The sequence below is a fragment of the Diceros bicornis genome, chromosome 18, assembly GCF_020826845.1.
Source record: "Diceros bicornis minor isolate mBicDic1 chromosome 18, mDicBic1.mat.cur, whole genome shotgun sequence".
Lineage (NCBI taxonomy): Eukaryota > Metazoa > Chordata > Mammalia > Perissodactyla > Rhinocerotidae > Diceros > Diceros bicornis.
The window spans coordinates 17,490,139-17,544,137 of record NC_080757.1 but is presented as its reverse complement, the minus strand read 5'-3'; the positions used below and the strand labels follow the sequence as shown (position 1 = coordinate 17,544,137).

The window sequence follows — 53,999 nt, the reverse complement described above, 5'->3', positions numbered from 1 at the left end:
CAGCGTGACTCCACACGTCTCAGTGGGGTCCTGGGGCTGGCGAAGACCTTCCAGAGGTCAGAGTATCTCGGGAAGATAATTCTCATCTTCCCATTTCTGAGCTCACCAGTCACCCAGATATTAGCAAGTTCTTCCAATTCAGATCTCTGGTTAAATCTTCAGCCCATTTCCACCATTCATCTCTCCTCACTAGATCCTATTTTATTTTTATTTGAAAAAGTTTTTGTTGAATATTTGGTTATGAAGATTCTCTTTTTTATGTATCCTGGACTTGGTTTATAATATTTGGTTTAGGACTTTCGCATCTGTATGTATGGGTGAGATTTACATGTAATTTTTTCTTTTACTACCCTTGTCAGGGTTATGCCAGACTCATAAAATAATTCTTTATGCCATAAAAGTTCTTTGCTTCTTCTTGGGCTAATCAAGATTCCCGAGAAGACTTCCAAACTCCTGGGCACTAGGGTTCTAGGAGCCCAACACGGCTGAGAACATTCAAAATGCAAATGCTCACTTAACTCGCTGTGGTACTTTCACTCTCTGTTCGTGATCTCCGCACCACAAGAAATCTTGAATCGGCTGCTGAGCTGGGGAGGGACAGTCACCTAGCTGCCCAAAGTAGGGAGGGGACCTAACAGGCATTCAACCCTTTGGTAACCCTCCTCTCACTCCCAATTCCCAGAGTAATGCCATCTGATGTTCCCATATCTGAGCTGTTTGGGGATTACACAACGTAAACTGGTTTGCCCTGGCTGTCTCCACTGCTGGCGCTGGGATTCAACTTTTTTGGCTCTGCTAAACCGTTCAACGCCTCTGTTTTCCAGCTTATTGTTTCTCCTCTCATGGTCTTCCCGAGCTCGTGGATTTGCCTTCTAAACAAATCCCTTTACTGTCACTTTTGACAAAGTTAAGAGTATCTTTTACTTTTCCAATATCTGCAGCATCTATAAAAGTATTCCTCTTTCTGTGTGTGTGCATTTTTTTGGATTGATCTTGCCAAAGATCTGTTAATCTGCTTCATTTTTTTTTTTAAGAACTTGTGGCTTTGTTGATCCTATGTTTAATTTCTGCACATCTTTTTTACTTCTCTCTACTTTCTTTAGGTTTATTTTGCTGCTCTTAATTTCTTGATACAGATGCTTAGCTCAATTTTTAGACTTTCTTACATTCTAATAAACTTTTAATGCTATAAAATTTATGTGTTTTAGCTATATCTCTCATCTTGATATGTAGTATTTTTATTATTGTTCAGGTTAAATTTCCTTTATGATTTTTTCTTGGACCTATGAGTTAATTCCAAACATATAGGGGTCTTCTAGTTATCTTTTAATTTTGGTTTCTAACTTAACTGCACTGTGGTTTGAGTGTGGTCTGCATGACAACAATCCTTTGAAATTTGTTGAGGTTGACTCTACTGCCCAGTATGTGGTCAATTTTTGAAAAAGTTCCATGTGTGCTCAGAAAGAAGGTGGTTGTTAGACGCAGTGTTCCACAGACGTCCATTATACCAAATTTACTAAATGCTTAAATCTTTTATCTACTCACTTGATTTTTTGGTTGCTTGATCTATCAATAATTGAGAACTGTGTTCAAATCTTCCATTATGATACTAAATTACTTATTTTTCCATTTAGTCGTCAGTTTTTGTTTTATGTATGTTGAGGTTATATTAGTTGTGGACTAATTTAGAATCTTTATATTTTTCTGGAGAATCAAGTACACATATAATTATGTAGTGACTATCTCTAGTAATACTTTTTATTTTAAAGCCTATTTCCAGGGCCACTGTGTTGTACAACTCCAGGGAGGCTATGAATAACATACCTTGGAATTAGTCTGTTTGGTTATTCAGAATGGTCCTAATTTTGCCCATTATTAGTACAACTACACCAGATTTATTTTGGTTAGTATCTGCCTGATAAAGCTCTTCTATCCTTTGTTATATCCTAGATTACTGATGTCACTTGTAATCAACCTACGGCTGAATTTCTTTTAAAAATCCAGTTTGACAATTTGTCTTTTTTTCTGGAACATTTAACCCATACAATAGACACACTTCAATTTATTTCTACTATCTTATTTTGGACACTCTATTTGTCCTGTGTTTTCTTTCTCTCCCCTATCTTTTTATAGATTGATTATATTCTTGCTTGGAAACTACATCCTCTGTTTTATCTTTTAGTAGTTAGTCTAGAAATTTGTAGCACATATAACTAACATATCAAAGTCTAAAGTTAATCAATATATTTTTCTTCTTCTGGAATGACATGAGGACTTTTTCCAATCACTTCCCTCCCTAATTATCCATTTTCATGTATTTTGGTTTTTCTCTTTTTTTGAACCCTACAAGACTACCCACAGTCACTTTTTGTTTACTGATACATGTATTTGTCACTTTCTCTGATCTACATTCTTTGTTGCATTTCAGACCTTCCATACTGGATCACTATCTTTCTGTTTGGGCAACAGTTTTTGACTGAAAATGTCTTTTACTTCACTCTTGTTTTTGAAAGACAGTTTCACTGAGTATAGAATTCTAGGTTCATTTCTCTGAGCACTTTCAAGATATACTTCACTGTCTTCAGGCATATACAGTTCCTCATGAGAAGTTAGCTGTCAATCCTATTGTCTTTTCTTTGGAGGTAACCTGTCTTTTCTTCCTGGATGCTTTTAAGATCTGTTCTGGGGTTTCACCATGATGTGTCTAGAAATGGATTTATTTATCCTGCTGGAACAGGATTACTAGTAAACACTGTGATTAAAACCTGAGCCTTTATCTAATGTTATCTTGGAAAGTGCTGTGACAGAAAATATCCCCTGCTAGGACTGAGAAGATTCTTGGAGAGCCAGAAAGGTAGGGGTTCAGGCACTGATGGAAATGTTAATTAGGGTGCTGTACCGATGTGTTTTCAGAGACAGGGAGGCCCAGTCTCAGTAAAACACATATTTTCCAGCCCATTCTAAGGCTGGACCGAGCAGAGCTTCACATCCCCCCCCCTTGTAGGGACCCTGGATCTGGGAGAGAATGGTTAAGTGGCAGAGGCACAAGCCCTCTTAAATATGGTGCTTGGGAACCTCTGCAGAAGCCAGTGAGGATCAGCAGAGGCTGGGAAGGATTATGTATCTCAGGAAGAAGCTAAGCAGGGAAGCCCTGGCCCATCTTGCCGGTTTTCCACTTTGAAGAACATGAGTCACCTGGTTGCTGTCCCTTGTAGCTAAATTAAGAAACACTTCTTAGATCAAATAAGCCAGCTTACTCTCATTTAGCAAAGAGTTTTATTCAAAAGCTTCTCAGCACCATCTAGTTGTCAGAAAGAATGGATATCACCTTCTCCTGCCCATCCAACTCCCAATTCCAGAGGCAGAAGTTAAACCATTTGGCTAGAGCTCCCCCTAATGATCATAATTCAGATCACGATAAGGTTTGGTTGCTCTCTCACCCACCTTTCTCTAGGCCTCTGCTTACCCCTGACTCAAGAAGGGCTGTGCTCCCCCACAGTTTAGAGCAATAGGAAGGAATCATGTCAGACTTGATCAACCTCCCATTCCTGGGCTATCAGAGACACATGAAATTACCTTGAAAAAATTCCATTCAGTGACTGCCATCTAGGAAGGCCAGTGATACTGTCGGGCAGCACGCGGTTTTAAGAGCTCAAATCTTAGGGTAACCCTCCCCCTACTCTACGAACAAGGAGCATTAGACCTGTTTTCTCTCCACACACCTCAATTGCTCATCCTCTACTGTCTTATTAAAACAGACACTGAACCAAACCTTTTTGACAGAGTAAGACAAACAATTACATCTGATAAAATGCTAAGAGATCCTGAGCTGTTGGAGATGAGGAGAGTAGAGATAGTGTGACCTGATCTTTCCCTTTTTTAAAAGAATATTTTGTTTCAGCATAAAGCACATGTCCCCGAAGAGGTTCCTGGAGGAGAAGTCCAAGAGTCTGACTGTGTCCCGTGGGAACACACAGTCACCTGTGTAACTTTGGCTTCAGTCCCTGGATCTGTCCTTTGCAGCTACTTCGGGTCCCAAGGGAGGAGGAAAGAGCTGGAGGCAGTATCACTCGGCCAAAGCCCCCATGGGGTCCCAGGCTGGCAGGACAATGGGTTCCTGCTCTAACACAGCTAGCACCTCTTCCGGGACATGCTTCCTGTCCACCACCACTTCGTAGACATATTCAGAGAACCACTCATCTGTCATGGTCAGGTAACCTGGAGAAAAGAACAGAAGCCTCATGAGTCTAGAGGGCAAGGGGAAACGAGCACTCTAGAGAAGCCTTTTACAAAACTAATATTTGTCCATGTTTTTCAGCTTTCCCATCTACACTCTCACTTAATCTAAGTTTTATTAGAAATTCTGCGAAGCAGACAGGACAGGCATGGCTATATTTTTACCAATTAGAAAACTGGGGCTCAGAGGAACTAAGTGATATGCCCAGGTCATGCCTTGGACCTAAGGCTGTTACCAGATCCTGTGCTGTTCCACTGCCAAGGCTGCCTCGCTGAAGGTGAGTGGATGACCCCAGAAGGGTAGTTGGAAACGCTTCTTGTTCATACAGCCACACCTAGGGGATTAATCTCTAGGGTCAGAAGGGCAAGCACATCAGTTCCCTTCTTACCCCAGCCACCTTCTCAGCACTACTGGCTGTTTTCCTTCCTTCCTCTCTATCATAAATTCCTACAGCAACCAGCTTAACGGCTAGGGGAATCTGTGATGGGGCCATGTCGTCATTCCCAGGCTGTCACTTATTTGCAGATGATACTGTGTGAGTCAAATGATAACACAGTCTGTGCTTTCCTAGGAGGAAATCTGTGATGAGCATCAGGCAGAACTGGAGGACTGAGACAGCTGCTCGACCGCTCTCCCTCAGTTAGGCCCCGGGGTTATGGATCTCTCCAGGGGGCAGGACTGTAGAGAGGCACAGCTGTACTAAAACCCAGGTTGCAAGCTCAGCTGAGAAAAAGTGTCATGAGGTATTCATCCTAGAAACCTGCCTCTTCCTGTCTCTACTAGGACAACACAAATTCCCCTTCAGGAACATACTTCCAACAAACTTCAACAGGGGGAAAAACGCTTCACCTGAACTATTGTTAATTTAAAGAGCAAAATTAAAGCGAGAGACTAAAGTGTGTGTATTTAAAACAAGAATGGGCCAGGGAGAGAGCACAGGGCACAAAAATGTGTATCTACACAGGGCACTGCATGTACATACACATTCAAGGTCTGACAGGAAACAGCAATCATCATCATCACCATCACCATCATCATCACCATCATCATCAACATCATCACCATCACCTTCTTACATAGCTGGCACCTGCTATATGCTAGACACTTGAGCCATTTTTCTCTCCAAGTGTTTGTGCAAATCTAGGTCAGTGCTATTTCATTTCCCACGACACAGGACCAAGAGAAAGAAAGAAGATGGAGGTATTTCTCCCACGGTGGTCCTCTAGGGCAGCAGTTCTCAAACTTCTTGGCCCCAAGACCAAGCCTGTACACTCTTAAAATTATTGAGGACCCCAAAAAGTTGTTTATGTGGATTATACCTACTGATATTTACTGTATTAGAAATTAAAACAGAAAGTTAAAAATATCAATTCATTTAAAAATAAGAATTAAAAAACATGAATATAAATAATATATTTTTAGGAAAAAATAATTCTATTCTCCAAAATAAAATAAATTTTAGTTAGACAAGTGGCACTGCTTTACAATTTAATGTCTGGCTTCGCAGAAGATACTAAATTCTTGTATCTGCTTCTGTGTTCAATCTGTTGCAATCTATTGTTCTGGCTGAAGTAGATGAAGAAAATCTGGTCTCACACAGATACGCTGTTGGAGAAGGGAAGACCCTCCAGACCCCCTAAAAGAGTCCTAGGAACCTGCAGGGGTCTTCAGCCCACACTTTGAGAACTGCTGTTCTAAAAGCAAGACTGATTTAAATAATTAAAAGGCAACATGATGGTAAGTCTAATTTTGTAAGCTAAATGGTGTGTCAGAGGACAGTTACCTTGAAATCACAATTGCTTTGGTGAGGTTGCCTATGCTCAATTCTTCTCGTCACCTCTGTGAGAAGTCAAAGACAACTCACGGCACAGCATGTTTATTTACCCTCACAAGAAAATGCCCTGGAAAAGTGCGCAAGGGCTCTGACCAAGGCAGGTAATGGATTGTATCCTTGTCCCCTGACGCCAGCCTCCTGACCCAGCGCTCCTTTTCTCAACAGGACATACAGGGAAGGAGCGCACAGATCAACACCATGGCCTGCGCCATTTCTGGTTTCTGTCTTGATCACACACTCCAGAGTCCCTGGCTTTGCTCGTGGCACTCAGTCAGGACCTGGCTCTTACCATCACCGACACTACTGCCAATAAGATCTAGCAACCAAAGCTTGGTCAGCTGAAGGGCCAACCGTACCATTTCTGGCTGCATCTTAAGTGCTTCCTGAGCAAGTGAGCATCTGCGTTCCCACAAAGGAGCTTTCAGAGGACAGGAGACCAGACGACTAAACACTACACCATTTGCCATTAGTCATCCTTCCCCCACCATAATGCAAGCTGAATAAATCCTTAGAGTAGCTCTGGGCAGTGAGGCAGGTGAAGGACAGAGGCAGATTCATGTAATAAAGTTCTGTGTCCTTATGACAATACTATCATCACACAATCAAATGAGTCTTCAAAGAATGCCCAGAGAAAATGGACAATAAGTCCATCTACACTATCTTGTTCCAAAAGCAGATCAGATTAAGTCTTCACAAATTAAAACTCCTATCAATTTCAATCCACCCTTTCAGTGTCCCTGCCAAGAGGACCTGCCTTGATGAGTCTCTCTCTTCAGGATATGAGTTCTTTGGGGGCCCACAAAAACCCCACAGTCTAGGTGGCTGCCAAGTAATTGCACCCTGAGTCGATAATGAACTTGTGGCTGCTGTAACTGTTGATACTGTGTGTCTTGGAGTTTGAGAAGATTAGGATCAGTATGTCTGAAACTCAAGTAAGTGCTGTGTAAAGGAGCAGCCAAGTACCCACTTGGGCGGGATGAAACTGGCCATTTTGATTTGAAGGAAATTGCAGCTGCTAGCCTTTAAGCACCCCGGCCATTAGAAACAGGTGTTCCTCAAGGAAAAAGGGAAAGAAAAGAAAAATCTGCTCCAGGGATCCCAAAGTTACATTTAGAGAAACAAATAGCTAAACAGATAAAATCAGCTTTAGGAACTAAGGTGAAATTAAATTTTAACTTGAATGTCTCGTTTACATGCAATGAGAAAGAAAGAAATAAGTGAACAGTCTCTCAAAGAAACTGGCAATGTTTCTGTATTTGTTAAATGAAAGGGTAGTATCTATCAAGGGAAAAAACAGTGTCTGTGGATATAACTCTACACTAGTTAGGCTAAATTCACTGAGAAACAGAATAGTTTCAAATGGGTTAGTTTAAGGGAAAGAAGACCTTTACCTGACAAAACAGTTTTCTGAATTCCTACCCGAGATCTAAGATTTAAACCTCTCAGACTAGATTAAGGTGACAAATATATTATCATTTATGAATTAGATATATTTTATATTTTTTGCTGTCTTTGTTCTATGAAGTATTTCACCTCACTAACAAACTATTGTGGTTAATTATTTTTTGCTATTAAAAAAGAAGTGTGACAAAATCAAGTTATCTGTTCTGCTCTGATGGATCTGTTTGGCAGCATGGACCTAAAGACGCCAGACTACCTGGGCCTCATTAAGTCACTGCCAATCTTTCACCTGATGGTGCTAACTCAGGATTGAAGAAAGGCTTCTAGAAAGGAAAGCAAAAACCTCGCTGACACTTGTCTCATATTTCAAACTTCCTAATAAATAGTGAGAAACCACTCAGAACATTAGTCATTTAAAATGAAGTTGCGAAGACGATGCAGCAACGTGGAAAATGTTTAAGGGATAAAAGTAAAATATATAAAAATGGTATATCCTATATAATTACAACTATGTTACAAATCCAGGTACACAAAGGAAAAAACATGAAAAAAATAACAAAATGGTAATTTTACACCATGGGGTAGGTGATTTCCTCCCCAAATTTCTGAAATGTTATACTGCTTTTTGACTCTGTAAAGATTACCCAAATAATTCATTCTCATTATAAAAAGCTTTGGAAACACAGAGGAGGAAGATGAGAGGGAAAAGGAAGAGGAGCAGGAGGAGGAAGGGGGGGATGAGAAGGAATAGGAGACATATAAATTTAAAAACTGCCTACAATTCCACTACCTGGGGATAAGGCCTGTTCAGATTTTACATATATCCTTTGATGAAGTTTCTACATGTAGACTCTATACGTTTAATAAAAATGAGATATCACACATACTCTTTTATTATAAAATACCACACATGCTGTTTTCCAATACTGCTCTTTCCATATTGATAAAAAAAATACATCTATCTACATTATAATGTTTAAGTGCTAAATGTGTAATAGTAAACCGAAATATATTTAATCAATCCCTGACTGTTGGAACCTGGATTGTTTTTCATGCTTAGAAACAATACTGCTATAAACATTTTTGTAACTAAATCTTTGTTATATCCTTAATTATCTATTTAATTTCCTTCTATTCTCATCAATATTTGGTATGTATAATTACAACTTTTTTTTTCTTTGTGAAGATCAGCCCTGAGCTAACATCCATGCCCATCCTCCTCTTTTTTTTTTTTTGCTGAGGAAGACCGGCTCTGAGCTAACATCTATTGCCAATGCTCCTCCTTTTTTTTCCCCCCAATGCCCCAGTAGATAGTTGTATGTCATAGTTGCACATCCTTCCAGTTGCTGTATGTGGGACGTGGCCTCAGCGTGGCCGGAGAAGCAGTGCATTGGTGTGCGCCCAGGATCCAAACCCGGGCTGCCAGTAGTGGAGCATGCGCACTTAACCGCTAAGCCATGGGGTCGGCCCTAATTACAACTTTCTTTTTGGGTCCAATTTGAACTTTTTTGTGTGTCTGTTTGCTTGCTATTTACAGTTTTCTTTTGTAAACTGCCTGTTTGGGACCTATGCCTATGATTATTGTTTTCTTTTGCTGAGGAAGATTTGCCCTGAGCTAACATCCATGCCAATCTTCCTCTATTTTTTGCAGTATGTGGGCTGCCAGCAGAGCATGACCACTAACAGAGCGGTGTAGGTCCATGCTTGGGAACTGAACCTGGGCCTCCAAAGCGCAGTGTGCTGAACTTAACCACTAGGCCACTAGGGCTGGCCCTCTGCCTATTTTTAACCGGTATGTTTCCCTTTTTCACAGTGATCAGTAATAGCACACTATTTATCTATATATTATAATGGTTGTAAACATTACTTTCCTATTATGTAATCTCCCTTCTAATTTGGTTTATAATGTTTTTTAGTCTACTAAAATTTTTTATTTTTATGAAGTCAGATTTATCAACCTTTTCCTTTATGGCTTCTAATTTTGGTGTTATGCTTATAAACATTTTTCTGCTATTACGATAAAAAACAAATAAGAGAAAAAAGTAGGAAGAGTGGTAAGAAAACATCAGAAACATAGTCTCACTGCAAAGCCCATCACTCACTAAGGCCTTGGCACGGTCTAGTCCCCAATTATGAACATACACAATTTGAATAGATCATTAAGTAGTGATAATCTGTCAAACACTTCTGTTAGGTACCCACTGTGTAAAGCATGCCCTAATATTTTACATACATAGAGTATGTTGCAAATGTGCAAAATGACACAACCTCTATGGAAGGGAATTTGGCAATATCTGGAAAAATTTCAAATGCATTTACCCTTTTCACTAAGCAATGCCATTTGTGGGACTTCATCCTACACACACACACAATACTTGCATGCACACAATAGGTACTTATTTATTCACAATAATAGCTAATACTTATTCAGTTCTTACTATGTGTCAGGCACTGTTCTAAGCATTGTACATATATTAATTCACTGCAATATTTTGTTTGTAACAGCAAAAGATTGGAAACAATCCAAGTTCCATTAGTAAGGGAACTGGTTAAATAAACTATGGTCCATCTAGACAATAGAAGATAATGAAGCTGTACTGATGTGGAAACTGATACGGAAATGCCTCCAAGACATACTGTTAAGTGAAGTGAGAGCAAGATGCAGGGCAGGGTATAAGGTATGCTACGTTTGGTGCACTAAAAAACACTAAAAAGATACAAGAGAAATGAATAGAAATGGTAATGTGAAAAGGGAGAAGGATAGAGCGGAGAGTGACAGAGATGGAAACAAATTCCTCTTTATATACTTTTTTGTATTTTGATTTTGGAACAATGTAATTTTATTATTTATTAAGAACTACACTTTAGACAGCAAAACAAAGCAAAAACACACAAACAAATCTGTAGGGAGCTTACACTTCACAATGCAATTTCACATCCACTACACTTGCTCTGATTCTAATCCTCACAACACCTCACCGCCACTATGAGGCAGGCAGGGTTGCTACAAGCTGTCTGAAGTCACACAGCCAGTAAGTAAAGCCCACACTCAATCCATGTCTTAACTTCAAATTCAGTCTTTTCCATGGGCCTCAGCTTCCTCCAACACAGCGAGCGCTCAGCGACAAAGAGACGTGGCAAGTAGTCATGGTTTTGGCAACAGATAACAGCATGTAATCTAGCTCAGCACCTAACTGTTTGGAACCAATTCCAACCTGCTCACACATCCCACATCAACAGTCATGTGCCCAGTCTTTGTGGGGTCCATTTACAAGGTATTTTATATCTTTAAATCAAAGAGGTACCATGTGTTCTAAGTGCATGTATTTAGAAGGATGGAGAACAAGATGGGCTGGATGTTTAAAAAAAAAAAAAAGAGACGGGGGCCAGCCCTATGGCACAGTGGTTAAGTCTGGCACACTCTGCTTCAGCGGTTTGCGGGTTCAGATCCTGGGCATGGACAAACACCACTTGTCAGCCACTCTGTGGCGGTGTCCCACATACAAAATAGAGGAAGACTGGCACAGATGTTAGCTCAGGGCTAACCTTCCTCAAGCCAAAAAAGCGGAAGACTGGCAACAGATATTAGTTCAGGGCAAATCTTCCTCACCAAAACAACAACAACAACAAAAAAAACGAGAGGAACAGAACCAAAACCACCACTTATGAGACAGACATTTGGACAGTGATCTGAGAAGAGGCTTCTTTTTGCTCTAGAGTAAACACAAAAGTCTGACTATGTGGTAAGGACACATTCATGCTCCTGAAGCTTCTGCATAGAGAAGGGATACCCTTATAACTGGATATTACCTGTGGCCTCTTTCAGAAACAAAGGTTAGAGAAGATACGATTTCCTTGGTAAATATACCAGGAAAAAGGCAGAGTAAAAAATGTGGTAGGAAAAGAGGGTTGTTTTAGTTTGTGGGTTGTAGTTTTTTAAACCATCAAGCCACAACAAAGTTCAGTCAGCAGAAGCGTACGTTTCCTGAGGAAGTACCCCCTGCTAAGGAGTCCAGAAGAAGCCTGTCCACCTCTGGGCTGAGGAGAGAAGGCAACACACTACCCAGTGTGATTTCTCCTTTCCCTGAACCAGTGATAACAATCCAGGCAAGTCTGAGAGCACACACAATCCTGCCAGGATCTCTGATGTTGGAGAGGAGAGGAAAACACAAATTTAGGTGACATCCAAGGGTCTGTTTTCCTGCCAAAACTCAATGACTTCTCTCTGACCCCAAAACTATCACTATTGGGCCGGCCCCGTGGCTTAGCGGTTAAGTGCGCGCGCTCCGCTGCTGGCGGCCGGGGTTCGGATCCCAGGCACGCACTGACGCACCGCTTCTCCGGCCATGCTGAGGCCGTGTCCCACATACAGCAACTAGAAGGCTGTGCAACTATGACACACAACTATCTACTGGGGCTTTGGGGGGAAAAAATAAATAAATAAAAATTAAAAAAAAAAAAAAAACTATCACTACTCCTATTTGTTTCAGGCAAAGCCTGATTTTTGATCATTCCTCAAAAGCTCCGTGGATAGTAGGCCACAGAATTTCTTGGCCTCACTCCTTGGACCTGCCTGAAGCATGCTCCACATGCCAAGAGCTACCCTTCTCAGCTACCATTTCCCTGGCTGGCCTCCCACTTCCTTTCCAAAAAATGCCATAACCCTAACTCCTTTCCTAAAACTCCACTCACCCCTAAAGAATCGCTAAGGAGCTTTCACAGTTCCAATCACTCTCCATCTCTCTTGTAGTTTGCCATCTCTCTTGTAGTTTATCCCCAATAATATTTTACACTTATTCTTGTGTTTCTGTTTTATATATTTGTTCTTATAATAAATTACAAACACCACATGGAGCAAGATTTACAGCCTCAATTGTCCCAGCTTCAATTTCCCCCACCCTCACCTAGTACCTCGCATCTGAAGGAATTAAGTACTAAAATGTTACTGACGTGGCATAGCAGGACAACTGGGCTTTCAGCCCACCCCTCCTAAAGTTTCCAAACTTGCCTTAAAGTCCAACTCCAAAGCCTTTTCCCTTGATTCATTTTCGCACTGCTCTGCTGCTGCACTATTTACCACCAAGTTCTCCCTGACATCATCTAGTCCACTGGCTTCTCTCTAACCCTGCACCCATTTCAATAACCTCAGCTTCAATCACTGAGGAGGCTCTCCCTGGTTATCCCTCTTTCTCTGTCATCTGCCTTCTTGGAGAAATCACCCCTTCTCTTGCTTTTCTCAGTCTGCTTATCCTATATCTTACAGTCTGAAGAGCACACCACGAATGCCACTTCTGTCATATCACAGCCCTCTTCAAATCCCCTTCTTGTGTCACAAGTAAGTATAAATTCCTCTGAGGGTCTGAGATATTCATTCCACCATAGTCTGTGCACGGTTCCCTGCATCCCATCAATAAATGATGATATTGCTAACGGTTTTCCCTCAGCACTAGGTTTATTCACCTCCATTGCTTTCTCTCAAGAAACTAAGCTCACATGACGAGTCATCCATCCAGTAAACTGGTGATATAGCACAATGGTCACATTAGTGTCCTGAATTCTTAGAGATCTGAAGCTAGAACCACAGGCAAGTTAGACAGCCCTCGTCTAGAAGTGAAAGGTAAGGAGCCTTATATTCTTGTTCTCCTGCCTTCATTCGACTACAGATAATATCAACAACAGTTAATGATAGCTAATATTTTTGAGCACTTCTTATATGTCTGGCACAGTTCTCACAATAACCCTGAGATAGACACAATTATTATCCCAATTTTATAGATGAGAAAACTAAGGCTTAGATAAGTTAAGTACCATGACCAAGGCTACACAGCCAATAGCTGGAATTGCTAAGATATGTACCTGGGCAGGCTAGCTCCAGGTCCTATGCTTAATCTCTATCTTTCTCAAACTAACGCAAACACACCTTGGAGATAATCTGGTGAAAATAATAGATCCTCTCTAGAGGAGAAAGCAAATATACACACAAAAATCTGTATTAAATGTGGGGGATTTCTCCCTGAAACTTATGCCTGGTTGCAGGTTAGTAGGAGCCTCTGTCCCATGGTTTGTCCCCCTCACAAATAGTAGCTCTCTCCTAGTCACACACTTTGATAAGGAAGCAGCAGTCAATCTGAGAGCACACGCTTCCTCTGTTCCACTCAAATGCACTATTTTTCAGCTCGCATCATGCAGGCTCTTTGGTTAATAAAGAGGAAGGATAAGAAGTTCCTCTGAAAAAACTCAGATACCCAGATTTGACGGTAGCAGCACTTTTCTTAAGCCTAGAGAGACATGAAAACCATGAGGTGACATGACAAATTTGTATCTTGCCCCTTTCCAGAAAATTAGAAGCCTCTGCTTTTAGCTCATAGTTTTCTCTTGTTTCAGCAAGTTCAGCTCAATGCTGTCTATAATTTATATTATTTGTGCTAGAAATCCAAAACTGACCGTCTAACAGACCTGCAAATAATCAGTTATCTTGTATAGGTACAGTAGTCCCCCCTTATCTGCAGGGGAGCTAGTCCAAGACCCCTAGTGGATGCCTTAAACTGCAGATAGTACTGAACTCTATATGTACCGTGTTTTCCTATACACACCTACTCACAATAAAGTTTAATTTATAAATTAAGCACAGTAAGAGATTAACAACAATAACTAGTAATAAAGCAATTATAACAATATACTATAATAAAAGTCATGTGCATGTGGTCTCTCTCTCTCAAAATATCTTATTGTACTGTACTCACCTTTCTTCTTCCTGTGATGATGTGATGATGATACAATGCCTATGTGATGAGATGAAGTCAGGTGAATGATTTCATCATGCTACTCAGAACAGCACGCAATTTAAAACTTACGATTTATTTCTGGAATTTTTCATTTAATATTTTTGGACCACATAACTGAGGCCACGGAAAGCAAAATCACAGATAAGGGGGACTACTATAACGTACATTCTTAGGGAAGTGGCCTGAGTAAAATTAAGAAATCTGAATCCTAACTCCATCTCTGACACTGTGCAACTTGAATAAGTCAAAACCTCTCAATACATTGTCGTTCGTTTCCACATAAAACATGGGTATAATCCCTGACATCCATACCCTCAGTTACTCTATCTTGATGCCATGAGGAAAAATAAATACAAATACACTAGCACGCTAACTTCTTATGAAGGAAGATGATATGAACTATATGTCCTGAGTACCTCTGACAGAAATATGAAATAGTCACTAAACTCTTTAGAGTTATAAAACGGTACACAGTTTGAAAAATGCTTTCATACATTATTTCATTTGATGGCTATACATAAACTGTAGGACCTCATAAGGAAACAGTAATTATCCATGTTACTGATAGAGAAATGTGAAACCATAAGGAGATAAATTACTATCCAGGATCAATAATTAAGAAGGTAATAACTGTCTCTCCTGGTTCCACAATATATATGACATTATATGAAGGATATGATGAATTCTGTGCCTAGCTTCGGACATACTGTCTCCAAAATCACCTGGGGTAGTCTGACTGGTGAGGCAATCATACTGTTGGTTTTCAGGAAGCAAAAGTCCATAAATAATCTGAATCAGTCACATAAGTTTCTTTCCAGATTAATCTCTAATATGCCAAAGTCTCTTTAACTGAAATCATCAAGAGACTCCCTTTTAAAAGGAAGTCTGGAAATTTTACTAAAATGAAATTGGGAACAGAGAGGCTCATTTGTAAGAAAAGATGAAGAATGTGGGTTACAAACAATTTCAAATGTTTATGTATCTGAAAGGCACAAAAGCTAATTGAAAAATGAAAAAATAACCTTGGTTCAAAATGAAAACGAGAGAGAATTTTTAAAAAATAAAGATTTTCCTTCAGTGACCATTACAGAATTAGAAAATAATATTCCCCCTACCGTCACTTAAAAGTTATACTATTTAGCATATTAAGAAACTAGACTAAACAAGCATTAAGAACTATGTTATGATAATTCCATGTTCACAGCTCTGCTATATCAGACTTTAGAACAGGAATACCATCTCATGACCAAGTGAACCAATCACAAAGAAGTAAAGTTCCATAATAAGACTGGTTCATTAGGGAGACCATTCAAGAATTTAATTTACTGACTGTCAAAAACTCTTTGTTATATGCATGGCAGAATGTTGACAACTACTGAAAATGGGAGATTGGCACATGGGGATTCTTTAATTCTATTCTGTTTACTTTATATATGCTCAAAATTGTCCATGATAAAAAGTGAAGAAAAAAACAAAAAAACACGCTATAAAGCAGCATGAACAAAATAATTCTGGGAAGTTTTGGGTGGTTACATACAGTTTTTTACTTGCCCAACTCACAATGTGCTAACTTTGGATACCCCACAAGATGCCCCATCCCTCCTCCTCATTCAGATTCCCAGCCACACATGGTGTTCTACAAGCCCTTTCTCCTGATGTTGGACATTTACACGATGTCTCCAGATCCTTTATACAGTTGTGTGTCCTCTCAGCCACTACATTCTGATCACCAAAGATCATGAATTGATCTGTTATTTCGATGAGTGGACGAGATGCTTCTAGAACAGAGAAGCTGAGAGGAAGCACAGTTTAGTGGTTAAGAAAACAGGCTCTACTGTAAGACTGTCTGGGTTACAATTCTGGTTCTTTGGCTTAAAGATTATGCTCTTCTCAGATGAATTTCTGACTAAGAGTGAGACACACCAAAGGTTATTTCCCTATTTTAAATTCTTAAATAGTTTACAAACTATTCTATTCTAACAAGCCTATCAACTTTTCAAAATGAAAGACAATGTAACAAGTTCCAAGCTCTGTTCCCACAACCAATGTGAAATCCATTTCTGATATGACCCATAAACAAGTACAAAATGCTCAGTCAAGTATTTCAAGAAGCAGAGGAGAAAAGAGAGCCATGTTGGTTGTACATGTCAGATATGCATCCAATTTTCAGTCCGGCTGACTAAGAATACTAGAATTCATCAACATGAAGTAACTCAACGGGCCCAGCAAGATAAGAATTAATTTTCCCTTTTATGTCTCTTGTGGTCAGAAGGAATCTTTGTCCATTTTGGGAAACGGTCAGGTTATATGATTTATTTAGCAGTTTCTGGGCAAGAAGGACCATGAACATGACCACTGGGGAAGACCAAAGCCAGGAATGGGCAGAAAGCAAGGGTAGCCTGCCCAGGTATCTCTGCTCTGTTTACCTCCAGCTTGTAGTATCAACACTGCTTTTTCAGAAGCCATCAATCTTAACAGGCAGAAATCCCAAACAGAATAGTAACAAACTGTTAACAATGTTATCTACAGAAACAAAATCCCAGCAATGCTGTTTAAGGTTGTCATGTCTCCCAACAGAGCAGAAACAGAGGCTCTGCCTTAGACCTGCCAGCCAATGCCCAGCAGGATGACAGACAGGAGGGCTCTGCTGGGGTAAACACACATTGCCAACACAACATGCTACACACTCTCCTAAGGTCAGGCCAAGTGTGCCAACTAAATTAGATTATGTTTTCTTTCCTTCCTTCCTGTTAAGTCAGAAAGAACATTACCAAGAAATACATGAGAATAATTTATTTTGGCTTTGAATGAACTATTTTCTACCCCCACTCAGTTCAATTTCTTATCTTTTGGCTCTCTACTGAAATGCTTTGCAGGCTCTCTACTGAAACACTTTGCTCTGTATAATCTCAGGCATTTCAGTTATTTGAGAACAACAAAAAAAGTTAGTTTAATCTTAACTAGACAGCTGCAGATTTCACTTGGAAGGATTACAGGCATATCAGAGGGATCAAGACCCGAGCTCTCTCAACATAATAACGGAATGAGTAAGTCAGCAGAAGGAAAACTTTTATTGAGTAGGAGTAAAGAGGTACAGTTGAATGAAAAAAACATAGCAAAGTGGCTCAGAATCCTATTTAAGAGTATGTATTTAGGTTCAAAGTAATAAAGACAATAACTCACACTACACAAAGCACAGGGCATGTGCAAGTATATATCATCTCTTAAATGGATATCATTACTATCTGTAAACTCAATGACTGTTACAGATAGAAAAATATCACTGAAGCAAGCCAGTGGATCCAGGCTCGTCAAAACAAACCATAACTTTAGTCCTTTTCCTAGACACTAACCTTTACGATAATAAACCCCAATTACAGGGACCAAATTAGACCAAAAATGAATCAGAATCTACAGAGGTTTATCTGAAGCAATATCTTATGTTTTAAAATGTTACTAATATCAAATCCTTCCAATTCAAGACAAGCTATTCCCTCACATCCATTTCTTAACTATCACCAATTTACAGATGTAACTGAATTGTGAGTTGTTTATTTTTCATCTTTCTGCCAGCTTTGTTAAGGTTTATATCTCTCTCTACCTCATCCCAGTATATATTTGTCTTACAATGAAATTCATCTTATAAGAAATCACAATTTAGGGTAGTGGTTAAGTTCGGTCCTCTCCACTTTGGCGGCCCAAGTTCATGGGTTTGGATCCCAGGCATGGACCTACACCACTCGTCAGCCATGCTGTGGCAGCAACTCATACACAAAATAGAGGAAGACTGGCACAGATGTTAGCTCCGGGCTAATCTTCCTCCAGTAAAAAAAGAGGAAGATTGGCAACAGATGTTAGCTCAGGGCAGATCTTCCTCACCAAAAAAAAAAAAAAAAAAAAAGACATCACTAATTTAAAAATAGGTTGCACTTTAATTCATAATAGTTAATTTAACAAGCACCCCATAATCACAGAACAATAACAGAAATCACAGAAGGAACACATGCAACTGTCTGACGAACAGAAATGCACTAACAGTGTTTGTATTTGTTTACATATAAACCCTGAGCTGCTGAATTTCACAGCAGATCCCAGGGAAAGTTAGCTAAAAATCCACCAACGATCATTTCATGGGGAGATGAAAAGACATGGAACAACAGATTAAATGGCTGTCAGGTTTTGGCCACCATACACTGGCCTGTGCTGATCAATCACAGCATACTCAAGTCCTGTCAAGTTGAAAAACAGGCTCTTCTAAGACAGTTTTCAAAAATAAATGATGAAGGCCCATTGGCTCACTTCCAAACCTCCACAACACTCCTCTTCTACCTTTTACCCTGAGAAATCCTAGGGCTCTGAGGAACATAGCTGGAAAATCATTATTATAAACATACAGGGAAGCAAAAGGCAGAGTTGCTGAGATCTCTATTTTCTTTTTCTTTTCTTTCTTTCTTTCCTTTTTTTTTTTAAAGAAAATTTCTGGCTGATTCCCACTTGGGTGAGATGTATGCTGAAGTTTGATTCCAAGTGTCTGGGTATCCCACTGGCTTCCCTACCTACTTCTTCCCAGTCTTCTAAGTAGTTTAGTAAGCTGTGGTTAAGAGTAAGGAATATGGACTCCAGGAAAGAGCTGCTACAAAATGCCACAAGCACACAGCACACATGCAAAAACAGGCTCACATGCATAACACTCTAACGTAGTTGCCACTTTTGGTTTGAAACCCTAAAAATTAAAGAATAAAAGCTCCTTAAAAGGCTTTTATCTACAATGAAAAAGTCTTTAAACATATGGTTTCAAAAATTTGCAAGAATATACCCTAAAGTGTTAATCAATGGTGATCTCTGGGTGGTAGGATTATTAGAGATTTTTATTTTCCTCTTTTTGATTATCTATATTTTTTATTTTTCTACAACTCATATATTACCTGGTTTTTTTTTTAGCCTAATTACTGTAATTTACTTATGACTCCTGCCTGGGTTTTGTCAGAATAAAACAGTTCTAAATGGTAACCAAAGCGTTCTTTTCCTCTTTAGCGGTCACAACATCTAAGGAGTTTCCGAAAAATGCCTAAAGTTTTGCCAATCCCACTCTCCCACTCAGAAGGCTTCTGACTTTCTAGAAAGCTAGCACAGTAAATGAAAATGCACCAATGCTATATAGTAAGCGTCCTGGCAAAGGGCACTCAAACTTCTTATTGGCCAAGAGGTTCAGGTACAAAGAGGTCTAGTAGGGTCAGCCTGGTTTGGAACAAATGCCAGCACATATTGGTCTCAGAGTCAACTTGGGAGCTCAGGCATACCATGTCGGTCATTGGGATTCTGGGGGCAAACTACATCCTCAGATTTTTCTCTAGAATAGTCTAGCTGATGGGACCAATTAATTAAAATGCTCCATACTAGGGCAGCTTTCTACCCATATCTCTTAGGGAAGCAGAGACCCAGTCACCCTGAGTTAGTATTACCAGATTAAGCTCACCTTTGTGGCCATGGTCTTCACCCCATGAATTCTCCACTCTCCATTTCACAAATGCACCATCCTGATCACCCTGCAAAAGAGTGGATGACAGTGTATAGTCTGAAACTAGATCCCTCCTGCTCAGGTGCCATGTAATTTTAGCTCTTCAGCCACTCAGAAGAAATAGCCTTCTCCATACAACCATGATATACATGATCACGGCCATATATTTTCTACTATAACTAAAGCAATCTCTAATAGAAGTGGAGTTTGAATCTTTGGGGGTAAAAATGCAATAAACCAAACAAAACAATAAATACTATTTTTTCCTTTACATTCTATTATATACAGAAAATAAGCATATTAAAATGCTACTTGACTAAGAAAAACGAAATATTAAATTACTAAAAGCAGTGAACACCATCTGAAACCACGGACTCTTGTTTTTAATCAATCAGCGTTCTTTGCAAAGTCATCCCACTGTGTTTATTTTAGCAATAATTCTAAGACCTGGTCAGAGTTTAAAGAAGAAAACAAACACATTCTCATCATACTGTCTAATTTTCTACTTAAGGGAACCAAGTAATGATATTCTCCAAATGTGTTCTTTTACTGATTCAGTTACACAAATATTGAATTTAATACAATAGAGATTGAAAGGCAAAGCAAAAGTAAAAAGACTATTTTCGTGAACCAAAATCCCGGCAGTTCTACTCTTCTCCCTCTTCTATCTTCATTAATAAAATAAGCTCAATTTTCATCTACTTAAAGGGACAATGATATTCATCATGATAATCTTCATTTAGAGTCTTTACTAGTGACACAGAGGGGTACACGAAGAAGGCTCCATTTGGGAAAAGACTTTTCTCTTTCATGTTTACCCAGGGCATTTGCTGACGTCAAAACAACTTAAATCTTTGTAGCATAAGAGGCTGGCTCCTGAATTATCTCCTAATGATTTCATCTGTCAACTCCCACTTGCACGTAACTACTTGCACGTAACTGCGTTAAGTCTCATCTACATGGGATTTGACTTTACTCTTGGCAGTTTTCTTGGATCTCAGTAATTTTCAGTCTCAAAAATAGCCACGATCAAACTCACGAGTTTCAAATACCCTTATCTGTACTACCCCTTAATCTTAGCCCCAGTTACCTTCAAAACCACATCATTAAACGATACCCTCTGGGGCTAGCCTATTAAAGGTCTGTTTTGGTTTTCTACTCCCCCGACTGCAGTCCACCTTTACTTTCCTTTTAAATATCACTGTTACAATCTCTATCACCCAAGGTCATTTATTATAATAAGTCTGAAAATGTTTCCTCTTCTTTCCTTTGCCAATGCATTCTTGCATGACCTAGATCATGTTGTTCTCTGTGTTGTCTACAAATACAGAATACCTGGACCTCCCTCATAGGGATTCCAAGAAATCAGCAACAAGAAAGAATATCCCAGAATACAGCTACTAGCATTTATCTCTGCATTATCATTCAAACGCAATGCAAACTAGTTTTAGTGATTAAAAACTCAAAGTGGAAGGAAGAGAAAAATCTCATTATAAAATTCCAGTTATGATAACATAAATTCTGCTTTATATTATTAGCATGGAAGGTAACTCCATTTCCCTGAGGAAAAAATGGCATGTTAATAAACCATGTCAATCAAACAATGGAAGTTCCAGAGAAAATGACATGGAGTACGTAAGATTTTTATTTCTGAAGAATAGAAATACTCTCTAACAGAGATGGGAAATGATAAAAAGCCAGACCTCTCTCAGAAATCACAAGGTTTGCAGTTTGTTTTTGTTTTTTAATAATCCTCTAAACAGTTTAAAAGTTTGACTTTAATTTAAGGAGTTGTAGTTATAAATCTGCTGAATTTTACAATATAGCGGGTCCAAATATATGACTACTCACAACTATTTTATTCTAGGTATTTCAGTAGTATTTTATTTTACTATTTATAGTATTTTGTGAAAAGTTCCTTCTAATGTTTTCGTTCTAATGTCAAGATAGTTATTTTGTGACTTTCCTTCCAGTAATTAGATAGGTGAGAAAAAGAACATTTTTACTTGGGGTGGTAAAGAATTAAAGTAGTTTGAAGTTTTTTCTTCCTTATCATCCCTGAGCACAAGAGTAAAATATCCATTCTACAGCCTAGAAATGGAAAGGCTTATTTGTGAAAGACAAAATTTCAGTTGTTGTTTCCAACACTGTGTCGTAGAAATAGTGATATTACTTATTCAGAGTATTTCATAGGAAGTTCTAAATACTTTACATCCAATTTCCTGAAGCTCTGCATAAATCCAGTAATGGACATGGAGTCCACAAATTACTGTTATTGACACTTTACGCAGAAGAATCTGAATGACAAATGAAAGGAAGGTAAGTCTGAACATAAGTAATCAAGATATGAACACTTTCAGGGCACATTTTACTTCCTCATTAAATAGAAGTTATCTTCTCCCAAGTTCCCTTGCTGATCCCTCTTCACAGCAAGAACTTCCAAAGTTGCAGAAAAACAGTTATTTCTTTACTCCCTGCTGACCCAAATTCTGCTCCTCATGGAAAGTTCTTATTTTTATTCCCTCTGAGCATGCAGCCAAACCCCAAGTGATGAGGCCACAATGTCTTGCTTGGAAGCTAACTTTTAACAGAAATCATACACGCTATGAAGGAAACTTGTTGGATAAACAGTCTGTAGGAGAACGCAGGTCCATCTGCGCAAACACTGCAGCAGGCATGCTGAGAGTCATACCTTCTCTGAGACAGCAGTGAAGGTCATGGCGTGGCTCATAAGTGACTCACCAAAAGTCAGCCTCTCAGCTTTATTCATGTTCTTCAAGGAGACACCAAACACTAACTCATGGTCATAGCTGTAAAAGAACGATAGTACAGAATAAAGAGAGTATGTCATGGGGGAAAACTGGCTTCTGGTTGTAAAAGGAACATAAAAGAAACTGAAGGGGCTTAATAGCTCCAAATAAATCTGGGCTGTAGCTCTTCAGAGAACACAGTACATGCAGAACTTAGTCTCTCAATGGGATTCCATTATCTATGTGTCACAAGAGCACTCAGGAAAATATGAAGTGATTGAACATAAATTCCCCATATCAAAAAGCTGACAAGATGAGCTTGCACTGTCATTTTGGCAAGAAAACCTTAAAAAAAGCTTTTAAGTAACTTCTTTCAAAAATGGTCTCTTTTGAGCTGGTAGAACCATCCAGTTTCTGAATTCATTTAGACCATTGCTGACTGAAATTTAAATACATAAATAAATAATATTAGAGAATATTTTCAAAGTTAAAAAGCTCATGAATTCTCTTTTAGCAGATTTCTTTTCTCTTATTGTTAATCGTCAAGATATTTACTCAACTTCCTACAAGTAACAATTACTTATAAGAAACCCTAAAGTGGTATATTTTAATAGTCAAGGAATTTTGTATGATTTAATTTGCAAATGAACCTTCATTGTCATAAACAACCAGGAGGAATGCTTTTTAAAGTGTGTATGCAAATTAGTCCTAGTTGTCATAAAGACAAAAGAGGCATCCAAGTAAGAGAAGCAGTTAAGAAGGATCAAACAGCAAATGAGAGGTCTGGAAAACCTTTCATTACATTCCCAAATGTACTGAGCAGATTTACACAGTAATCAATTATTTTTTTAAAGTGTCTTTCTCAAACAGGATGGCTTTTTAGGAATACCCAACAATTTCAACTCAGATATGAAGTATGATCTTGACTTTCTAGGTTAGAGCTTATAAGTATTCGAAGTTTCTGCCATGAGTCCTCAAACTCTACAAGATGGAAAGAAAGAGACCCACCCTCAGGCCAACCTTAATCTTTGGGTGAACCCCAGCCAAGTCATTTCGTACGAAAAGTGCACTCCAACAGCAACAACCCACAAATGACTTTCTATTTTAAATTTCTTACACTTACATATTCATGTCACTGAGGCCCAGCTTGCCACAGAAGTATTTTCCAACATCACAGCCAAACCACACAGCCTAGAAATAGAAGAGGATGAAAAAAAGTCAACATAAATCCTATCTTACTATTATACCAAAGAAGTGGAAGAAGAGGTTTTAACCCCAATTCAGAAGACACAGAAAAAATACCAACCTCTCCATCTTTGATGGAGGCAGCAACCATCTTTTTTAAGAAGTCAATGGGCTGGTTATTATATAGAGTTTTTCTCCCTCCAACCATATTGCTTAAGTAGTCCACTGTGTAAAGTTTGTTGTACTTGTGCTGGGGCCGAGGGTCATTCACTAAACAAATCTAGTGAGATCAAGAACATGTCAGTTAGAACATAAAACCAGCAACGTCAGGTAAGACACACACCTCTCCTCTAAGTTCACATTTGCATCAAGCTCATCACCTCTCCCTACAAATAATAAGCATTACAAACACAGTGTTAAATAACAAAGAAACAAAAGGTGGTAAAGTCATGTGAGAGAGGCCCTTGTATCTAATTAGCGCAAGGGACACACTTGGGAGCTGCATCTACCTGTTTTTCCTACTGGCAAGAACTACCCCAAAACTAATTCTGAAGAACTGCATGCACAATAAGGCAAGATGGACATTCCATCATTACAAGACTCCTGCTCTCAAGTTACAAGACAGGCTCGACACCCTGCAAGACCACAACCAAGTTGGGATTCCAACCATAAAACAAAGCCATTTCCTTATAAGGGGGTCAAGATGTCAATAAAAGAAGGGGTTCTGGTCGTCTTGCTAGGCAGGTGGAGGAGACCTGAAGAGAGCAGGAAAAACTAGGATGGGACACTGCTTCCTTCCACAAGAGAGTCCCCAGAGGGGTCCATAGTACAGAGGTCCTCTGAACCCATGGTAAGAAACACTCAATAAACTTTTATTGTCTTTGCACCTGAAAATGATTCTGGGCCCAAATCAGGGAAGCATGTGGGAATTAAACTGCTGGCCTACAGTTAGAAGTCTCTAAAGAGGAGCACTGGGGATCCTGACATAGCCAACTTCAGTAGGTGCATAAAACACCTCAGAGGAAGGGGGAAAAAAGTTTGTTCAGTGTCTAGTTTGATGATCATGCCTGTTAACCAAGGAATCTTATACCCTTCCCTGTGGTCAACAGGCATTGGAAAGTAAACAGGCAGTGGCTGCCAGTGCTAGTCACCAACCTTATCTTCCATATTGAAGAGTGGCTTGACATGTTTCCTGTAAAACTCCAAGGGCGTTATGGGACCAATCTTCTGATAATTTTTATCTTTGTCGCGATACTCCCAGGTAAATGTCTCTGGTGGATTACCCAAACAGATGCACACCACTCGGAAAATCTGGAAGAAAGAAGGACAGATGAGCGATGGCTAGGAGGAAGAGTTATTTTTTACCTTTTCATTTTCTTCAAGCTTAGGAAACATAAGAAATCAGTCGCTAAATTCAAGCCAGAAATTTCACAGGAAATCTAATATTGCTCCAAAAATTGGAAGGTTAGTGTCCAGGATTTGATATCAGTCAACTTGTGAGTTCTTAAATAAACACCCTTGACAACATAATTCTGAAATGTTAATATTTAGTGTTTGCCCTGCAAATTAAACTTCCTTAGCCAAGAAACTGCTCACCACTGATACACAACAAGACCTGGGTTGCTGCTCTCTTGATTATACTTCAAGTAACAAATAATAACATATATTCTATAAATGGATTTCCTTCCCTTTATGCTTCTAGGTTTTGCTTTGATTGTGACAGGGGTCTGCATTCACAGAAGAGTCATTAACTTTTCAGTTGGAGTTTGGATGACAATGCCTGTTAAAAGTATTATTAGAACAAGAATAACTTAGTAGTAAGGTACAATTTTTTTGGGTTGTGAGACCATAACATTTTCTAATGATACCACGACACCTTCAAGTCAGCATTATCACCATCCAAGGATATATTTTACATTATTTGCATCTTATAGAAAGATAAAAATAGAAGTTATAGAGACATACCTTGTATAAGATCAGAGTATAAAGTACTTCCTCTTCTATATCAAATTTGCTATATCTTTTTAAAAACAGAACACTATGATCTGCCTCTTCTTTGTCTTACCCCACAGTCACCACCCCGATCCAATTTCATCACTTATTACCTGCATTATTTGCACTACACACTTGTATACTCCACTACATTCAAGAGAAATGGATTTTATATTAAGTGTGACTATTTTGTGCTAGATACTATGTATCTGCTAGGTTCACTTAATTCTCATAAAACTCTCTCAAGGCATAATCTGCCCCCCCACCTTTTTTTTTTCCTCAAGAGATCAAGACCCTGGGGCTGGCCCGGTGGTGTACTGGTTAAGTTCACATGTACCGCTTCGGCAGCCCAGGGTTCACAGGTTCGGATCCTGGGTGCGGACCTATGCACCGCTTATCAAGCCACGCTGTGGCAGGCGTACCACATGTAAAATACAGGAAGATGGGCGCAGATGTTAGCTCAGGGCCAATCTTCCTCAGGAAAAAAGAGGAGGACTGGCAACAAAGATTAGCTCAGAGCTAATCTTCCTCATCAAAAAAAAAAGATCAAGACTCAAAGAAATTAAGTAACATACTTAAGGTCACATAGCCAGTAAGTGGTAGAACCACGATCTGAACTGAGGTCACACACTGTTCAAAAAAAACTTTTTTGGGGCAGGCCCAGTGGCTTAGCAGTTGGGTGCACGCGCTCTGCTACTGGCGGCCTGGGGTTTGGATCCCGGGTGCGCAGCTGAGGCACCGCTTCTCCGGCCATGCTGAGGCCGCGTCCCACATACAGCAACTAGCAGGATGTGCAACTATGACATACAACTATCTACTGGGGCTTTGGGGAAAAAAAAGGAGGAGGATTGGCAATAGATGTTAGCTCAGAGCCGGTCTTCCTCAGCAAAAAGAGGAGGATTAGCACGGATGTTAGCTCAGAGCCGATCTTCCTCATAAAAAAAAAAAAATTTTTTTTTGCCTCCCTGGGTACAGAGTTTAAAAAAAGCGAACATTTACTGAATGTCTTCTGTCTGTACCGTAATCTTTGAATACCACATATCTTAATCCTCTCAATAGAAGTGGTAGATATTATTCTCATTTTACAGATAAATCAACATTCAGGGAAATGAATAGCTTGACTGGTCACAAAGGTAATAAATGGCAGAATTAGGATTTGAACTCAGATCTCACTTCACTACTGTTTCCATAACACCAAGAATTAAGCATTTATCATTCACTGTAACTTTCTGGGTTTCATATAACTTGTCTCTCCAAAAGATCATAAACTTCTTAAGGATAAGGACCAGGTTGTGGATATTTTGTATCTCCTACACCATCTAGCACTATATCTGACCTAGGTATAGAATAGCTGATATGAATACTGTTCCATTCTCCATATCACTACAGGATGAATAAATTCAGAAGCACCACTTTCTTCAAGTCACTTCTCTGTTGAAAATTCAATAATGCTTCCCTATTACCTCCCACAGCCAATCCAAACTCCACGACTTGATTTATTTTTCTTACTTTTTTACTTAGGCATAATATACATTCATTAAGTATAACCTTAATGCACTAACCTTAAGTATACAGCTCAATTCAATTTTTTACATACATATACACCCATGCAACTACCATTTGGATCAATATATAGAACATTCCCCAGGCTCCAGGGGTTCCCCGGCCCCTTTGCAGTCGATAACCCACACCTCCTCCAAGGTAAGCACCATTCTGACTTATATAACCATTGATCAGTTTTGCCTGTTCTTTAACTTCATATAAACGGAATCATACAGCGTATTCTCTTTTGTGTCTGGCTTCGTTTGTTGACATAATGTCTGTGAGATTCAGTCATGGTGCTGTGGGTATCATAATTTGTTCTTCATTGCTGTGCAGTATTCCACTGTGTAAATATATTATAATTTACCTATTCTCCTATTGATGGACACGTGAGTTGTTTCCAATTTGAGGTTATTATGAATAAAGCTGCTAAGAATATTTTTATCTAAACAGTTTTCAAGGGGGTTGAAAGAATTTACATACTCACTAGAAAAGCAAGAAATTCCAGTCCTGCATTCTTGCCAATACCTAGTGTTATATTTTTAATTTTAGCCATTTTAGTGGACATGCAACGGTATCTCAATGTGGTTTTAATTTGCATTTCCCTGACTGGTGTCGTTGGATTTTATAGGTTCTCTGAAACTTCACTCAACCTTATTTCCCATCATAGACCCTGCACTCCAGTCAGCCTTGCCTGTGTCTTTCCCTACTGTCCGCTCAACACACTCAGCTCACTTCCACCTTCATGACTTTGCCGTCTCCTCTGTTCCTCAGATCCCAATCCTACTCCTATGCCTTAAAGCTCAGTGCAGGATGCCCCTCCTCCAGAAAGTTTTCACTAATTAATTATTCCAGCTCACACTAACTGCTCCCTTCTCTGAATACTTCTGCCATAAAAATTTAACATCTGATTCCATAGTGCCATTTATGTTTCTCTAATGTCTTCCCAGCTCGACTTAATCTACTAGGGACAGGAACTAGGTCTTAGACATATCCCAACAAGCTCTAGAAGAAACACATTAAAAACAGTTCTCTTAAATCAAAAGTTTTCCTCCAGTGACTGGTGTGAAATTTGAATTTAGGAATTCAAATTGGGCTTCTACCTTCTTTAAAAACATTCTGATGGTTGAGACCTTATTCATAAGTATAGGCAATGTTTTCCTCGACTCCAACATGCAGAACTTGGTAGTGAAGTCAAACATGCCAGCTCCAGTCCATTTCTGACTGACAGACCACGGACTCACACCTGCCGCAAGTTGATTACAGCAAATTATCACCTATCAATTCCATTTATAATTAAGGACAAGTCTCTTTTTCCACTAGTGAAGGGAAGAACAATGGTCCCCTCCCCCCGCCCCCCAAATTGTTATTTTCTCATTTCATAGATTAGAAACTTACACACTGGCAAATTCTGTACTGGAATGGAGTTCTCTCTCAACATTGTCTTTCTAAATTTCAAGAAGAGGTGTACCAAATACAGATAAGGTTAGGGTAGCCAATCCTACCCATGTTGCAGAGTCATTCTTGGAAGCAGTGAGCTATTTTATTTTTAAAATAATGTCCTACTAATGCTATGGGTTCTTTCTATCCCTATGGTCAACCAGGGAAGACGACAGATATCTCAGAGGATGACCTGAGCCAAATCTCAAAGGTACTCTATAAAAGCAGGCAAAAGGGAGGGTTCAGAGAGCAAAACAAAGCTAGAGCCTATAAGAAACACACCTCTTCTTCCCCTCCTCTCCTTGGACCTCCACTCTGGAGAACTCTGTTGTCCTTAACCTGACAGAACACACCCTCCTCCCTCACTTTACCCTCTTCTTCCTTCAGAATTGTCTGCTCCACCTCTGCTCTAAGAGAGAATTACCAGATAATGATCTATGCCTGCTTAACACTCCACCCCCACCACTTTCATCCTGAAAGACTATTTAAAAAGCTTAGCTTTTGGTACTCCTTAGCTGTACCTGAGTAGTCAGAACTTCTCCAGATTGACTTTTAGGGAAATTCATTAGATACCCCACTCTCTAACTGGCTTCCTCATCCATCAGGGAACAGACATTCAAGATCCCACAATTCTCAGTCTTCATCCGTATGTCATCATCGAACACTAACACTGTTGTATATTTATTTCTCTTCATCATCTCCAGTTCATTCTAGGCCTTAAAAAGCTTTGGGACAGACTAGAACCTGATAGCAGGGTTCAAACTTATTCTCTGAACCAAACCTTGAAAACTAGGAATAGGTTTGCCTATGACATTAGGCCTATGGTTATGGATAAAGAGACTCGTAATTCATATGTTATTAGGGAAGACAGAGCCTGATTCTACTATATTAACAGAAGCAGATTAACCAACAACAGAGGTTATGCTTGCCTTTCATTTTGTTATATTCTGTTTTCCAAGAGGGAACTTTCCTTTACTAGGATTTACTGAGTGTTTTATGAGCCTGAACGGCTGGTCCTTAAACCACCTCTCTTTCAATGTTGTATCATTCTCAGGTTGGTTCCTAGCACAGAAAAGAAGAGGCAGGGCATCACATTAGCAACTGTAATTGAGCTACGCTAGCCATGGATTAATGAGCTCTGTTTGGGATCCACATGGACCAGAGAGTCATTCTGATTTGCTCAGCACCAAGACCACAAATGGCAACTTTAAGAATCTGTCATCATGAAGAGGATACTGCCACTGGCAACTACGGTCAAGACAATGGCAGTGAAAGTGTACAGTTAGAACACGTTTAGATGAGGAAGGTTTAACAGACTTAAATGATGTGTACTTTCAACTAGTAATTGTCACATGTGTATGATCATGTATCAGTGGGATCATTGTGGTCAATTCTCAGTCATCCAAAGGTGGTCTATCCAGCTCAGCCAGGCTCTGGCCAACAAAAGGGTGAGGCCAGGCCCAGGCCCAATGAAGATTAAGACAACTAAGCGAATTTGTTTACTTTTAAACACATTCTAAATATAAATAAGAATGTTTTACATTATAATTTACATAGCATGCTATTGTGCATCTGACTCCCTATCTAAAGTAAAAAGCATTAAATCATTCCCTCCTCCTCAAAAACGCAATAGAGGAAATTTGGATTTTTGCTATGTAAATGAATTCTATGGTGAATTCTTTTGCAAGACAAATACTTATGCTCTATTGCATATGTCATATAAATCTGAATTTTTACCAAAGATACATAAAAAGCATGAAAGAGGATAAGGGTGACATGTTTTTCTCTTGGATTTTAGTAAAACTGTAATTTGAAACATGTTGCTTTGTTTTATATTATTTATTTACCACGACTATAAATTATCCAAAGCCATTCACATTCAAGTCAGTCTGGAAGACTCTGGGAGGAATATTTGGCTCCAAGCCAACTAACAGTAGTTAAATGAGCTCTAATTAAGAAAAATTTTCCAAAGTACAATCTCCAGGGTCCCTGATGCTATATTTTCTTGATAAGAGACTCTGCTGTTCTGAAATAACATTCCCTGCTCCCAAAGGTACAGAACTGGCAGTGAGCTTTGGACTCTGCTCTCTAGTGGGCAAGTTGAGAGTGTCACCTGCTTCTCACAAGAAGCACTTGGCCTTCAGGACAAAAAAGGATACTGGACATTGAACACACTCATTATACAGAAATGAATAAAGGAAGACTACAACCATATCCCTCAGAATATAATTACATATTGAAAAACCACAATTATCCCATTTAGGAAAATATATTTGTGACTTCAACTGAAACTGCCCACTCCCCATCCCAGCACTTCCTATCTTTCTCTCCTGCGCTATTTTTCTCCATAGCACTTAACATCTTCTGGCATATTATACTTCTTGTGTATTTTATTCATCTCTCTCTACTAGAAAGCAAACTACATGAAGGCAGGGATTCTTGTCTGTTTTGTTCACTGCTGAATCCCCAATGCCTAGAACAGAGCCAGATATATGTGTTAAAGAAATATTCAGGGGCCGGCCTGGTGGCATAGTGGTTAAGTTCGGCATACTCCGCTTCAGTGGCCCAGGTTCACAGGTTCAGATCCTGGGTGTGGACCTACACCATTCATCAAGCCATACTGTGGTGGCGACCCACATACAAAATAGGGGAAGACTGGCACAGATGTTAGCTCAGGGCCACTCTCCCTCAAGCAAAAAGAGGAGGATTGGCAACAGGTTTTAGCTCAGGGCTGATCTTCCTCACCAAAAAAATAAAAATAAAAAAAAATAAAATAATTTATGGAATACATGACATGTAATTGTGATTTTAGACCAAACCAACCTGATAAAAGGTATTAAAACAGAGTCAAGGGAGTAGACTTAGGGAATATGGGCTTTCCAAAACGCTGGAAAGCTGAAGGGAGAGAGACATATGGCTCATTGACACCTGGCAACTGACTCTGCTTTTCTCTAACTCCCCAATCCAACAATGATGTGGTCTTAATGATTCTGAATTTAGAAAAAAACAAAAACAAAAACAGGAAAATCCAATGTTTGTAATTATTCCCTTAAATATAGATTATTAGAGAAAGTTATCCTAAAATTGTGATACAAACCCCAAGTATAAAAGGGTAGTAAGTATGCCAAAAACTGAGTTCAAATTTTAGATCCACTGAGACCATTCTTGTGCATATTTAGGGGGGTCAAGGGAAGCCCTGCTGAGTTATGCTGCATCTGTACCTGCCTCTTAGGGCCATCTGACTTCTGACTAAGATTTTATATACTTGGCTAATTAAACTGGAAATTTATACTAACCTTACAACGTAGATATGTGTAGTCCCTCTCTACCAACCTATAACCCATCAGAAAAGTGCAGTTGGTGTCAGAAAGATCCAAATCCTATCTCCAGTTTATCTCTATTTTGTATTTATTGCCTAAATTATTGTCTATAAGTAGGCAGAGTGTAAATTATAAAGAGTCCTGCCTCTGAAGTCTTATTTTTTAAAAAAGGCCCATTTTAATTGGTCTCAAAATATTTTCCCCAATCAGAGAGGTCTGTTCATTTTAAATGATTTGCTGAAGTCTAACATGGTGAATAATAGAATCAAGAAAGGGAATGGAGGGGCTGACCCAGCGGCGTAGTGGTTAAGTTCGTGTGCTCTGCTTCAGCGGCCCGGGGTTTGCAGGTTTGGATCCCAGGGGCAGACCTATGCACCGCTTACCAAGCCATGCTGTGGCAGGCGTCCCACATATAAAGTAGAGGAAGATGGGCATGGATGTTAGCCCAGGGCAAATCTACCTCAGCAAAAAGAGGAGGATTGGCAATGGATGTTAGCTCAGGGCTAATCTTTCTCATTAAAAAAAAAAAAATGAATAGAAAAAAGAGGACACAGACAGCATGAGACGTGGAACATGGAGAAAGAATCCGTGGATCCCAATTTAAAGACAAATGATGTGGGACTGAGTCATTTCCCATACCCATGGCTAAACTGGGAGACAGACATCAAGTGAGAGGAGGAAGGCAGGATGCAATAGTTGAGAGTCAGTCATGAATACTTAGAATGGTGAGAGTTTAAAGCCAGCTATAGGCAGACACAGAATGGAAGAAACCATAGTAATCAGGAAGGTTAGAATGGGAAAGTACTTCAAAGATAACAACCAAGCCACCTGTAAAGGGGAGCAAAACTGGTAAGGCTAAAAGATTTCAGTGCAGAAATAACACAATCTTAGAATATTTGTATTTACAATACTGGGTTGTTGAGAGAGTGTACAGTAAAGTCTGAAGCACTGCAGAAATATTGGTTACTTCTCTTGTTATAAAAATGCAAAGTTACAGTGCCCTTAAGAAATCATCTATCCCAACTTCTTAATTTTACTGATGGAGAAATTAGGCTCAAAGGTAGAATGACCTATTGATCACAAAGTAGAATGGCTGTAAGAACACAAAAGTGGCCATAGAAGATAGCGGAACTCCGAAGAAAGTTCAGTACTGAGGGTAAATGAGCTAGTTACAAGAGGGAAGGAGTAAGGACCTTAGTGACTACTGACACGCAGAGAAAGGGTAGAGAAGAGAAGACAGCTCCCTACTGCTTTCTCATGGGGAATGAAAGAAAGGCAGGTATCTGTTTTCTTATTTTTTTAAAAACTATTACATAAGCAACTGTTATGTTCAACAAGCATGTCGTGTTGGGTGTAATCACAGAACTACTTTCCTGGATTTTTTTTTTTTTTTTGTGAGGAAGATTGGCCCTGAGCTAACATCTGTGCCAATCTTCCTCTATTTTGTACATGGGACGCTGCCACAGCATGGCTTGATGAGCTGTGTACGTCCGTGCCCGGGATCTGAACCTGTGAACCCCGGGCCGCCCAAGCAGAGCACACGAACTTAACCACTATACCACCCAGTTGGCCCCAAGTATCTGTTTTAAAAAAAACAAACCACTAGTGCCTGCAAAAGCAGGAAGAGAAGGGGATACTTTCTGGAGGCATTAAATATATTTTCGGGCAGAGAAAGACATAAAAAAGGTACACAAAGTGTATGTGCCCTTCTGTGATGTTAAAGGAATGAATTCATATAGAGAGCTCACAAAGATGATAACAGTCAAGTGATGACCTTGAGACTATTTCTAGAGTGGTGTCTGAATCAAAGAAATTGTTAGAAATGCACTCTCCAGCCCCACCCCAGACCTACTGAATTAATCTGCATTTTAACAAGATCACCAGGGGATTCATATGCACATTAAAGTCTGAAAGCACTACTTTAGACCACGTCTATTCTTTCCCTCCTCCAAAATTTTGTTTCTTCAATTATTATTTCTCTCATTCGTTTTTGTTATCCCTTTTCACACACTGGTTCCCACATACTGCCCTAACCGCCAGAAGGCCTTCTCTCATATTTACAAGCCCCCCCACTTCCCGATACCACGACATCATCCGATTCTTTCCTTTTCCTTGTCCCCCACATCAGTAAGTCCTGACAGCCTCACTTCTGAAATATACCCCGAAATTTATTCACTTTTCCTTATCCTCACTCTCACCCACCTGGTCCAAACCACTATAATCCCGACTACATGACCACAATAGCCTCCTAAATGGTCTCCATATTTCCTCTCTTGCTGTTTTACAATCCATTCGCAAAACACCCAGAGGGAATTTTTTTAAAACAAAAATTAAACCATGTCACTTCTCAACTTAAACCCCCCAATAGTTACCTCACTTAGAATAAAATGCAAACTCCTTACCATGACTTAGCAACCTATATAAGCCAGTTCTCTTTTCCTCTACAAGATCTATTCCAGCCACTCTCACCTTCTTTCCAAGCTCAAGACACACTGACTTCTTTCTGTTCCTCAAAAACACCAAGCTTTCTCCCATCTTAGGGCTTTTGCAATGACTGTTCCCTATGCTGGTATGCTCCGTGCCCAGATCTTCACATGGCTGGGTTCTTCTTGTTACTCACGTCTCAGGTCAGATTTGTCCTCAGAAAGGCTTTTCCTGATGACCCTATCAATCACTCTATTCTATGTTCTTCAGAGCACATATCACATCAGATAGTTTCTTGTTTATTTACTTGTGTGTTGTCTGTCTCCCTCCACTAGTATGTAAAGTCCATGAGAGCAAGGACTATGTCTGTCTTGGTCATCACTGTACCCCTAGTGCTTAAAACATACTTAACATTTAGTTAGCTACTCAACAAACATTTGTGGAGTTCATGAGTGTCAATTTTCTCCTTCTCTTCACTGCCCAGCTTCTTGAAACTGCCTTCCCTTCTTGCCATGGTCTGATTCCCCTCCATCTAGCTCCTTCCCTTCTCCAATGTACTTGAGAACATTCAACAAACCCCTATTCGGGAAATCCAGCAGCCTCTTCTCAGTCTTCATATTCTTGGACCTGTTGCTGTCTGCATCTGACACTGATGACCAGCACCTACATCACAACAGAGTCCTGGCACTTGCTTTTATAGAAGTAGATGTTTTATGGAAATAGATATTTTCCAGAATTCTTTGCTCAGACCTGTTCTATCCTTTTAGTCTCCCTCGGGGACTTCAATCATTCCCAAAGCTTCAGCCATCTGTACTATCATCACTATCACTTTTCTAGATCATTCTCTTCCCTGAGTTCTAGGATTATTTCCGTATGCTTGAAACCCAATTTAACTGGACAGTGCCTTGAGATTAGGCACTTTAAAGCCAATGTTTCTCCTCTTCATGGTGGCCTCTGAAAAGAGCTTCTCTTACTGACTTATTTGCATGAACCACCGTAGCACTATACCAGTTACCAGGCTTAAAACCTTAAGTAATTTTTTGTGTGTGTGTGAGGAAGACTAGCCCTGATCTAACATCGGTTGCCAATCCTTCTCTTTTTGCTGAGGAAGATTGGCCCTGGGCTAACATCTGTGCCCATCTTCCTCTACTTTATATGGGACGCTGCCGCAGCATAGCTTGACAAGTGGTGCATCGGTCTGCACCCAGGATCCGAACCTGCAAACCCCGGGCCACCGAGGCGGCGCACGGGAACTTAACTGCTACACCACTGGGCCGGCCCCCAAAGTAATGTTTAATGATGAATCCTCCCTTGCAGATATGTTGCCAAGTCCTACAGATTTTTCCTCTAGGATCTCTCTTACGTTTCTCCTCTCCTTTCCATCTCTATTGTCACCATCCTCTTTAGGCCAAATTAGTACCATCTAGACTGCTATAGCTTCATACCTGGTCTTCCTACCTCTCCTCCTTCCACTTTCACCTATTTAACTAAATTAATCTCCTAAAGTGCAGCTTTACTTCACATTACTCCTCTACTCAAAAATCTTCTTGACTTCTCATTTCCTACTGAATTAGGACAAACTCTCATGCTAGTATTCAAAGCTTTTATCATATACGTCTAATTCTAACTTTCCACATTATTCTCCTTGCTTCAAACATTTATGTGCTTCAGGATCACTAATTTAATGCAGATTAGAGAGACCATCCCCAGAGATTCAGATTTAGCATATTTTAAATAGGACTCAGGAATTTGCATTTTTAACAAGCATCTGATGATTCTAATACAAATGGACTTCAGACCACTTTTTGAGAAACGCCATTCTAGGCCCTCCCTAAGACTCTAGGTAAAGTAGCCTACCCACTGCTTAGCAAACCTGCCCTGGAGCATGTCTAGAATGTTTTCCACTCCAGTCTCACTTCATTCAAAGCACATCTCAAATGCAACTTTCTCTAGGAAGGTTTTCATGATTCCCCAAACAAGATGCAGCAACTCCCTGTTTGGAGTTAAATAATATGCTTATATATCTCTTAAGACATTTACTTTACTTCACTTTGTATTACTTATTTTATTGCCCTACTAGACGGTAGTTACTTGACATGTAGTATCTGCAATTCCTTCCATGTAACGGGCACGGAGAAGCATTTGACTGAACGCTGTGGAGGTCCAGAATGCTTCACAGAGTATGCCTTCTGGGCGCCACCATCAGAATAGAAACCTGGGATGGATGGATCCAATTCTGACTCAGCATGCAATTTTGAACATTCTTTTAAGTCAAGACTTAGGAGGACTAAAATTTTTCATCTACTTTAAGAAAAGCAAAGCATGTTTCAGGCTTTTGTCATTCTTTTTACAATAGCCACCAACTTATGATAGGAGAAATGTAATTCTTTTCTTCAAAACAAGTCTGATCTTCAACAGGCTAAAAAAAGAGAAATGTGATTTGAGACCCACTAAAGACTATTTAAATGGTTCACCAAGTGAAGAAATAAAGGGCTTCACGATACTTGGTTTTCATGACAGATAATGATGTAATATGTATTTAGGGTTGTAAGCAAACATGATATACAACTTACGTCCATTTTAACTGAGAATTTACATTATTTTGGAGATGTGAAATTTTCACTTCTGGAGGAATGCAGTCAACTGTCAGCTCCAGGATACTTAAAAGAGAACACCTGAGTTTAAATAATGTATTTAATTAATATTACTTGAAAATTTTAACTATTAAAGAGAGTCTGATCTAAGTACTTATTGGTTTTTCTGCTTATTACACCTATTTAGTAAAAAGGGAAATGCAACATGTGAATATAACCTACTTCCTTTAAGAACCTCAGGCGAAAGATCAGTCCCTTATTCAGTGTCAGAGATGTCCTCGAAGGCTATCAAAAGAATAATTCTCTCTTCTCTTCCAAAACCCAGAAGATCACATTAGGAAATGTTATTTCTTAGCAGGAGTGGATCTTAACCAGAATCACCTGAGAAGCTTTTAAAAGTATAAATGCCATAACCAGATTGATGCCAAAACAAAATTAGTCAGGAAAACACTAAGAGAACAATGTGATAGGACTAGCTCTACAAACATTAAAATACTATAAAAAGCCTCAGTAATTAAAACACAGAGTGACTGGCAGATGAATAAACAGATGAAAAGAACAGAACTGAAATTCCAGAGGCTTTAGAAATGATAAAAATGGCATCTCAAATTAAAGGTTAGGGAGAGGATGGTCTATTAGGAAAGACAGGGGTCAACTGGGTAGGCTTCTGAGAAAAACAGTTAGATCCATTCCTCATACCCTATGCTAGGATAAGTCTAAATGGATCAGAGATTCAAATATAAAAATCAAAACCCTATAAATATTAGAAGAAAAATGGAAGAATTCTTTTTTTTGGTGAGGAAGATTAGCCTTGAGCTAACATCCATTGCCAATCCTCCTCTTTTTGCTGAGGAAGATTGGCCCTGGGCTAACATCTGTGCCCATCTTTCTCTCCTTTATACGTGGGATGCCTGCCACAGCATGGCTTGATAAGCAGTGCATAGGTTGCGCCCAGGATCCAAACCTGCAAACCCCAGGCTGCCGAAGTAGAGCACGCAAACTTAACCACTACGCCACCGGGCTGGCCCCAAGAATTCTTTTATAATTAGAGAAAAGCCTTTCTAATTAAAAACTATAAAAGATTTCAAATTTGACTATACAAAAGTAAAAAATTCTGCATAGCAAAAAAAAAAAAAAGCATATCACAGATAAACAACAAACTAAGACAAAATTTGCCACTCCTATCCCAAAGGGCTAATTTCTATAACATGTAAGGAGTGCCTGGAAATTGATAGAAGACCAAGAAGAAAAATGAGTAAAGGATATGAATAGGCAGTTCACAGAAGTGATGCTCAGCCCCACTCAAAGTAAGAAAAATATAAACTAAAACTACAATGAGATAGTTTACACATCAGATCGTTTACCTATCAGATTAGTAAGAATCCAATTGTTTGATAAATACACTGCCTTGATAAAACTAAAGGGAAACAGGTTCTCTAGATATTGCTGATGAGACTGTAAACTGGTATAATCTCCAAAGAGGGCAATTTGGCACATATATCAAAATTACAAATGTATATTTTCTCTGACTCAAAAATTCTACTTCTAGAAATGTAACTTACAGGTATACACGCACATATGCAAAATAATGTACGTACAAGATTATTTATTGCAGTACTTTTTTTAATAGAAGCTTCAAAGCAACCAGAATGTCCATTAATAGGGACCAGTTAAATTAATTATGGTACATCCAGACAATGGAATACTATGCAAATATTTTTTTAAACACAGAAATTCTTTCTGTATCAATATGGAAAGATTTCCAAGACATATTAAGTGAAAAAAAAAACATGCAGGGCCGGCCCGGCGGCGCAGCAGTTAAGTTTGCATGCTCTGCTTTGGCGGCGCAGGGTTCGCAGGTTTGGATCCCGGGCGGGGACCAGCGCACCGCTTGTCAAGCCATGCTGTGGCAGGCATCCCATATAAAGTAGAGGAAGACAGGCACGGATGTTAGCCCAGGGCCAATCTTCCTCAGCAAAAAGAGGAAGACTGGCAACAGATGTTAGCTCAAGGCTAATCTTCCTCACACACACATACAAAAAAATGTGCAGAACAATATGAATACACTAACTACCTGTGCAAAAAAAAGGAGGGGAAAAACAATATATATTTGTATTGGATTGTAAAAAAAATCTCTGAAAGGATAACTAACAGCTAATACTAATAAAAAACTAAAAAAATAATTTGGGGATGCATGGGAATTAGATAGATGGAGAACAGGGTAGGAAACAGACTTTCACTGGATACCTTTTTATATTTTTGATGTTTAAATTTCTTTAATTCAAAGAAGTCTTAGAAGTAAAAAATAAAAATACAGATAACTAGGTTCCATTCTCAAGGAAACTGGTTTTGTAGGTCTGGAGCAAGCCTAGTCCTATATATTGTTTGTAAGAGCTTAGAGCCACTACTACAGAATTTCCTAAGTAAATCGTAACAGTTTCCCGTCTCTTTTCATGGCATTGACAAATATTATTTCTAGTCTTTGTTTTATGTTTTATTTTTAACAGAGAGAGTTTTGGTAGAGAATACATTAATAACCCTAAGGGGATCTGGAAGCTAAGAAAGAGTAGATGCAATTGCAAGAGAGGTGACAAAACGTTTCCAAAACATCTGCCTTGTCTGTCATCTCAGCAAGCAACCTACACTTCTCTTCTCTTAGAAAGAACACCTTTAGCATAAACACTCTTCATTCAAAGCTATCTGATCTTCATGGCTGTTGATTTAGGTCGTAATTTTGATTTGCCTACAAGGCTGGGCAAATCACAGGCACTAATTTGTGGCTTTAAAACCATAGCTAGACTCTTAATTACCAAAGAGTCAGGTTCAATAAAGAGGATTCATTTGGGGGATTGTAATAAAAACCTATCACATAGACTTCTGTAGTCAACAGTTTAGGTAGAATCATTAAGTAACTAACTCCACAAAACATCCATACTCAGGTAAGGTGGTGTCTTACTATTTTTCCCAGGTAGGGGCAGAGGAGGAAAGATATGTGAAATACATCTGCCCTAATTCTTATCAGTGATGGTCAGGACATGGATCTTAGATACATCATTTAAAAGATCATTAAAGCAAACATCAAAAGCCAACAGAACGCTTATGATCCACAAGTAGTAGTATGTTGGCCCTTTTCCATAATTGTTTACAGAAGTTTCATCCTTACTTCACTTCACTATCTTAATATAATCACAAAGGAAGGCAAATTATGCAGGACATATGGCCTCAACAAGAAAGATCATTCCAAGCAGTAAGGGAAGAGAACTAACATTTACTGGACAACTGCTGGCATAGTGCCAGGCACTATGCCTTACATTTTTATGTTTAATTCCTTATTTGATTTTGTGATCAAATAAGGGGATTTTGCGATCCCCACAAAAATCCAATGAGGAATATATTTTAAATCCCAAACTGAATCTCAGACAGGGTAAGTGTCTTACCCAAGATCAGAGCTGTTAAGTGATAGAACCAGAAATGAAACCCATGTCCACCTAACTCCAAAGCCTACTTTTTTCTACTACATTCAGGTACCTCTCTTAAAACAGGAGCATTTAAGAAGTGAAAAAAGAGGTAAATATGAGATAATTTAAATGCATTTCGCAAAGTGAAACCTCTGCATTCATCCACTTAACAGGCATTTAAGAAACAACTATTGTGTCAAGCCCTGAGCTATATTGTACATGTTACACTTGAACAAACTGAGAGGTGAGCACTTAAAGAACCTGTCCCAGGCAACACAGTTGTTAAGTAACGAGAAGGTTAGAACTCAGACAGTCTGACTCCAGAGACCATGCTCTCAACTACACTCTACTGCCTCTCTAAAATTCAAAGACAAACATGAGTGAAGCATTAGTGTTGCCCATCGCAGTGAAAAAAATTAGGCCATTTTAATTCCACACAAACAGTCTTGAAAGGCGACTGTTGGTTGAGTGATTCCTAGTAATGATAAAAAAGGGAAATGTTTCTTTTCTCAAAGCAATTTCAGCTTTATGCATATTTACTTGGAATATGGATAGTATTAAGTAATAAAGATTCTTAACTGCTTTGATAATAAATATTACCTTATATTTGTTTAATGCTTTTTAAGTTTTCCAAAATGTTTTCACATACATTATTTTAATCGATATAACAATGAATAGCTTCCCATCTTTATTCTTAGAGAAAAAGCCAAAAGTCCTGATATCCACCTAACATCCCTCACAGCTCTGCCTTTCTAGCTTAAATTGCTACCAATCACACTCACAGAATGTATGTTTCAGCTACACTATTCTCTGAAGATTCCACCTTTGTTCATGCCACTGTACATCATGCAATTCCCTTTGTCTGGTATGGTTTTCCCTATTATCCATCTGGCAAATTTCTACTGCTTTTCCAAGAGCTGGTTCAATTACCTTCCCCATGAAACCTTCAGCTCATTGAAATAGTCACTCCCTTTTCTGTGACCACCAAATTGTTTTTTACACATCTCTAGCAAACAATTTATTACAATTATTCATGTGCTTTTTTCCCCCCAACAGATTGAGCTCCCTGAGAGTAGAGACTACGTCTTTCTCATCTTTGTATCCCCAGTGCCTGTTGGAGGAGGTAATCAGGAGGACGTGACCGCTGGCTGACCGAAGATCTGGACCCAGGCAATCAGAGGCTCCTCACCCCCTCCCCGTCCTTGGACTGTACACTCTGCCTACCATTCCCACAGTGGGAGCTGTTCCAAGGACAGAGCCTTGAGAGAGTAAGGTGTTGTTGAGACCATCTGGACTGTGTATGTGACTAAGTCCAGTTAAAGCCTCTATATAAACTTTTAAGATTCTAGTGGGCAGGTGCAAAGATCTCCTTATCTTGCAGCCGCCCAAGACAAGCCTTGTAAGTAAGTTCTTCTGCTTATTAAACCTGCCACCTCCCAATGTGGAGTGGTCTGCCTCTTTCTTCTATCTCTCCCTGCCCTCTGAGAGTATGGGGGCCAGTTTAAAAACAACAATGCCAAACTCATAGAAGGTATTCAGTATTTATGAAATGAATAAAAGAATGAATTACACAGACTACCAAACTGGGAATTAGAAGACGTAAGTCCAAGTCCCATAGCAGAATGGAAAACTCATATCTTAGTTTTTTCAGCTGTAAAATAAGTAATTTCCAATTCAATTCAACATTTATTGCAATGACTATGCTTCCTAAATAGTTTAACAGATGGGAACATTCTGAGAGTTCTTTAGAAGGGTCACAAAAAATCTAAATAATTGTCATTACCTCCTCCATCATGTCGTCCTGTGTAGCTGAGATTTCTCCTTTGGTTGCTCCACTGTGCACCAGGTTCCGTAGTCGTATACAGAATTCTCTCATCTGTGACAGAAACTTATTCAGCACTCCAAACGTTACCCAAATTCAACTGTAAATAAGCCTAATAGACCAACGCTAGTCCTATTTTGAAGTATAACTCAGCCAAGACCCGGGACAATGTTCATAAAAGCAAATGTGTTTTTCCCCAACCAGTCCACTTAAACACATAACTAAAAACACTTTCCATAAGAAGAAAAAACACAGGTTATTCCCAAAAAATACTAGATGGAACTGCTCCTGTTCTGCAACTGATGGTACCCTCTGCGACAAGCTGTACCTGGGTATAGGGAAAATATCTGATTCCATAATGCCTATCACTCTTAGAAAAAGCAGGAGACTGAAGATGATTATGCCACCAAATCACTCTTACAGATTTTTATTTAGAATTTTACTGGTGGTCCATTCTCCTTCTCTGCCAAATCATTATGACCATGGCTATACCAATCTCCAATACAATTTTCATTTTTGTGGTTTTCAATTTTGAGAGATGCCTAAGATAAAGGTGAATCTGAAATTTAACCACAGTGCTCAAGAGGATCTTGCTCCCATCTGAAATGGAATCCAATGCTATACTATTAACGATCTTTGCCTGTGGATAAGAATCCCTCGAGTTTCCTGGGTGGAAAATAACCTACTTTTAACATTGGCGAAACACATGTACAGTTTATTTTAAAATGTAATCTTTCTCCCAGGGATGACAAATCCAATTTTAGCCTCACAGATCAGGACAGCAGATTCTGGCAACTCCCAGTTCTAAAAAAAGATGTCTGGCTGGCAGAGCAGCATCCCTATAGGATTTATAATCCTCCCTGGGAAAATGGGTTATGTAGAGAATGATTCACTAAGATAACTGAAGCAATAAAGAGCAGTTCAGTGACTACATCAAATCTTTAGTGAGTGGATAAACTACCCTGATGTGGTTTGGGGAAGCCTCTGAACTCAGCATAATCTTTCAGGAAGTCTTGCAAATAGATTTTTTTGGAACGAAATACTAAAGTACTAGTACATAAAGCTGCCCCAGCCCACCTCCACTAGAACCAAGTGAGTGGCACAGTACCCAGTGTGCTGGTGGCCCATATTAATTGAGCATGGGACTTTCCTTCCTGAGCACCCATAAGAAAACATTAAAATCAATGGAAATAAAAGTGGAAGAGCTTTGAAAAGAAAAAAAAGAAAAAAACACCCTAACCTCAATTATTTTTGAAGTTAATATGTAGCTACACTGTTTTTGATAGACACCGAGTAGCCACCTTGTACATAAACTGTGTACACTGAAATGCTCAGGAATCCCCTTGGAAAATCAGCTGGGAGTTTTAAGGTAAGTATACTAAATTCAATCCCACCCTGCTCCATATGCTGTACCTTGTGATTCAGAATATCATTCATCCTCCTGCTTGCCTCTGTTGTATAAGATTCAGGGAAGCACTTCTTAGGGATAACACCATATTTTTCTAAAAGAAAACAAATTTTAGTGTTCAATAAGGTAAAAGTATACTCCAGCATCAGAAACCCTGGCAAAAATAGGTATTGTTTTAAAAAATAGCCCATTTTTTGCTGGACTAATTCAGAAAAAATCTTATGCTTCATATTATTGAACAGGTTATTTAATATGTCTATTTATTCATCTATTTTAGGATTAATTCTATTTTTTTTTTATCTATCGTACTTTGTAAAGTGCTCAGCATGATGAGGTTTTCCCAAAGGACAAAACTTTTTTGAATGAGGACATTTTCAAACAGTTGCAGTTTCAATGTGTTTCCTGATTACATCAATGGACAAGAGATACACTTTTTCATAGAAAGTTAATTCTACTTAATACAATCTTTTCTTCTCTAACCCACCCTTCACAGTACCTATCTCCTTACCTCTCATTTAAGAAAGGTACTTTATACATAAGAGTGTGAGATAAAGGTTCTTATAACTAACTGTATACCCTTCTGGGAAACCTATTTTACTCTGTACGTAACCACCAAAGAAACGGCCTATGCCTAACTACAGACCCTTGCTTGATCATGCTGAGTTTCAGTTCCATTAGAGAAAGGCTCTTACCAACAATATTGACAAGCATATCCCATTGTCCACCATCATTTGCAGGATTTGTAAGCAAATACTGCACCAGCCTCCCATCTTCAGGCTCCTTTTTCTGGGCTGTGTCCACAAAAGCATTTAAGAAGAAATAACAGCGTTCAACCTAGAGTAACAGAAGTTAAATAAAATTAAGGGAAAAGAAAACTAATACCTTTATTGGTATTATCAATAGAACAGGAGTCTTGGAACTACTGTAGATCCAACATAGTAGGTTATTTTTTCAATCGAGTATAATTGACATAACATTATATTAGTTTCAGTTGGGTTTTTTTGCTTTTTATTGAGGTATAATTGACATTATAGTAGTTTCAGGTGTACATAGTAGGGTTTTTTTAAAACTGAAGTTGGTAATTAAATATCAGTATCTGGCTTCATAAGACTATCTGAAGTTTCTTCTTATATCTGTGCGTATACATTCCAATAGTTTATCCAAAGCACAGCATTGCTTTATTTTGAAATAAAATCTGATATTTAGAGCTCTCAATCAATAAACATCTAATGGACACTTACATAATATACATTTTAAAGATTAAAAAATGGAATAAAATTATTTACTGTTTTTCAGACAAGTACTAGCTAGAGAAGAGGAATTAGTCCTAGAAAGACCACATAACCTACACAAAGCTGCTAAAAGGGGAAATTATTGAAAACAAAATTAAAAATTTTAAATAAGTTAAGAAACAAACAAGAAATAGTAGGTTGAGTCAGTAGACTTATTATTTCACTGCAAAAAGTAGCCATCTACCAACCAAAAGCAGTTCTGCCTTTGAAAAGAGTCAACTTTTGATAGTCTGGAAATCAGAATAAATGGTATCCCATCTATACTGGAAGGGCAGACAACAACCGAAAAAGCAAGAAATGAAGAGACAGTCCCTACCAAGGCTGACATTGAAACAGAAAGAAACTTGCAAGATCATTCCCATACCTTGTCCCAGAAAAAGAGGTAAGACTGACTAAACTCAAATTCTTCAATATTTAATTTTTTCATGAATGGAAGTCTCATAACATTCAGACAAGAAAAGATCCAGCATCGCCCTGAAACAAGAAAGCAAACCAAGAAATTATGATGAGTGTTCACATAGATTACACTGCTCCAAGCGTATTTCCCAACACTGAACCCACAACAAGGTCTTGGACAAGACTAAATCAGAGCAAAAAGATTAAAAAAAACCCCAATGAAACAAGAAAGGTAATAACTACTATTTGCAATATATATGCAAAAATATATGTTAATATCCTTAATATATTAAAAAAAATCTTTTTACTTATCACATAAAAAATCCATTACAGAGGCTGGCCTGGTGGCGCAAGCGGTTAAGTGCGTGCGCTCCGCTGTAGCGGCCCGGGGTTCACCAGTTCGGATCCCGGACATGCACCAATGCACCGCTTGTCAAGCCATGCTTGACGGTGTCCCATATAAAGTGGAGGAAGATGGGCATGGATGTTAGCCCAGGGCCAGTCCTCCTCAGCAAAAAGAGGACTATTGGCAGATGTTAGCTCAGGGTTGATCTTCCTCACGAAAAAAACAAAAAAAACAAAAAAATCCATTACAAATCACATTAGAAAAATAAATGAGCTAGAAAAATGTGAGCAGAGATCATGAATACATCACTCAATGGCTAAAAAGATAAAAATGAAAAAGAAACATTTTTTAAAGTTCATCATGAGACACCTGTTAAGCAAGGAAACATCATTTTTTAATTGCTAATGCCCAATATTGGCAAGCACTTGGGGAAACGGCATTATTTTTTGTGTGTGTGTGAGGCAGATCAGCCCTGAGCTAACATCCATGCCAATCCTCCTCTTTTTGCTGAGGAAGACTGGCCCTGGGCTAACATCTGTGCCCATCTTCCTCCACTTTATATGGGACGCTGCCACAGCACGGCCTGACAAGCGGTGCATGTGTGCGCGCGGGGATCCGAACCTGGGCCGCCAGCAGCGGAGCATGCGCATTTAACTGCTACGCCACGGGGCTGGCCCTGAAACAGCATTATTTACACTGTGGATAGGGACCTAAACAGGTACAAAATATCTGAGGGTGGTTTGGCAATACACGGCAAAAGCTTTAAAAAGTCCTTCTCTTTAATCGGGAATATGTGATATATGCTTCAATATAAGGTGACTCTAACATAAGTCAATTCTGCATTCTCCCAACGACAATTCAAAAAAAAAGCTGTTTAGCTAACTAGATTATATAAACATTTAAACATATAGATAATAATAACTGTCTACCTATAACATTTAACTTAGAAATCCAAATATATACAGATATTTAAAACCATGTTAACATAGTAAACTGATGTAGAAGCATTGTTTTTTCCACTTTCACAGGTCATTTTCACACTGATTCATACTCTTCACATGCATTTTGCCATCGGTGCCTTTGCCACCATTAGCTCCATTCTTTCAATCAGAACACATCACTTTTTCTCCACCTAGTATGTTTGAGTCACAGCAATGTTTTGAATCCATGCATGATGCTGTCCCTGAAAATTTTATGCCACACCTCAACTACACAATCACATTCTTCATTTGTCCTGTAAGTGGATAATCACAAACTCCAAAATGTCACCATTTCCTGTACTGACTAAAGTGATCTTTAGAAGGTCTATTTACAATGATATCCAACATTTCCATGTGAGGTCATGTCTTAGGAAGATACTGTGTTCAAATTTTTCGCCTTTTTAAGAAACTGATTCAAGCAAATGATCTCTAGCACAGACTGAAGTCATTTCAGAGTAACGTCTTTGCCAAATTGTACTTTGCTTCAAAATTTATTAACTGAGAGTATACATCATGAGAGTCTCAGTAAAGCTTCAAATATAGGGTAACTCTCTCTTTGCTGAAGAAAAATTTAGAGGGAAAAAACTTGACTTTTATTTGGGCATAAATTCTGTACTGATGTGAAAATATGTTCAAAACGTATTGGTAAGTGAAAAAGATACGTAGGTTACCCAACAATATATAAGGTATCCTCCCATATTAAACACACACACACATACAGAATAAAGATTTAACAGAAAAAATATTTACTTGTTGGTATTTTGCAAATATTTTACACTGAGCAACGATAATTTTGTAGCAAGAAAAAACAATTAAAAACAAGTTAACTATAGTGTTTTTTGAAAGTCACTAATGACTTAGCATAGCTCATCTTTACCTTAGGTTTATCTATAGTCCACCTCTCTCATATACACTATATATTTCTAGTAAAAGGAATCTGGATAAACTGATAATGTAAAAACTGCATGAAAATAAACTACACAGCTCATGTGCTATTTGTATCTTTTGTAAATAAAAGTGACAATACAGAATATATAAGACCTGATCTGTTCCAGGTGAACATTTCTAGGTGTTTCCCTAAGAGGTCACTGCAATCTGAACTATGTAAGACCACTACAACATCATTAACCGGATCATTTATAGCCTGTCAGTCCATACCACCCCAAGCAGCTTCTACTGTGGCAAAACATTAATTATTGCAACGTCATGATTTTTTTCCTTAAAATTTAAAAATCAACTTCACTGAGGTGTGATTTACATACAATAAAATATATCCACGTTAAATGTACACTTTGAGTTCTGATTGGCTCTAAGCAAGCACTGATCTGCTTTCTGTCAAAATTAATAGACTGGGAGTAGTTTTAAAATGGACAGACTTTAAAAAGTCCTTTTAGTACAATTTTGTTGTGAGAATATCCTCCTTCTTTAGATTCCTGGATAACCAATCTTTTACTGTAGCTGTTTTTCTGACAGTGGTGCCAGACAGCAGACAGCAAGACAAGAGCTCTTGACCAGTAAGGCATGAGAACTGAATTCTCTTCTGTATTACAAACCAGTTTATTGGTGGCAACTGAGCCCATTAGCACATATGCTCAAGCTACAACCAAAAACCATATTTAAAAATAACACTTGACATTTTGATGCAATTACATTATACCTTTTCCATTTCATACATCTGTATATAACCTTCAGAGCAATTTTGGGGAGTTCTCTAGGGCACGACCATTTTGCATGGTCTGTTTTGTCCCAAGAGCATATATCTGCAAGACATGGGCTGCAATCACATAACTCCAGAACAGACTACAGTGAATTACATTCAAATAGATGACCGTGGACTTGTCACTTTAGTGCTCAAATCAAATATGCTAACAAGCCACAGAACACCAAAACAATTCACAGACTAATGTTCTTACACCTGCCTTTACCTCAGCCTGTTTTCTAGGAATTTACTACAAGTTCTTTCCATACAAACCTCTGCTCCCTTAAGACCATTCTCAAGAGACCAAAATGGGATGCTGTCAGGAACGTCAAGTAAAGTAAGCAAGAATTAAAAGTACCAAGACCTCGGGGCCGGCCCGGTGGCGCAAGCGGTTAAGTGCGCGCGCTCCGCTGCGGCGGCCCGGGGTTCGCTGGTTCGGATCCCGGGCGCGCACCGACGCACTGCTTGGTAAGCCATGCTGTGGCGGCGTCCCATATAAAGTGGAGGAAGATGGGCACCGATGTTAGCCCAGGGCCGTCTTCCTCAGCAAAAAAAGAGGAGGATTGGCGGATGTTAGCTCAGGGCTGATCTCCTCACAAAAAAAAAAAAAAAAAAAAAAAAAAAAAAAAAAAAGTACCAAGACCTCACCTGAGCTCTTCTGGTTGGTGACGGGCTTGCCTTCTTGAGGCACAACGTGCTGGAACACGTGCTGAGCACACTGTACCGTGGCCCTCTTCAGACAGATGTCCAGCAGGTCGTGGGTGGTCCCGACATTCTGGGCAAGTACGAACTGAGGGTCGGAATTCAGTTTCTGAATCACAGCAGCTACCTTCTCCGAATTCAGCCCTATGGGAATACCAAACGGGATGATTAACACCAAAAACAAGCTGAGGAGGGCTGATCCCGGACTCGCCCCCGGCTCTAACTTCAGAAGAGCATCCTGAGGTGACCATAGCAGCGGAGCAGCCCTTTACTGGCGTCCTCCTCCAAGACGCCGTCTCCCTCCAGGCCGCTCCAGCCCGCTCAGAAAGCTCCATTCCCGCCACCGCCCCCGGTCCCAGCCCCAGCCTTTCCCCGCCGCCGGGCCTCCGGGGCCCAGCTGAGCCCCCACGAGGACCCCGGCCAACGTCGGCGGGGAAGAGCGGCGCCTCACCCGCGCTGCTCATGGCGCCCACGCTGCCCGGCGGGGGAACGGTAGTTTCCCGGGTCCTCAGGCGACCGCCGGGGTTGTACCACAACTCGCTGCCTGGACAGCCCGACCTGCCTCTCGCACCCCGAACGCCGGAAAGCGGAAACCGGCTTGCCGGCCGTGGAGGGTTGAAGCCGCGAGAAACGGGGTCCGCGGAGGGACAAAACTCCCGCCTCGCGTTGCTGAGTCAGCGCCTTCGAGGCTGGTCCAGCCCAGAGGAGGGCCGACGGGGGCGGGCTGGTGACGCGCTCCGCTCCGCCCGCGCCCCAGCTCCAGGGCGGGTCCGGAGGCGGCTCCGACCCTTGCTCCCCTTCTTCGAAGCACGTGGTCCGCCCGGGAGGCGCCGGCGCCCACGGCAAACTGTGATGCCGCTTCCTGGCCAGTCGGGCGCCGTCCCGGGATCAGGTCCGCTCCGAGTGGGGAAGCTGAGGGGTTGCATGCTGTGCCCAGAGCCCGAATTCTCTAGCATTGGGGAGTTGACCCCATTACGCCTTTTCTGAAGCCGAAAGAGGACTCAAGGCAGTAGGACGGAGCTGAGGGGCCGCATAATTAAGCACAGGGCTTAGGGTGGGTTGACTCTTCACAAAAATGTACCCAAAGGCTCTTCCTATAGACATTTTGTGCTAACCAATCACTGCATCTTCCATGGCAACTCGTTGCTTGCATTCTAGTCAGAACCAAGTTCTTGTATTTGAGGGGAAATTGGAAACCAGCTCTTTCCCACGCGCTCAGAAGCTACTACACGGTTCTACAAATATACATCTGCTCTTTTCAAGAAAACTGCCCATTCTGGGCTTAATTAATGGAGTCGATGAGTGTCTTCTACCTAGCCCAGCATGTATTGTGGGGTTTAACCAAGGGGAGTGACAGGGGTCAGTCTCATGCGTCGAAACGGTCTCGCCAGGCCCTGTGCAAAACCTGCAGATGAGCGGCCTCCACCCCGATCCCGGCTTTCAAAATAACTCAGCGGTTTTCCCAGGTTTTGAGATTGTGAAGCCCTTTTATATTGTTTTTCGTGCTCTGAAATCTCAACCCTTACTGAGATGTTGGGATGGGACCCACAGGTGATAAAACAAGTACAAGTAAATCTGCCTTATCATTGACAATCCTGACTCTGCCACTCACAACAGTGAGAGTCTTCTGTGGAACCTAGAATCTAGGTCCTAAATTGAAAATAATCATTGGTTCTAAGAAACCCTAATATCTGGAAAAATACGCACTCAGACACCAATCAATCATTTGAGAAATCACAGATCCTATCTCCCTAGAGAGATCTAGCTAAAGTTTGGGGATATGATATAGCAACTGTTTACAGCAGGGCCCATCAGCTGTCCCATTCTGAGATCCTTCTGATTTCTGAAGAAAAGGAACAGGCTGAAAGAAATCATTAGTCCTTTTGCAAAATGCTATTCAAGCATCCTGCCCAATTCAACTCATAAAATTTTATTCATTGTCTACCATGTACCAGGCACCAGGCAAGCTGCTGATGTTAATGGAGACTAACAAAGCTTAATCTTGCCCTTAAGAAATTCACAATGTAGTGGGAAACAGATGTAAAATAACTTTTAGACAACCTGTGCTAGCATACAAGTAGAGCTGGAGAAGCAGTGAGGAAAGATTAGGGCTGGAGGTACCTGAAAAAAGAGGTGAGGAGTATAATCTTAGAGTGGATAGGATTTTACAAGGGAAAAAACAGAGTAAGCGCATACAAGTCACCAGCAAAGGCACAGAGGCGTTAAAACACATGAGAAAATCATGTTCAAGAAACTGTGCATCATAGTCTGATGTGGTTAAGAGCAAGAAAGTTATTGATGTCAGGGGCAAGGTGTAGGGCTGGAAAGGTAGGTTTGGGCCAGGGTGTGAAGAGTTTTAATACGCCATGCCTGAGCATCTGGCCTTTATCCTATGGTTAATTAGAAGCCAAAATAGGTTTTTAAAGGAACAATACACTCAGTTCTGTGTAAAGGAAGAATCCCATTGGCAGTGGGGAGGGTGATTTGAAGGGGAGAGATTCTTGAGAAAGAGAAACTAGTCAGAAGGCTATTCCAGTAAGTAGTACACTCAGGGAGATGACAAAAGCCTTAAACTGTGGAAAGGGAAGAGGCACAGAAAATCGAAGTTTTCAGGTGAATGAAAGGATGAATGGTGGTGTCATTAACCAAGGGAGGGAATACAGAAAAATAGACGTGTGGGAGCATGTGAGTAAGCATATAATGAATTCAGTTTGGGCCTTTGCAAGTTTGGGGTACCCACAGGACACCCAGGAAGAGAAGTACAGGAGGCAGATGAAAAAATGTCTCGAGATTAAATAAGACACATAGGTCTTAGAACCATGCAAGTCACCAAGGTTGCAGAGGGAAGGCGGGTAGAGCAAAAAGGAGATGAAGACTGAGAATAGGACCGTGGACGGCAGTTTGCAGTTGAACAGGGTGTTCACAGCACAAGGGGACCAGGCTGAGTGGGGAGAATGGGACCTGAAGTCCAGTCCAAACTCTGCTTGCCAAGCCATGCACCCTGGCCCAGGGCTGTGCCCAATCAGAGTATGGTGCACATTTTACTACTTCTTACGAGGCTGCCATATGGGGGGTACCACTAACTCTAGGAATTTAAGGAATAGATGAAGACAGAGGAGCCAGCAAAAAAGACAGAGAGAGCAGTTAGTGAGTAAGAGAAGACCTGGAGTTTACGTCCTGCAATCCCAGGAGGGCAAGAGAAGATGGTGAATGGGCCTGAAAGCTGCAGACAAATTTGGCAACTGGGTCAGAGGTGAGCTTAGAGTGGGCACTGTCAGTGGAAAGGCAGGGTGAGCAGAAGCCACATTGCAGTAAGTTGAGAGGGAAGGAAATATCAGGGAAGCTCTTTTGGAAGAAAAGGAAAACTTATGTCTACTTGGTGGATGAAAGGCAGGAACCAGTACAGATGAGAAATTAAATATATGCCAGAGAGGGTACAATTGTTAGAATAAGAGCCCAGGAAAAGAAGAGGGATAGAATCACTGAGGATGGTGGAGAGGACCAGTTTTACAGCTACTGCCCCCCTTTTCTTGCCAATGATTACATTTCCCCACCCCATGCCCAGAGATTCCTGTCATCACCACCTTGCCAGTTCTCCTGCTCTGCCCTCATTGTCAGGGTGGCACCCTTAGCATCACCTTTCCACCCAGCAACTCACACCCATAAACTCAGCCCCATGTGGACATGGAGAAGAGGTGCAGAAGAAAATAAGTTTCCCAATGGGTCTGTCCCAAATGCCCCACCCGGGAAGACATATCCCCAAGAATAGAATTCTTAGGACCTACCCCTCTAACTCCATTCAAAAGAGATGTTGTTGGGATCTGTGACACTTCATGGAACAAAGCAACCAGAAACAGAATTCTAGTTTGAAATCCACAATATTGGAAAAGAAAATCTCTATAAATCCTGTGAAGTGGCGTCACCCGCCATTGCAGATATGCCTTCTGCCTATGGCTTCCATGGGGCTCCTCCCAGCTAAAGCAAACAGGTCAAGGCAAATTCTCCATCCTGGCTCCCCACCTTTGCTGTCCACCAGTTTTTGACATGTGTTGGCCCACTGCTTCTACTTTGATGGAAAAGACCAGATATTTATGTTGGATGAAGTCTGGACTAGAATCTAACACAAATATTCTACAATTCTATGAAACCTATTCACATTTAAGTGTTGTCGCCCCAACTAACTCTGAGATTTGCTTTGGTCAGAAAGCCTCCTGGTATTTCACCAGACCTGATCTCGAACTTCAGAGTTCACACACTGGTGTCCTGCTAGGCCAAATTCAGCTCCTAGATATATTGTTTGGCCTGCATGGTATTTTAAATTTTTTGAGCCAGTATTTAGAATTGGGGAGGTTTGTATACAAATGTGGGTTGCTGGTTTCCCTTGAAAATCTCGTTGTTTCCCCATGATAGCCATTTCTCCGTTAAAAGTGAAAAACAAAAAGCATATCAAGGGGGCCTGCATAATTTTTTTTATATCTAGCTTGTTTCACTAATTTACATTTATTGCCTGTGGATATTTGAGTTTTTCAACCCCTGAGTTAGGGTGACCTAGATGAAGTTTGAGAGGACTACCTCTCTCCTTCCACCGTCATCCCTACTCTTCACCCCAAAATTCCTGCCTCCCTAGGATGAGCAAAGCCAGCAGGAGCTGACTCCACTAAGGCTTTCTTTTTCTTCTTTTTTTCTTTTTGTGAGGAAGGTCAGCCCTGAGCTAACATCCGATGCCAATCCTCCTCTTTTTGCTGAGGAAGATCGGCCCTGGGCTAACATCTGTGCCCATCTTCCTCCACTTTACATGGGACGCTGCCACAGCATGGCTTGACATGTGGTGCGTTGATGCGTGACTGGGATCCAAACCTGTGAACCCCAGGTCA

General features: G+C 40.0%; 1 protein-coding gene across 2 annotated transcripts; it reads right to left on the bottom strand.

The window, feature by feature from the left end:
* Nucleotides 1-3,257: 3,257 nt before the first annotated feature.
* On the bottom strand, nucleotides 3,258-49,771 carry BLMH (bleomycin hydrolase). Of its 2 annotated transcripts, XM_058560171.1 has the most exons (13): nucleotides 49,577-49,771; nucleotides 49,072-49,269; nucleotides 45,367-45,476; nucleotides 44,403-44,544; nucleotides 43,716-43,804; nucleotides 42,264-42,356; nucleotides 24,866-25,021; nucleotides 23,832-23,990; nucleotides 23,649-23,716; nucleotides 22,468-22,585; nucleotides 19,734-19,803; nucleotides 14,216-14,254; nucleotides 3,258-4,218 (listed from the first exon to the last, which is right to left on the bottom strand). In XM_058560171.1, the coding sequence occupies exons 1-13, from the start codon at nucleotides 49,587-49,589 to the stop codon at nucleotides 4,067-4,069; spliced, it is 1,407 nt and encodes a 468-aa protein (XP_058416154.1). In that variant the 5' UTR covers nucleotides 49,590-49,771; the 3' UTR covers nucleotides 3,258-4,066. The 2 variants fall into 2 exon arrangements, with proteins under 2 accessions (XP_058416154.1, XP_058416155.1); XM_058560172.1 differs by lacking the exon at nucleotides 14,216-14,254 and having other exon boundaries at nucleotides 49,577-49,770.
* Between the last annotated feature and the right edge of the window lie 4,228 nt (nucleotides 49,772-53,999).

Coding starts and splice junctions, on each gene's coding strand:
- BLMH (XM_058560171.1), bottom strand. Junction 25,022..42,263: donor AGGACGACATGATGGAGGAG/GTAATGACAATT, acceptor TCTTTCTTCCAG/ATTTTCCGAGTGGTGTGCAT. Junction 19,804..22,467: donor TCACTGCTGTCTCAGAGAAG/GTATGACTCTCA, acceptor ACTCTTTTGCAG/GGTGATCAGGATGGTGCATT.